Genomic DNA, 72,089 nt, shown 5'->3' with positions numbered 1-72,089 from the left:
GTTTTCCATAGCCTCCTTCCATTTTGCAGACTCAAGACCTTCCATGGCTTCCTTGTAATTATTAGGTTCATCCAAATTTATCAATTTACTATCACTGATAAACGTATCACCTTCAGTTGTTATACGAAAACCATATAACATAGGTGGAACATTAACTCTACTGGAACGTCTCAAAGGTAAGGACTCGCCAATTGGTTCAACAGGAGTTTCCTCATCGGGTTGAGCGCTAGTGTTTGAGGTTCCTTCATCACTTAACTCTTGAAGCTCTTCAAGGTCAATCTGCCTCCCACTGTCCTCTTGGAATATGAGCTCTCTTTCATAAAAAACCCCTCTCCTCGCAATGAAGACAACATTGTCACTCGGTCTATAGAAGAGATATCTAAAGGACTTATATGGGTAGCTGATGAAAATACATCGCTCACTACAAGGTTTGAGCTTCTCATGAGTCTTTCGTCTTATAAAATCCTCACAACCCCAAACCTTGATATGTGCTAACGAGAGAACCTTCCCTGTCCACATCTCATGAGGTGTTTTGGTAACCTTATTAATTGGGACTAGATTAAGGATATGGGCGGCAGTCTCTAAGGCATACCCCCAGAATGAGATAGGTAACGAAACTTGACTTATCATGGAACAAACCATGTCCAACAAGGTTCGATTGTGCCTCTCGGCCACACCATTAAGCTATGGTATCCTAGGTGGCGTCAATTGTGAAACAATTCCACATTCCTTAAGATAGTCGTGGAACTCGATACTAAGATACTCACCACCTTGATCGGATCGGAGCATCTTTATTTTCCTACCCAGCTGATTCTCCACTTTTTATTTAAACTCTTTAAACTTTTCAAAGGTTTCTGACTTATGCTTGCTTAAGTAGATATAGCCATATCTATTGTTATCATCAGTAAAAGTCACATAGAAGCAGTTATCATCCCTTGTGGCGGATCTGAAGGGTCCGCACACATCGGTGTGTATGAGATCCAACAGACCATCACCCCTTTCACAAGTAGCAGTGAAGGGTGACTTGTTCATCTTTCCAAGCAAACAAGATTCGCAAGTGTCATCCGACTTTAAGCCGAATGACTCCAAGACTCCATCCTTTTGGAGTTGGGCTATGCACTTCTTGTTGACATGTCCAAGACGACAATGCCACAAGGATGCCTTGTCCAAACCTTTGGAATAATCGACGTGTAATACATTATTTCTTAAGTTGTCTACAACCATCACAGTTTCATATATACCATTACAAGGCAATGCTTTAAAATAAAATATACCATGATAAAAACCATTAATAAAACCAATTTCATTATCAAATGAAAATCTAAAACCTTGTTTATACAAACCATGAAAGGAAATAATGTTTCTTTCCATATCAGATGAGTAGCAATAATTATTCAAATCTAATTCTAACCCACTATTAAGCAATAAAGAGTAAACTCCAATCTTAGAGATAGGAGACACTTTCATATTCCCCATGATTAAGTTTAACTTCTCGTGCTCCATATCCTTACTTCTTTTTAGTCCCTGCAAATCAGAACGAATGTGAAACCCACAATCTGTATCAAGGACCCAAGAATTAGTATGTGATGAGTTATTAGACAGAATAGTGTAAATACCTGCATGGGTGGGTTTCATCTTCCCATCCTTGATGTCTTGCAAGTATTTGGGGTAGCTTCGCTTCCAGTGCCCTTTGTCATGACAGTAGATGCACTCTTATTCCTTTTAGTTGGAAGAGAGAGTAGCAGAACCACATTTGATTCCACTAGAAGAGGATCCATCATGGGACTTTCTGTTGTGGCTCCTAGTAGGAGCCTTCCTCTTCTTCCCTTTCCCATGTCTAATTACCAAAACATGGGCAGCAGCAGAAGGAGTAGGAACAATAGATTTGCCTTTCAAGCTACTTTCAGTAGCTCTCAATAGGCCTTGAAGCTTGCTTAGAGTAACCTCCTCCTTGTTCATATGATAAGTCATACGAAACTGATCATAACAAGGAGGCAAAGAGTGTAGGATAATATCAATGGACAACTCTTCATCAAAGTTAACATTCAACTTCAGTAAGCGGTCCACAAACCTTTGCATCTTTTGCAAGTGGACCGTGATGGACTCTCCATCCTTCATTTTTGTTGTAATCATGGAGAAAATGATTTCATACCTTTCCTATTGAGAACTTTGATGGTATCTTTCCATCAAGTCTTGGTGCATCTCGAAAGAATAGTATTCCTCATAGGACTTTTGAAGTTCAGCTGTCATAGTGGCTAACATAATACATGACACCTTTGTGGCGTCCTTCTCATGAGTCCTATATTCAGCAACTTCTTCAGGAGTAGCAGTTGCTTCATCAATCTCCTTAAGCTCTTTATCGAGGACATATTCCTTGTCCTCATAACGAGTGACCATCCTAATATTCTAAATCCAATCACTGAAATTTGAACCATCAAAGATGACCCTCCCACACAAGTTCATGAGGGAGAAAGAGCCATAAGGGTTTGAGCCAGAAGCGGCATTGGAAGACATCTGGAAAAAAAAAGAATGAAAAAGTTTAGATTAGATAAGAATCCTTAATATAACACCCAAATGAAATATTAAGGCTAGGACCCAACACAATATTTTACAATTCGGAAGAGGGATGTCATAATCCAATTGCAAAATATTTTAAGGTAAGTAAATGATAATTTACCAATTTCCACCATGAAAAACGAAATTGAAAATTAAGTTTTAAATGAATTGAAATTCCTAAATTCTTTTGAGATTCATTAAACATTTCAATGGAATGTTTAAATCTCGATTATGCCCTTCAAGTTTGTGACTGGGATACCGAGGATCACAAACAAGGTGTGAATAACCATGCAAATGTGCTTGCTACACTCGATGTCATTTATCACCTAATCAATGTGCCGGTTAACCACAGACGCTCCATTGATCCATGAAAAACATCAAGCTACCCTTTGCCACCCTTACTAGTCCAAGTTAATGTGTCGGTTAACCACACACACTCCACTAACGAATTGGCAAGGTGCAAAGTGCAATTTCATAGAATAGCATCATTTTCACATTTTTCCTAAACTAACTAAGATTGGGAATTTTATAAAAACATTTAGTTACTTTATAATTATCATTATACTTTTTAATGAGAATTAATGTCATATCCTACACGTTCGGCTAACGACCCTCCACCAATCAAGGAAGCGGTGGGTAAGAGTGGACACCCATTCAGTCGCCATTTTATAGGCAATTTCCTTATACCCCCCTTATAGACCGGCTTCGTGAATGAGGCCTACTAACGGTAAGACTGACTTGTCTTATATATATATATATATATATATATATATATATATATATATATATATATATATATATATATATATATATATATATATATATAACTTTTAATATTGTAATAGTATAAGTGTTGAATTTAAAACTTTTAAAATTCTAAGGTTTGGAATTAAATGTTTCATAAGTGAGATATTACAAATTCCAAAACTTGAGGGCAAGTTTTGTAACTCTTCAAAACTTTTGGTTTCCATAGCTTATGAGTTTAATGTCCATGAATGAGACTTTTCATATTTCATAACTTGAGGACAAGTTATGAAACTCTCTTCAAGAACCATTTAGATCAAAATATAACTAATTAAATTATCATATAATTTATTATTTACCAAGTTGATCTAATCTAACTCACATAGCAAGGTAATTCAAATCAAATATTACAAATAATCAACTTATTATCTTAAAATTTGATACTTGTCCTTTAATTGGATGAGGATAATCATCACCATATCAGAAAAAACAAATTTTATGATACAAAACAGTTTGTGGTAATGATCCTAATCCAATTCTGGCCAAAAAGCTCGAAAATATGTAAGCAGAAGATTCTACTCGTCGAGTGCATGAGCTGGACTCGTCGAGTTGCCATTCTTTGAGTGAACTCGTCAAGTCAGATCATTGGACTCGTCGAGTCTGTCAGTAAAAGGCCAGAAATGTGACTTTTTCAGCTTTAAAAAACAACCATGCATCAATATAACAGAAAGCTACCCTAGGCTCTGATACCACTGATGGGTTTTGAGCACTATAACATCTCTATGGTGCACATACAACCCTAATGCTTTGGATCTAAATTTCCTCTAGTTATACATGCAAATTTCATTTTTTTCAAAGCATGTAGCCTATCTAGCTTACAACTTGATATATGAATCATAAAAACCTAGTTAGAAGATTACCTCTTGTTTTAGCTTGTTGAATTTTGCCTTTCAAGAGCTTAGCACCTCAAGTGTGATGCCTCTAATAAGTCACAAACACCACCAACAATTGGAGGACAATGAGAGAGAGGTTAGGAACACCCTAAAATCGGCTATACTCTTGTTATATCACTTGTATCTCTGATTTTGGCCAAGGGGTTACATATATATAGTGTAGAATTCCAAGAGTCATATGTAACCCTAATTCTTACACTTAGGCTTATGATCCAATAACCCATATGGACTAACTCTTCATGGACTCTCATATAAACTTAGTCCATCATGGATTAATAGCCCAAACCATATGTATCACTAACTTACATAATTAATCCCCGTTAATTTAATTAGTCTTTTTTTCACTAAATTTATTCCAAAGTAATTCTTGATAAATACTAATTAAATAATATGATTTCGCTATTGATATATTATACTTATAATATATTAATAAATCACAAATAACCTCTTTCTCAAATATCCATACTATCAGATTGTTCTGGTGAAGGCAACCGAAAAAGACCATGCTACTATCAGGTTAAGTACATACCTATTATAGTTATGGGCTTAGACACCTAATCCAACAATCTATTACCAAGGATCGATGATTTTGTCAATCAGCTACAGGGTGTGTCTTGGTTTTCCAAGATTGATCTTCGGTCGGGATACCATCAGATGTGGATTCGAGATGAGGATATACCGAATACAGCTTTCAGGACTCGGTATGGGCACTATGAGGTTGTGGTGATGCCATTCGGGCTCACCAATGCCCCAATAGCGTTCATGGATCTCATAAACAGAGTATACATACCGATGCTAGATCAGTCAGTGATTGTTTTTATTGATGATATCTTGTATATTCTAAGACCAAGGAGCAGCATGAGCAGCATCTGAGGGAGGTATTGGAGACACTGAGGGCGGAGAGGCTTTATGACAAGTTCTCCAAGTGTGATTTCTGGCTGCGAGAGGTATAATTTTTGGGGGACATAATCAACCAAGAGGGGAATTTTGGTTGATCCAGCCAAGGTTGAGGCAGTGATGTGGTGGGAAGTACAGAAGAACGCATCCGAGATCCGTAGCTTTCTGGGTTTAGCGGGCTATTATTGGAGATTCATCCAAGATTTCTCCAAGATTGTTTTGCCTTTGACCTGCTTGACCAAGAAGAATGTGACATTTCGATGGGGCACGGATCATCAGTTGGCTTTTAAGACCCTAAGACAGAGGTTATGCAAGGCTCTGATTCTAGTACTACCGGAGGGGTTAGATGATTTGGTAGTGTATTGTGATGCATCGATCTCAGGGTTAGGCGCGGTACTGATGTAGAGGGGCATGTGATAGCTTACGCCTCGAGGCAGTTGAAACCTCATGAGGCGGATTACCCCACCCACAACATGGAATTGGGGGCAGTGGTGTTTTCCCTCAAGATTTGGAGGCACTACTTGTATAGAGTACGGTGCACTATTTATACTGATCACAATAGTTTAAAGTATTTGATGGATCAGCAGAACCTTAACATACGGCAGAGGAGGTGGTTGGACGTGTTGAAGGACTATGATTGTGAGATCTTATACCATCCAGGGAAGGCCAACGTGGTGTTCGATGCTTTAAGCCGCAAGACAACGAGTTCCCCGATTCGGAACATTTGTTTGAGGATGACGGCGATCTCTCCATTTTTGGATATGATCAAGGAGGCTTGGGTCGAGGGTGTAAAAAAGAGAACTGGAAGATAGAGAGAATTTGGGGTCAGTATCCCTTGTTTGTTCGGGATAGCCGAGGTCTTCTGATACAGTGTAGCTGGGTGTAGATACAGTGACTAGAGGAGTGAGACAAAAGATATTGGAGGAGGCACACAATTCCAAGTTCTATATACATCCGGGGGCTACAAAAATGTATAGAGATCTAAGACTGAGCTATTGGTGGCCCTACATGAAGTTGGAGGTCGCATGGTTCATGGAGCGGTGCTTGACCTGCAGGAAGGTCAAGGCCGAACATCATTGGCTGCATGGCAAGGTTCAGCCGCTACCCATTCCCATGTGGAAGTGGGAAGAGATCATTATAGATTTCATCACGAAGTTACTGAGGACAGCGAGGGGTGTGGATTCCATATGGGTGATTGTGGACAGGTTGACAAAGAGTGCCCACTTTATTTCGATCTCTGAGAGTATATTCGTTGAGAAGTTGGCGGATATTTATGAGCGAGTGGTGGTGGCTAGACACGGGGTGCCAGTGTCGGTAGTCTCTAACAGAGATGTTCGATTTACATTTAGATTCTAGAAGAAGTTCCATGAGGAACTGGGCACTCAGTTGCATTTTAGCACGGCGTACCACCCCCAGAAAGATGGGCAAGGTGAGAGGACGATCCAAACACTTTAGGATATGCTTCGGGCATGTGTGTTGGATTTTGGAGGGAGTTGGGATATATACCTCCCACTAGTAGAGTTTTCATATAACAATAATTACCATGCTAGTATCGATCAACCATTGTACAAGATGTTGTATGGACAGAGGTGTAGGACCCCTATTTGTTGGGGTGAGGTAGGGCACTGAGTCATGGGGAGCACTGAAGTGGTGCCCAAGACTACCGAGTTGTTTCAGCAGGTGCGTGATAGGATGCGAGTCGCATAGAGCCGTCAGAAAATCTATGCTGACGGACGTTGATAGGATCTTGAGCTCCAGGTGGGAAACTTCGTCTTGCTGAAGGTATCACCATGGAAGGGTGTTATTCGGTTCCGGAAGATGGGCAAGTTAGGGCCCCGGTATATTAGACCGTTTAGGATTTCAGCCCGGGTGGGCAAGGTTGCCTACCAATTAGATCTACCGGATTAGCTCAGCCAGATACATAACACCTTCCATGTGTCTCAGCTTCGGAAGTGTGTCACAGACGAAGCCGCGATTATTTCCTTGGACGACATTCAGGTGGATGAGATCCTGAACTACATTGAGAGACCCATTGTGGTTTTGGATAGGAAGACTAAGGTTCTTCGTAACAAGGAGGTAAAGTTGTGAAGGTGCAATGGCAGCACCGAAGAGGCTCCGAATGGACATGGGAGTCTGAGGAAGAGATGCGGGAGCATTACACCGATCTATTTGCGTCTACGGACTTTAAGGACGAAGTCTAGTCAAAGTGGGGGAGAGATGTAACACTCCAATTCAGGTATTACTCTTTAGACCCTTGAGAAGGAAAAGATGGCATAAAAGGTCCCTTAGTACATGGGGCATACTCCAGGAGTACGCTTAGCGTACTAAGGATGCATGATCGTGGAAGATAGCCACGTACGCAGGACGTACACATAGGTACGCAGGGCGTACGCAACAAAGGGTCAAAACCCTAATTCGCGGACTTGACACCTATTTAAACACCCTTAAGCCTCTTGGATCAAACCCTAGTCAGCCTCCATAGTCTTATTTCTCCGTTCTACACCATACATACCTTGTGAGAGTGTTTTTGAGCTTAAGGAGTGTATTTGGTGGCCATTTTAGTATCCATTCAAGAAGAAAGAGTTGTTAAGAAAGCTTGAGGTGGCATTGGATTTCAAGAACCTGAATCTAGCCCACCTTAAAGAGCTCCTAGAGGTATAAAGCTTTGATCTTGCTATCTTATTCATTAGATCTAGCTAGCGTTTTCTATTTTGTCCCTTTAGGTGGTTTTCGACCTTCTCTTGAGAGTTGAGCAACTCCAAAGGTTGAAATGGTTAGATCTGAACTTTGTGAGCATGCTAGATGCATAAAGGTACTAGCTTGAAGAGTATCTAGACTCCATGCATGAGTGTGAAGCTTTCTATGAAGTCCTAATGTAAAGAATGAAGTTTTTAAGTCCCATATAGCATGCAAGGGCATAAAGTTGCCAACTTTATGCCCTAGGACGTCTTAATGAACTCAGATCTGATATTGGACGTTAGAACATCGAGTATTAAGCACTTAATGGAAGAAAGTGCTTAATCTATTTGTATGATGGCGTAAGTTAGAGTACGTCGCGCTTACAGCTCAGGGACTCAGTACGTTGCGCGTATAAGGGTGGTACGCAAGGCGTACGCACCTCAGATGGGCTCGGACTTGTGTTGGTCTTGTAAGCTTTAGGGCCTTAATTAGTCATTGGGCCTGGTCATGTTTTGAGTTAGTGGGCCAGTTTATCTGCATTGGGTCATGGATACTATGATTGGGCTTTATAGGGCCATGACACCAATTAGTGATTTTGGACATGGATTTTGGGCCTATTAGCAATAGAGGACTTTTTAGTCCAATGTGAAAGGACTTGGTATTTGAGTACTTCAATTGGATTGTGTTCAGTCCTAATCTTGGGTAATGGTATTATTTTTCAGCACCGGTGGTTACGGACTGTTATAAGAGCAGCTTTTGGATTCAACAGATAGAGGTGAGTCTTCTAGCCACACCAATGGGTCTAAGGCACCAAGGTCGGGCCATTTTATGATATGTGGATTTTCGATTGATTATGCCTTATGTTAGTATGACATTTGCATGGAAGACCCCTGGGGTTCCCGTGGCAGTAGACTAAGACCGTGTGGGGGTTCCCGTAGCCTTTGGTAAAAGACCTTGGAGGGTTTCCATTGCATCCTAGTATATTTGCATGTTTAGTTGTATGATATTTTCTTGGTAGTGAAGACCATGTGGGGGTTCCCATAGCAGTTAGAGAAGACCAAATGGCACTAGGTGTAAGACCCTGGAGGGTTTCCATGGCTTCCTTATATGTTGTATGCATGGCTTATGTGATATATGTAGCTTTTATAGGTAATATGATATGTGTTATGTGGATTGTGTGCGGGGTATGCTATGGGGGACTCACTAAGCATTAGCTTACATATTGTGGATTTGTTTCAGGTACGTCCGAGCCCAAGAGCAAGGGAAAGGCTTGATAGTGCGGCGTGCACTCTCTCTCTCTCTCAGGCGTTTTTATGGGACACACTGATGATTTTAAATAAAACTTTATTTGATATGTGTTAGAACAAAGTTCTAGTAGGATCGATAGATTCTAAGCAGAAAAACAATTCAAGATGTAATGAAGAACACAGGAATGGTTTAACTGATGTTGAATGATTAAGCTTTAACACCCCAGAAGAGCTCGATTAAGAATTCGATTGTAGAGGTGTTTAGGGTTACAAAAGCAATAATGATAATAATTATAAAAAAGAACTGCCTAAGGCATACATGCATGTACTATTTATAGCTTAACCCTAATTAATAATCACGGATGGACAGACCCAATCCGGATATACAAATAAAGCCCATGACGCAGCATAAAATACCCAACATCTCCCCATTTGTGTCAATGGAGCCGAGAGATCAGTTCGGTTGAGCTATAGAAGACTTCTTTACAGTCTTGAACACCTTCGGTATAATGGCCAATAGAGTATGACGAAAAGTGATATACCACCGAAGCATGTCTGTGAAGTTCTTCTTGTCTGCCTCAGAGTTCTGCTTGCATCGATGGACGATATTAATTATGTGCTCCAAGCAGTCTGTTCAGAACAGATGCTTATCAACAAGAGCAAAAAGAAATCTGTTAGCATTGCCTCTTGTGAACATCACTGTGAGATGTGTAGAATCAATTTGTCCCATCTTCATCTTGTCTACATCTCCAGGTTTTGCAGTTGGCTTGACAGTTGGTTTCTTTGACAAAACTTTAGCAATCTCTTGATCCATGGTAGCAACTTCATAGATATAGGAAGCCAACATACTCTTCAGATGATCTAGGATCCGTTCATACTCCTTCGCATTAGTGAGCAAAATGTTGAAGAATAAGATCCAATCATGAGGATTCAAGTTAGGAAGATCTGCCAGGGATATAAGAGAAACAAAGTTGTCTGAACCTCGGGTTATTTTGAATTTGAGATTAACAAACTTCCCTGCAGACGAAGGTTTCAGCACCTTGACTGTCATAATCTTCTGTGCACTCCAAGTCAGGTACTGAGGCTGACCGAACTTGAGATTAAAATCGATAAGTTCACGATCAAATTGAGGGTGAGGTGAGGGAACTTGAACAGTTGAATCAAAGCAATGAAAAGTAAATGCCTTTCATGTTATAGGCATATAAAACTGTGAGTCCCTCAAATTCTCACAATCAAACAAACCTATAGGTTCCAGCCAGTACACACTTGGAAACTCTATCGCTTCTTTGATGAGCGTTTCCCTAGTCCAAGGAGGAAACAAAACCTTTTTGCAATTTAAGGCATCTTGCTCTTCCTTGTTCTTTTGCTCCCTCTCTTCTGCTTCCTTTGCAACCCGAAGGTTTTCATCTAATTCCTTACCCCTTTTCTTCCATTTCAGAGCATCAGCAATAGTTTCTTCTTCATCACTATCATCAGCAAGTCCCTTCTTGTTATCTTGATTACCAAAACCCGAAGCTTCCTTAACCTTCGGTTCTGTTTTGACAGTAACCTTTAGTTGAGTTGTCTGAGCACCTTCTCCCCCTTGTTTTGGAGGTACAAACCGCTCCGAAACACCCTTCATTTCATGCAAAAGTTTAAGGGCATAAAGAAGCTTGGAAGTCAGATGATTCTGAATGGTTAGGGTAAGAATCGGATCACGAGCACTAAGAACATTGTGGAGCATATTCTGAATATCACCAGCACAACTCCGGAAAACAACACGCACAGTCTTCAACAAAGAAATCTCCCGCTCAGCTTGAGCCAGTGGAACCTTCTGGACTTCAATGGTAGAGGTTTGACGAGCAAGTTCCTCCCGTAATGCGCTCTCCTTTGCTAAATCAGCATGGAGTGTGTCAAAATGAGAATTCACTGAGCTAAGAAGAGAAGTGTTCTCAGCTTGAATTGAAGAACGAACATGCTCAAATTTGGCATGCTCCTCTTGAAGAGACTTTGATAGAGAGTCAACGGAAGCATTCACTTTGGCTGAATTCGAATTAGCATGACCCTTGAGGGATTCAAGAAAAATCTTGGAACTGTGAATAAGTTCGGCAACTTTAGTTGTAGCCTTTTGGCAAGAAGATGTTAATGCTTCAACCGCCTTTGTGGATTTATCAATGGCACATGTATACTGTTCAAAAGCAATGTCCAGGAAAGCCTTCAGCACAACATCATTATATTTTGAAGAAGAAGCGAGCAATTGATCAATCTTTTCAACCAGATTTTTCACTTGTTGTCTGGTTACTGGAGCGTCGTCATCGTCATCAATGTGAAGTCTATAAGGACTGTAATAGTTTGAGTCAAACTCAAGATTGTCACCACCGAGAGTATCACCAGAATCAATTGAGGGTAAGGGTGAAAGAGGTTTGGATGTAACAGGGGTTTCAGTTTCAGTATTAGCCCCCATATCAGATACGTTGACGTTTACTGAAGGTTCGATTGGAGTGGTGGAAATAGGTGTAATTGTGATAGTTGCTTGTGAAAAAATGGGAGGTGGTAAAGGAGTTGTAGAGATTGGTACGGTACTAACTGGTGGTGGAGTTGGCACAGAAGTGGTGGTTTGAGATGTAGGAGGTGGTGGAATGGGAGCAATCAAAACTGGAACAGAAGATTTTAGTGGAGATAGAGGAGGTGTTGGAATCTTGTCATGAAGGTGTTCAGTAGGAGTTGGAGAACGAGGAGGTGTATTACCTCTTGGTGAACCATGATGCAGAACTTCTTCTCCCTCATCTGCCGATTGCTCACCATCATGGTCTGAGCTTGAAGGAGAAGGACTTTTTGATTTCCTAGCCATCTTCTTAACTTTCTTTGGAGCCGAAGAATCAGCCTTTTCAGCCTTTCGCTTTTTAGACTTGACAGGCTTAGTCGAAGGACCTTCAGTTTCCACTTTATTGGTATCTTCCCCCGTTCCTCACTTGGATGGCTTCTCCACAGCATCTAAAGCAGCTTGTTGTGCAGGAGTCAGTTTTCTTGGTCCATTGGGAGTAAGCTTTCGGTAGGCAGCCATCACGTTACTTTCGCTTGTCACACACCAGTACATCGTTTCAGGTATTGAACCATTGTGAGAGAACTTAGTGGCATCTGAGAAGATGATATTTTTCGTATGAAAAGTAGCCACAGAGGAGACCAAAGCATCTTTCATGACTGGAATCTGTAAAGTGTCAATGGTCCGTCGGGTGACAATGGTCCAGAAACGACCACAAGAAATCTCAGAATGTCTCATCGAGGTGTTGAGACTTTGCACCAGTTGCAACCAAATAATCGACCCATAATCGAGGTTAATGCCATTGTAGAGACCATAGAGAATGGTCAGAAAACCCTTGCTTGTACCATCTGACCCAGCAACCCTCTCCGCTAAAACCTTGTTGATAAGAGTGAGCACCCCATTCCATTGCGGCGGCAAACATGATTTCTTAAACTTCGTCACTAAGGTAAGAACATCAGTCTACCCCATCTCATAAAGCATCGAAAACAACTTGGTTGTGGTGATGAAATCAGGAGAAATAACAGAAGCATCAATGGCAAGTTGTAACATGAAACATAATCACCCTTTCGAAATTGATGACTTGTGAGAGAAGATTTGAAATTAGATCCTCTCCTAGTTCTTGTCATAGGATGCAGTAGAATAGACTTGGGATAGTAGAGACATTGGAACGGATTCCACTTGCGTGAGTGCGATAACCATAGGAGAGTACTTGAGACATTCGACGACGTGTAGCATGTACGAATCATACAGAAAGGGGTTCAGTTGAATGATCAAGTTCTGATTGGGTTTGATCACAAGCAATGACGATGAAGCAGTTTCATCCTGAACAGAGGATGAGTCCGCCATTGTTAATGTAAGGAAGAAGATGCACAGTTGATGATCGGCTTGTGTATTTGAGAGAGTTTGAAGAAGGTAAGAAGGTACAATTGTGCGAGAAACCCTTTATATACCATTGCCAGGATAGAGAAACTATCATTTTGATCATGATACGATCACTGAAACGTCGCCTGAAAAAGCGCGATATGACAGCATGGTTTCCCCAGATAAACGTCATCAAGCGTGGGTTTTGGAACTGTTCAAATTCGCGCGCCCAAAATCTTATCCACATATCGTCTTTTCAAATTCACTTTCGCTCCAGATGTTCAAATAACCATCGTCATCAAGTAGGTTAGATATAATTTGTTGTGACTAACGATGTTATAAAATTTCAAAAACAAAAACAAACTGTATCTTTTTGGGAAGAAATTCCTTGGTGTTAGAGAATTTCATAAAAGACCATTCAAAAATAAAATGAGATTTCGTTAGGTAACAAGTGAGAGCTTGAATATAAATATTCACTGTCAATTCATTGTTGGTATTGGATTTTGGGTCTCACTTAGCACGTGGTATACGCATCTAAGATCATAAACACAAATTTTGTATAACCATAAACCTCAGTGGTAATAACTGAGAGTCTCAAGGGTTACCTAGTTGAAACAAAAGTTGATGGAGAATGTAAAGGAGGTGGTTTAAGAAGCGAAAGTACCTATGCTATATAAATGTGACAAAGCAGAAAACTCTTAACTCATTTGAGAAGAGTAAGGTAGCTCATGACTTGGGTGGATTTATCAGCCTGATTGAGAAGAAACGATATGTATAGATCGAATCATAAAGGCTTTGCTCCTAGTCTCAGAGGCTTCGGTCTACATGCAGCAGCATGCTTCTAGGGACACTTAACTAGTTCATATTAAGATAATCATACATGCCCTAGCTCCAATTTATGATGTACTTGGTACCTGGTAAAGAGAATAAGCAAACAAACAAACCACACAAACAAACAAAACTAACAAAACAAGACAAAAAAAAGTAAAAAAAAAAAAAAAAAAATCTTTTGGATTTTTGAAGTTTCTGAAAAAAAATAAAAACAAAAAAATAAACAAAATGAAATTAATACTAAACACTCTTGAAAGAGAAAATAAAGCAAGAAACAGATTTAAAAGATAGTATACAAAGTATACAACCAAAACCAAACCTTGAAAGAATGAAGCGAAATAAATCGAGCGTTCGGTTTATTTCGGTTCCCTAAGATTTCGGAGCCGAAATAGACCGAGCGTTCGGTTCATTTCGGTTCCCAACATTATGGAGCCGAAATAGACCAAGCATTCGGTTCATTTCGGTTCCCGGAAAATCCGGAACTGAAATAGACCAAGCGTTCGCTCTATTTCGCTTGTCTAATTTTGAGAGAGAGGTTTGAGGGTTCGGTATTGACTCTACTTCCATCATACCCAAACCTTGTAAAATTTTATTGAAGCTTGCTTATGGTAAGGATTTAGTGAAGATGTCAGCCAATTGATCAGAGGACCAAACGAAATGTACTTCCACGTTTCCATCTTCAACATGGTCCTTGATGAAATGGTATCTTAGTGCAATATACTTTGTCTTTGAGTGTTGCACTGGATTGTGACATATTCTTATTGCGTTTTCTGAGTCACAACAGAGAGGTATTTTCTTCATACTCAGTTTGTAGTCTCTTAGTTGGCTTTGTATCCATATTACTTGCAAGGTACAGGATGCTGCAGCTATATACTCAGCTTCGGTTGTTGAAAGAGACACACAAGTTTGCTTCTAAGACTGCCAGCTTACAAGTTTACCGTCAAGAAATTGGCATCCTCTAGTTGTGCTCTTTCGGTCTAGACCGCATCCTCCAAGATCGGCGTCAGAAAAGGCTTGAACAAAGAATCCGGATCTAGCAGGGTACCAGAGACCGAGAGTGGAGGTTCGCTTCAGATAACGGAAAATATTTTTCACTGCCACCATGTGAGGTTCTCTTGGATTTGCTAGAAACCTGGCATTATAACAAACAGAGAACATAGTGTTTGGTCTACTAGCTGTTAGATACATAAAAGACTCTATCATTTGACGATAGACTGTTACGTCAACAGTAGGTTTTTACAGAGATGGTGTTAACTTTGTGCCAAACGCCATGGGAACCTTCACCTTCGAATCCCCCGTCATACCGAACTTCACCAGCAAGTTCTTCGTGTAAGCCTCCTGGTTGATAAAAATGCCTTCTGGACCCTGTCTTATATTCAAACCAAGGAAAAAATTAATCGGACCCATTGCGCTCATTTCAAATTTAGTCTCCATCAACTTCCTGAATTCAGCCGTTAGGCTAGGATTCATGGAGCCGAAGATGATGTCATCGACATAAATATGAACTATCATTAGATGTTCACCTTCTTTCTTTCGGAAGAAGGTTGGGTCAACTGAACCTTGCTTGAATTTCGATATTTTAAGAAAGCGAGTTAAAGCTTCATACCAGGCTCTCGGTGCTTGCTTCAGACCATATACAGCTTTATCCAACACATAGCATTGATCAGGGTATTTCTCGTTCACGAACCCAGGTGGTTGCTCAACATACACCGTTTCTTCTAGTTCTCCATTTAAAAAAGCACATTTCACGTCCATCTGGAAAACTTCGAAGTTTTTATGAGCAGCATATGCCAGAAAGGTTCTAACTAATTCCAACCTTGATACTAGAGCGAAGGTTTCCTCATAGTCTATTCCCTCTTCTTGGCAATATCCCTTCACCACCAACTGTGCCTTATTGCGTATGACGTTCCCTTCTTTGTCCAACTTATTCCTGAAGACCCATTTTAAGCCGACCACTGAAGCACCCTTTGTAGTGGGAATCAGCCTCCAAACTCGATTATGTTCAAACTCATGGAGTTCATCTTGCATATCTTGTACCCAATCAGCGTGATCAAGTGTAGCATTGACCGTCTTTGGTTCGACTTTGGAGACAAACGAATTAAACATGCAGAATTCAACATTAGAGAATAATTCAGTTTGTTTCGCTTTCAATTGAGAACGTGTGAGAACTCGCTCAGATGATTCACCAATGATTTGTGCTTTGGGATGATCTTTAGTCCATTTCATTAGAGGAGGGTAATTAGGGTCATAGGAAGGATCCAACTCTACATTTATCTCTTCTTCAAATTCTGATTGATCATCTTCGTCATTTGTATTCTTTCATTTGTATTCTTATTCTACCCCTCAAATAGCGAAGCGTATCCCTTGTCAGGTTCAGGATCCTCCCCCTCGGTTGTAGATGGATTCTCCCCCTCTACTGGACTATTATAGCCTGGGAATGGAGTTGGATTCTTGTCTTCGAAAGACAAATCGGTTGTTTTTGGTGCAGATGAGCCCTCCCCCTTAAACGTTGAGTTGTTGTTTGGAGGGTCAGTTGAGGTTTGACTATCAATCAGTTTAAGAGGTTCATTCTCCATTTCTTTTGTAGCTTTATCAGTGATCTTTTTCAGATTGTCGATGTTGTTGTATGCTGCTTTCTCCTCTGAGTGTATGGCCTTTTCTGGTTCATCAAATAGCCTCATGTACTCTTCAAACAAGTTGGAAATTGGAAACGAGACTTTCCTGATTCAGGAAATATTTCCCCCAAGGCACGTTCGCTTCTTTGAACTTTCTTCATGTAGTTGTCGTCAAAGGTTACATAGTATGTTTCTTCAATATGTTTGGAGCATTTGTTTAAAACCTTGTATGCCTTTGAAGTGAGCGAATAACCAAGAAAAATTCCCTCATCGTCTTTGACGTCAAACTTCTTTCGGTTCTCTTTGGAGTTGAAAATGAAGCACCTTGAACCGAACACGTGGAAAAACTTAATGTTGGGCTTTCGATTGTTCAGAATCTCATACGGAGTGATGGAAAATTGTTTGTTAAGTAAGGATCGGTTCTGAGTATAACATGCGGTTGCAACTGCATCGGCCCAGTAGTATAGTGGAAGCGAAGCGAAGCTTAGCATAGTTCGGGCTGCCTCACATAAAGAACAGTTTCGTCTTTCAACAATTCCATTCTGTTGTGGTGTATAGGGGGCCGAGAAGTTGTGAGTTATCCCCTATTCAGCCAGAAAATCCTCAAAATCTTTATTCTTGAATTCAAGCCCATTGTCGCTTCTGATATTCCTCACCAGCTTTCGCAATTGCAGTTCCATTTGCTTGATAAACGTCTTCAACTTGGGAATTGCGTCTGATTTCTATTTAAGAAAGAAAACCCAGGTGAAGCGTGAAAAATCATCTACTATGACAAGAATGAACTTACTACCACCGAAGCTTTCGATCGTCGAAGTTCCACATAAGTCAATATGCAAAAGTTCAAGAGCTTCAACAATCTTTGTATTGATACATGTAGGAAGGCTCTTTCTGCTTTGTTTGCCCATCTCACACGCTGCACACAGGTGTTCCTTATCATATTTGAGAAGAGGAAGGCATCGAACATGATCACCAAGTACCAACTTATTTATGTCTTTGAAGTTCAGGTGTGATAGGCGTCGATTCCATAACCAGCTTTCATCAGAATGCGCCTTTGACAGCGGGCATATAGTTGGTTTTCCTCGAATTGGGTTGAGATTTAAAGGATACATCTCTCCCTTGCATTCAAACTTCAACAGAACTCTTTTGGATTGCTTCTCAATTATTTCTAATCCCTCATCATCGAATGAAACCTTCAAACCAGTTCCCACAACCAATTGAGATACACTGATGAGGTTGTGTTGCAACCCTTCCACATAATCCACTTTTCAAATCGTGAAGTCTCCATTGGTTATCATTCCATATCCTCTTATTGTGCCAAAATAATTGTCTCCTTACTTCACACATCCACCATCCTTAAGGGACCGAAACTCCCTCAGCTCTTCCCTCCTTCCTGTCATGTGACGAGAGCAGCCACTGTCAATGTACCATTCGTCATCGAACTACTCGTCACTTATAACCTTCAAATTCAAGCAGATTTAGGAACCCAAATTCTCTTAGGCCCTGGTGAGTCTTTTACAGAAACAGGAATAGCAACAGACAGATCAATTAAATAAGTTCTTTTTATTAGAGTTGTTTCGTCTTTTCTTTTGATGGTATACACCTTGATTTTGTTGTTATCTTGTTTAAATTGAGGTGTATTAGATGGTGTGTTATTAGATGGTTTTGGAATCTTCTTTTGAATCCTAGGGTTAGCTGACTTTTTCTTATTATTGATATCAGAATTCGGATCAAGCTTTCCCTTTCCTTTGATGTCCTTCATTAGATTCGGCTTTTGTTGGTAGCAGGAAGGACTGAAGCTTGACTTTTGGTTATAAACCTTGATGTTGTGACCGAAACTAGTGTTGGAACCGAAACTGGATGTTCGGTTCTGAGCTCTGGTGTTGGAACCGAAACTGGATGTTCGGTTCTGAGCTTTGGAATAATAGGAGCTTGGACTAAAACTTTCCTTTCGGTTTGGCTTCACGTTTAACTCTTTCTTGAAAGGAACATAGTTAGGGTTTTGAGACTGCCAAAACCGTTTTCGCTCATTCAGATTTTTCATGTATCTCTGATTTCTTTGGCGTTTCTGTTCAGCCAGCTGTTTTTAAGATTTATGAATATTGAAGCTTGATTTTGGCTTCTCCTTTTGAGTTTCGGTTGTCTTGGAAGATACATTGGATACTTTCTTTGGTTCTTCTGATATCTCTTTTGTTCCACTCGTGCTAGGTTTATCAAAACTTGAGGGCTTGTTGATGGGTTCAGCAACGTATCTACCTTTTACCCTCCACGAGGTTTGCTCTGATAATCCGGCGGTTTCGTCTGCATTATCGATAGGGGCAGACCAGAAGTAATCGTCACATCCTTCAGCATTGTCTGTGTTGACCAAGATTTTCAATTCTGTTGTTTGTTTTTTAGTGACCCCTGTAGCAGCATATACTTGATTTGGCACAGTTTGAACTTTCTTATATACCATCGCTTTCTCTTTGAGTTTCTGTGTCTTTTCCTTTGACAGGCGAGCATATTCAACTGAGTTTTCAGATATTAGGGGTTTTTCATTCTCGGTTACGCTCTTCATAAATTCAGAGCAATCAACCACATCTTCCACCGAGATTTCGCTCATCTCACTTTCCTCATCAAATTCAGACTTGTTTTCTATATTCATTTTATGTTTTGAAATTAATTTAGCATTAGACAAATCAAATGATTGAATGGTCTCGGACTTAATTTTCAACCTCTCATTTTCATCTAAAAGATTTTTGAGCATACACTTATGTTCCTTAGAGTAAATAAAGGTCTCTATCTTATCTAGTCAGATTTTACAAGTGATGGATGTCTCTTCTGAGGATATTATTGATTCACACTCAGCGATGACCTCATCCTCCTTAAATTCAAGGAAGGGTAAGATCATCTTATGAATCTTTTTCCCTATTTCACAATTTAAGTGCAACTGAGCAATATTCGTATATAAGCGTTTAGCAATCAAGCAAAAAACATCCTGTTGTTTTAAAAACTTTAAATTGTCTCGTTGCAAATAAATAATCTCATCCCTATCCCTATTTAACTCTGTCTCCTTCAGCTCAATCCTCATCCTTCTCTCCTCACTCTTCGAAGACACCCTACTGAGTTGGTCAGTTAGGTTAGAGTTCGCTAAGCGAGTTTGCATGAGACTACCACTTAAGTTAGAAAATTTAAATTTTAGTTCATTTAATTCTTCTTCATAATTTATTACCATCACTTTAAGTGATTCAAGGATGGATTGTAACTTTTTGATCAGTCGATCACAGTCGTTAATCTTCTCACTCACGGGCTTGGCTGCAAAGCATTTGTCCTCAGTCAGGTTCAGCCCCTTAGGCTCACCTTCGGTTGATCTTCCATTTGTAACCATCAAACATTTTCCAGCCGAACCAATCTCTCTTGCCACATAAGCTTTTCCATGTGTGGGTTTTCTCACTTATTCATCCTCAGAATCAGTTGACCAGACTTCAACGTTACCGAATTCATCTTCTTCCACATTTTCCTTCACAATCAAGGCATTAATAGAACTACTAGATACCTTCTTTTTCTTTATTTCTTCCAACTTTCGCATGTAATACGCCTCATCATCTTCACCGTCCCTTTTCTTAGCCATCTTCCTCAACATGCAATATTTGGCAAAGTGGTTCTTGCCATGACAATAATTGCAGTCGAATCCAGAGTCTCCTGCAAGCTTTCTTTCCTTCTTGTCACCATCCTTTTGAGAGGTATTCTTCATTTCTTCTTTCACCTTCTCAGAACTGTAACTTCCTTGCCAGTTTCTGTTCTTATTGACAGGGAACTTCTTTCGTGAAAACTTCTTTAGGTTGGTGACCATCATTGCATATTATTCGCTTGTAAGGTCACACTCAGACATATTCGAATCTTCCTCTTCTTCTACAACACTTTTGCCTTTTGAGACAAGGGTCAGCGATCCCACACCCGAAACTATCTTCGCCTCCTTGTTTACCACACTCTCATGGGATTTAAGTATACCCACCAGTTTCGCTAGCGAGTATGATTTAAATTGTTCGTGAGCTTTCACTGTTGAAACCACTGCCATCCATTCTGGTCTTAAACCATTCATGAACGTTACCTTTTGCTCGATCAATTTTCTTTCAATACAATGCTTGATCATCTTGCTAAGGAGATGATTGAAGCGATCGAAGGTTTGTATTAGTTTTTCTTCAGGTTTCTGTTCAAAAACTCCAAATTCTGATAGCAACAAGGTTTGGATGGAGTGTTCTTGATCTTCATCGGTTGAGTAGAGTTATTTTAACCTATCCCATATTTCTTTAGCCGTCGTGCATGAACCAACTAACCGAAAAGTGTCAGATTGCAATGCGAATCTGATCATTCTCATGGCTTTCACATTACATAGCACCTTGTCCTTTTCATCTTGTGGCATCTTATCTACGTCCGCCACAAGCTTCTTATATTCTTTTTGAGTCTTCACTGTCCTGTTCGTTCCAGAGTGAACAAACGTCCCTTGCGTGATAGCTTCCCAGATGAGATACCCATTATCCTCATATCCAACTACGTAATCTTCAAAGTGATGTGCTCGCACTTCGTAGTCTTGAGTGTAAAGAATGGAAACTCGTGTAGTGGATCCAATGCTATTGGAGATATGGATGGGATTTGTTTGAGAATCATCGTGAGACATGATGAGCCTTTCCTTAGAACTGCTAGAATCAGACCTGCAAACTTGAGTTTAGAGTTTTATCAAACACAAGAGTTACCGTCAACAAGAAGAAGACGAGTTCTTTATATTCGATAAAAGCGGAAACCCTAAATAATTCTTCAAACAGAAGGGATGTGTATTGATCACATAGTCTCCTACTCTGATACCAATTGTTAGAACAAGGCTCTAGTAGGATTGATAGATTCTAAGCAGAAAAACAATTAAAGATGTAATGAAGAACACACGAATGGTTTAACTGATGTTGAATAATTAAGCTTTAACACCCCATAAGAGTTCGATTAAGAACTTCGATTGTAGACGTGTTTAGGGTTACAAAAGCAATAATGATAATAATTAAAAAACCTTCCTAAGGCATACATGCATGTACTATTTATAGCTTAACCCTAATTAATAATCACGGATGGACAAACCCAATCCGGATATACAAAATAAAGCCCATGACACAACATAAAATACCCAACAATATGAATTTTGAAAACAATTGTATTTGGGATTTCATGGTTTGTGGAAAGTATTTTGATTAATCAAAAATGAAATTTTTCTTTTGAAAATTGGGTCGTTACATGAATTAGCCGTCGGAGATGAGGAGGAGATCGATCGCCGGTAACAGTGAGAGAATGTGAAGCAGAGATAATTCTGGTTGGTCATCAATATTTATCATATGTGTTTGAGTTAGATCTTCAATGGAGATCGAATTCAGTTGGACATGACGACGAGTACCTAGTCGATCGACCATCGAACAATTTAGGTCTTCGACGATCACTACTGCAATCGAAGATGAACACGACCGACCTCAATCTCTTGGATCTTGGAGTATTCGTCAATGATTTAGACATTAATGGCAGTGGATTGGTATTAGTTTGTAGGGGTACAGGTGGTCGATCAAGGGAGGAGGGACGAAGAGGGAAGAGATACGGTAAAGAAGACAATTGTGAAGACGACGACATGAGAGAAAGAGAGAGAGAGAGAGAGAGAGAGAGAGAGAGAGATGAGAGGTTTAATCAGAGGAATTAAATGATTATTTTATTCCTAAAATGCCCCAAATTCATTTCAATTTCTTTACCCCTGGGTCTTATTTTTCCTAACTATTTACAAAAATGACATAAAACATCTTAACCATTTATTATTTTGATCTAACAGCCCTCGTTTGATTTCGGGTTCTTGGGAAACTTTGAGCTCTCAAATGATCATCTCTCTCTCTCTCTCTCTCTCTCTCTCTCTCTCTCTCTCTCTCTCTCTCTCTCTGTATGTATGTATATATATATATATAGGTTATTCTATTTAAAATAATTATTGTGTTATTGTATGCATAAATGTGGGCCAATCAATTTTACTTATTTTAAGAAAGTGTTTAATATATATTATTTAATTAAATATAATTGAAAATATAATCTAATTTAATTACAAAGGGTATTTTAGTCAATTAATATATATTTAATAAAGTAAAATTGCATATTTTAAGGGATCATAGATTCTATTAATTTTAAAAATCCGATTTTACGAATTATAATTCTTTTAATTCGGACATTCTGGCAGAATAAGTTTATGAGTATATTCAAAAAATAAAAATATTCTTGAACCTATTTCTTGATCATAACTTTAAAAACTTCTTCTAGAATAACAAATTCTTGAACAAACAATTGAAGAATATAAATAAAAAATACATTATTTCTTATAGAATACGGGTAACAATTGTTAAAAATTACATTTATTGTTAAAGAATAAAACTAAAAAAACTTTCAAAACGGAAAAAAAAATATCAAAATCTAACAACGACACTAATACATTCTAAAATAATAATGTTGCTTAGAATCACTTTCAATTTTGTGGTCCGTTCTTCAAGCATCAACTTTTGTAAAAACAAAACCAAATTGTAGTTTAGATTCCAATAATGCATTAGCAAATGAAAAATAAATCAGTGAGAAAACCAAGAATTGTAGAACATGCATAAATCAGTGAGAAAATATCCATACTTCATTCCAACAGAATTAGAATTCATGATTCCATTCCAACAAAATTGGATTCGTGATTTCATACAACAAAATTAGAATTAGAATTTATGATTCCATTCCAACAGAATTAAATTTCATGATTTCATTCCAAAGGAAAAAGTATTTACTTTTCACAATAGATGTTGTCACAAGATCAACCCCACTCACCCCTTTCTTCTACGTTTCCTCTTAATGAACCCCATGTTTCCTTTCATTCTACATGGATTCCAGTCAAGAAATACAAGAACAATCTTGTTCTTGCCCTTATGTACCCAGCAAACCAACAAAAAAAGAGGGCATTTCCCCCATTCGTGTTCTTCCTTCTCCCAATCACCTCCTGCTTGACAAACCCCTGAATGAACCCTGCCACACTTTCCACAAGTGCGGCTCTGATGACCCCCAGACCGTGTATCAGCGGTCTTAGACCACTTAAGCACCGGCTGAGACTGTGTTGGTGCCTGACGCTGCTCCTTCAGCTGCAGCTCTATCTCCAACTCACGCCACCTCGTGGCTTCCTGAAGGTCCAGGAGGGTATCACATCGATGTGTAGACACAAACTGTCGAATATCAGTCTTGAGCATACTCAGATAACGAGTCATCTGAGACTGCTCCGAAGCAAACTCCGGGCAAAACATAGCCTTCTCCGTGAACATACGGGTAATCTCCATCACAGACTCCCCATATTGTCTCAACGTCAAAAACTCCTGAGCAATTCGCTCCCGCTCAACGCGTGGAACGTAGCAGGTGTGGAACATATCCCTGAACTGCTCACAAGTAACAGCAGCCCGCTGATCATCAGTATACGACCCAGTCATCAATATGCACCAGTCCTTTGCCCCAAGCCTCAGCAGGTTCAGGGCACACCTGACCTTCTGGTCAGCAGGGCATGAGCACGTGAAGAAACATCCCTCCACGTCAGATAACCACCTCATAGCCCTAATCGCATCCCGTGTACCATCAAATGTCGGGGGCTTCGTGTTATCGAAGTCCCGGTACTGGAAAACCCTGATGGCTCCTCCTCCAACTCCTACCGCAGTTACAGCCGAAGTGGCTGCAGCGGCAGCTGTCTCTGCTTTGTAACATCCATAAATTTTACACCAAATTTAAACTTTTTCATTAATAAATAAAATCAAATAGCATTGTTTACAAAAATGTGTTCAAATCATTATCCATCAGAGTGTCCCAAAATCATAACTTAAGGATGCGGAGCGGTACGGTCACGCCTTCGCCTTGCCATGATCTCCTGAAGTACCTGAAACAATAAACTGAAAACTGTAAGCCCGAGGGCTTAGTGAGCTACCCCCAAAATACCAATACCACACTAACAATACCATATCAGTAATAATCAATCAATCAACATGCATACTAGGCCATCGGCCTGACTGGACCGCCCTGCCAGGCCTACGGTCTATCTGGATCTATCCCGAGCCTTCAGCATGACTGGTCCGCCACATAGGCCTACAGTCTCCCCGGACCACTCATGTGGTATGTTGGCCTTCAGTACAAAGCAGGACCGCCTCAACCCAACCAACAAGCAAATAACCATGTGTGCATAACTATCATATACTGGCATATACAAACATCAAACATATTTATCTTATTGATCATCAATCATAGAATTCTCTTGTAACTAGAGTACCGACCTAGCAGGTCACTGACATACCAATCCCTACGGATCATAAGAGCATAGCATACCGTCTACCCTAATTCCAATCTAGCAGATCATAACCACATATAGCATACCATAACAATAACAATTAAAGGGTCGGCCTTGGTGCCGTAGACCCTATCGATATAGTGAGGATAACTCATCTCGCAGATGTCAACTCGGAAGGTAAACTCCAACTCTCGGATCACTTGACACAGGCTCCACCACCTATTATCATAGTACAATATACTCATAGGTCCTTAACCTTATAAGGTACTCCATAACCCACTAGTCAACCTCTGATCAAAGTCAAAGTCCTCAGTCAAGGTCAACAGTCCATGTTGACCTCGACTCACCGAGTTCCTTGAAGCGTATTCCAACTCGTCGAGTCATCGGGGTGACTCGTCGAGTTCCTTCGATTCTCGATCAAACTTTAAGGCCCCCCGACGAGTTTCCTCCTTGCAACTCGACGGATACACACGCATAAATGTCTTGGAGAAAACTCATCCGACTCATCGAGTTGTTCTTCAACTCATCGAGTCTATGGCAATCATCATCGGACTCGCCGAGTTGTTCATCAAACTCTTCGAGTTCACGGCCATCTTCATGTGACTCGCCGATTCAACCTTGCGACTCATCGAGTCCATTCAGTCCTTTTTCCATAAAGACTTGTTTTGAGCCATGCAGCGGCTCCAACTCATAGATCCAAGCTTCTAGGGCATGCTTATCACGTAAAGTTGCAAACTTTATGTGCATGCATGGCTATAAAGGCTCTAAATGCCTATTTTAAGTTCTTAATGGAGCTTCATGCTCAAGAGGGCCTTCAATCATGTCCAAAACTATAACTTTATGCTTCTAGAATCCAAGGAGGGTCCAGATCTGAAGTTACAACCTCAGATCTAGCCCATAGCTCATCTTACCAACTTAACATTCCACAAAAACCCTAAAATTCAACCAATAGAAGAGATCTACAAGAAAAATGGCGATTTGGGTACCTCTGGAAGATGATAGCTGAGATAAGTGTTGATTCCCACACTCTACTTGCTCCAATCTCCTTCTCCTCCAAGCCTTCTCCCTCCAAAGATCCTCTTTTCAAGCTTCAAACACACAATGGGCACACACACATATATTAGGGTTCTCAAGGACTCTCTAGAACTGTAAAGAGGCCCAAGGGAGGCTAAGGTTCCTTTAAATAGGTTGCAAAACCCCGGGATTTAGGTTTTCATCTGCCAGCTCCTACTCGCCGAGTCCCAATATGGACTCGTCGAGTAGGTCACTTAACTCGCGATCCTACCCCGCTGCTCGACGAGTATGGCGACCAACTCGTCGAGTAGGGCCAAACCCAAGAAATTTTATTTAAAACAATACCTGAGAATCGGGGCGTTACAACCACCTTCGTCATTCCCCTGCTCCATTCGTGAATCCTTCTTCCTTTTCCGTGTGTTGATGACGATCAAACCAGCCAAGAAATGAACAAATTAGATATTTTGTCAACCAGCAAGTTTTGTGGCTTCAGATCTCTGATATTTTTTTCCAACAAATATTAAACCAAACAAAAAATTTAGGGCAGGGGAATATGTGAGGTAGAGATTAAGGAAATGGATACCTGTGAAGAACACCGTGACCATGGCAGTGAGCAACACCTTTACACAACTGAAACAGAAAGCTTTGGATCTGAGAAGGAGGTAGAGGAGAGGGATTAGGGCTCTTGCGATGAGAATCGATGAACTTCTTGAGATCGGTGTCCACATACTCAAAGACGAGGTAGAGAAGGGGTTTGTCGTTATGGTGGATGTGTTGGAAGCAGATGAGGCGAACGATATAAATGGAATTGGAGAGCATCTGGAGGAGGGAGATCTTGCGGAGGGCGGTGGGCAGGATGCCTTCCTCGTCCATCTCTAGACGGCTTTTGTTGAGGGCTACGAGTTGGCCGGTTTGTAGTCTATTCTAATTTTGCAGATCAACCAAGATTTAGTTTTAGATAAAGAGGGGAATGAGATTTAAACTGGAAAGATTAGGTTAAATGTCAATACCATGATTATAGGAATTATTTTCGGAAGTTACTAAACAAATTACGAAATTACCCTTATTTATTTATTTAATTATTTAATTTTTTATTTAATTTTGATTGGCCCACATTTATGGATATAATAACATAATAATTACTTTAAATACCTGAACCTCTCTCTCTCTCTCTCTCTCTCTCTCTCTCTCTCTCTCTCTCTCTATATATATATATATATATATATATATATATATATATATATATATATATATATATATATATATATATATATATATATATATATATATATATATATATATATATATATATATATATATATATATATATATAGGTTCAGGTTCATTTGAGACCATTCTAATTTTGTGAGACCGTGAGACCAAATCTAAAAATAATTTTAAAATGCAAAATAAATGGAAAAATCCAAAAATTCTTTTTTTAAATGTTATTTTCGGAACTTGAATTAACTAAAAAAATATAAAAAAAATATAAAAAAAATAAAAAAAAAAATCCGTTTTTTTTTTAAAAGTACGTGAAATATTCTAAATAGAATATTTCACTGACATATTCTAAAAAATAATTTTAAAATGCAAAATAAATGGAAAAATCTAAAAATTCTTTTTTTAAATATTATTTTCGGAACTTGAATTAACTAAAAAAAAATTTAAAAAAATTAAACAAAATAAAAAAAAAATCTATTTTTTTTGAAAAATACGTGAAATATTCTAAATAGAATATTACACTGTACATATTCTAAAAATAATTTTAAAATGCAAAATAAATGGAAAAATCAAAAAATTCTTTTTTTAAATATTATTTTCGGAACATGAATTAACTAAAAAAATTAAAAAAAAAATAAAAAAAAATAAACAAATGCGTCTCACGGTCTCACAAAATATAAGTGGTCTCAAATGAACCTAACCCTATATATATATATATATATATATATATATATATATATATATATATATATATATATATATATATATATATATATATATATATATATATATATATATATATATATATATATATATATATATATATATATATATATATATATATATATATATATATATATATATATATATATATATATATATATAACACTTGTGTTTAATAATTAGTTGAAACAGGGTATTGACTTGAGAATAAAAGTGGTATGTGTGACATGTTCCCTGGTAAAGAAGGTTAAAGCCAATGGTGAACATGGGAATGCGCAGTTGGCATCTACAGATAACACACTTGTTGCGACTCATACACCCATCTTCTTTACTCCCTCTAGCCTGGACACCCATGTCCCATTTTCTATGACATTTTTTGGATGTTACACACTTACAGGCTTTCTTTGTTGCATTTTTTATTCATTATTCACATCCATCCAAACACTCTTTTGTGACAGAATATATATCCTGTTCGTTGAATCCTTAGATGATATAAAACAAAATTCATTGTAATTTTTAAAAATTAATCGTCTTTTTTCATAGATTTTCTGGGCCCATCCATGTATATTCTTGTATTAGATAGTTCCTTTGTTGATTTTTTGATGTTTAGTTCATTATTTTATCTGCAGTGAAATTTATATTTTTATGAACGTAAATTATGAAGTTAGACTGTACAGGTTTGATTACAGAAAGCGTTTGATTTTGACTGAAAGCTATGTGTATTGACTTATAACACATTTATAGGTTAAAGTCAAAGTCAAAAATACTTATAATATAGATTTAGATAAGGATATATATATATATATATATATATATATATATATATATATATATATATATATATATATATATATATATATATATATATATATATATATATATATATATATATATATATATATATATATATATATATATATATAGTATAACACTGTTAATGGTTTGTTAGGACCAAAAAGAATGTGGTTGTCAATTCGTAGACTGTACCATTAATGCAAGTGACAATGAGGTATTCAATTATGCAACTATATTTATCATATAAAAATGGAAAAATACAAAATCATCATAACTGAACAGCTATTTATATTTCTAATAACAACAACAATAAAATGTGACATAAAGAAAGATAAATTATTACACTTTGTCAAACGTTATCATCTGGATAACGGGTGTTTGTTTTTCTAGTGGTGAAAGTTGAAGTCTGAAAACCATATATGAACGTGAACAGACAACATTTAGATTTTATATTCAACACTTTTGACTATTTGATTAGTGAGATGAACAAAGTGTGTGAATGTATATATTTATCCGTTTTACACTTATATATGATTATATATCTTCATGTTTTTCAAGTTTGAATAGGCAAATGGTATTCTAGAGAATATAAGATTTTGATAGAAAGGGCAACAATAATAAAGTAAAACCCATGGTATGAGCCAATTGATATCAATAATTTCAATCAAATGATTATTAGTTCAAGACTCGATGTTCGATGCTACGATAATGAAAAGGACTCTACATCTGGTGGGCTCGCTTTGTTCATTGCAGAAATTTGGATCAAACTCGTTTAGTTCAAATAGATTATTTAAGTCTACTACATGTATGAACACGATACTTGGTGAAGGCCCAATGTATAACAAAAGTAAGAAAACATTCTCACTTCTAACTTCTAAGTATATGTAAAAATGGACTCAGCTCGTCAATTTAATCCGGACCAATCTTAAAATTCGTCAATTTAACTAGACCTATCTTAAAATTAGTAAATTGGTATTTGTTTTTTGTCTGGGATCTTCTTGGCCTCTTCTGTCTGCGCTGCGCAGACCATGTGCAGACGTTAGGCTCCACAAACTGTTTGTATTTTGAAGGCTGTAAACCTTAAAATGTATGCGCGTCCTCTTCTTAACGCAGATTTGGATCAGAATCTTCAAACATCTTTAGACATCTTCTAACCTAAAAAACACATATACTTTTGTTGTTTTTTTTTCTTTTTTCTTTTTATTTTTTAAACTTAGATTTATTCCAACTTTATCTGTGATAAATAAATTAGAAAAAAATTACAATACTTAAAGAAAAAAAAGTTCGATAACACAATTATGACATTTATGACAAATTTATAAATAAATATTTAATTACAATAATAATATGTAGAGTTGTTTATATAGATATGCAAAAAATTATAATATTGTTTTATATTTTTTGTGTCAAATTTTATAAAACATTATTTAATGCAACATCGTTCATGTCTTGGGAAAAATATTTATGGTAAATTTTTAATTGATTTAATTAAAAAGGTAAAATAAAAACTTTGAAAATTTTCTATTAAAATCAAAGTTTTATTTCCATTCATGTTATATGTTAAATTATTTTATCACTAATTACAATGTTTAAGTATAATTTTACAACCAAAGTTTGTTGTTTTATTAAATATATACGATAATTCTCACCATTTTATTTTCTTTTTTATACAATAATGCATAAAAGTTAATCTATATTTGTTAATTATCGATAATAAAATCATAAAATTATCAAAAATAAAATAAAATAATAAAAAAAAATAACTCTTTTAAGTTTTCTTTTTTTTAAATCAATTTAATTAAATTTTAGTTTATTCTAACAACCTGCAGATGTTAAAAAACAAATAATCTTCTTCTTTCAGACTATAGACGTTTGGTCCACCTCATCTACTGTAGAAGTTTGCAGATATGGTCCACGAACCGCAAACATTTTACTTCAGAAAAAACAAATAACACCTTAATTTCGGTTGAGATTCTCAATACGTTTGATTTAAGTGGGTCAATCTAATCAACATTCAACAACTTCAATAATTGAATAAGTTAGGCTACAATTGAAATATTATCGAGATGCCAATCCGCTAACATATTTTTATGCAATTTTATTTTTATTTTATATTTTTTTTGATAGACTAACTGTATAAAAGAAATAAATACAATACACAAACCTTTGTATTATAAAATTAGAAGATTAGAAGGTAGATTGAATAATCTAACCGGTTGAAGAAAATAACCAAAAAAATAGTTTTTTGCAAGTATGATGAGCATTCTGACAGAGAAAAAAGTATTTTTTTTCTAACAAAAAATTATATTTCGGACTGACATTCTAAAATAAAAGAACGAAATCTCGGAGTTTGAAAATAATAATAAAAAACTCTTAAATTTCAAAAACAAGTCAAAAATATGATGAATAATTCCAAATTTTCAAGAAAAAAAAATTGTTTTTTACTTAAAGCTAACAAAAGTTAAACTAAAATAGTAAATGTGAACTATATACGATATTATGACATAAAATCAGACATAACACATCGAAATAGACATTCCGAACATAAATAGATAAATTTCTTTGAAAAAGATTGGAAAAAAAAACAAAAAGAACTCCAAAATTTACAAAATCAAATCCAAAATGAGGCACTCAGGAGTAAGTGGTCATTTTTCAAAAATCGAAAAAAAAATATTATTTTTTAAAAAAAGAAAAACTCATTTATATGGTTAGTTTCCTCGGTATCCCTAAATTAGAATATTATTGGTACTATTAAGATGTACTTGTATTTTTTTCTTTTTTCTTTTTTTTTTAAATTTAAACAAATACTTTTTTAACTTGTTTAATTAAGTTTAAGTTTTTTCTATTAAGTTATTCATTAAAATAATCATATTTTGAGAACATCTATCTTTCAAGTATCACTTTTTCAATTATCAAAAAAGCATCACTCAAACGAATCTCCACCATGAATTACCGAGACATGTGTTTTACTTAAGCTTGCTCCTTGCACATGACCGGAAGGTTAGAATACCTTTGGGATTTCAGGCCAATTTGCAATGGTGGAAATGTTACATTCGGCAACAATACGAATGGAATCATTCGAGGTTACGGTGTACTTACTACGGGGAACTTCTCAATTCAGAAGGTTGCTTATATAGAAAGCCTTAAACACAATCTCATCAGTGTTGGCCAACTATGTAACGCAGGCCATTGAGTTGAGTTTCATGATCAATTCTGTTACGTTATGACAAGTGATAGGAGCACCTGCTTGATCAAGTCACGATCCGAGGGTACCATGTATCCTCTGGATGTCTCTCTCATCATTGGCAAACCGCAGCTGTGTTTCCTTTCCAAAGTCGTATCCGAAGTCAGCTGGTTATGGCACCGCAAGCTCGCTCATCTCAACTTCAGATACATCAACACTTTGGTTACTGGAGAGTTGGTTAGAGGACTACCTATTCTCAAGTTCAACAATGACACTCTATGTCCTGCTTGTGAATGTGGTAAGCAGTACAAAGCAAGTCACCCCATGGTGATTGACTCATATATATATCTAAACCACTTGAGCTTTTGAACATTGATCTCTGCGGTCCATCAACCGTAGCCAGTCTCCATCACAAAAAGTACATACTTGTTATAGTAGATGACTTCACTCGCTTCACATGGGTTTTCTTCCTCAGACTCAAATCCGAAACACCGCAAATTCTCATCAACTTCATCAAAGAAATAGAACTTCAGATCAAGCTGCCAGTAAGACGCATCCACAGTGATAATGGAATAGAGTTCACTAATTATCCTCTCAATATCTTCTTAACGCTAAAGGTATTACTCACAACTTCTCAACTTTTTATATACCCCAACAAAATAGAGTAGTAGAGAGAAGGAATCGTACACTAGTCGAAGCAGCCAGATCCATGCTCAACTTCGCACACCTTCCTCTTTACTTATGGGTTGAAGCTATAGCAACCGCATGCTTTGTTCAAAACCGAAGTATTGTGTGAAAACGCCTCAATAAAACATCATATGAGGGCCTCAACAATCGCAAACCAAATGTTCGCTTCTTTCATATCTTTGGGTGTAGATGCTTTGTGGTCAACAACAGAGATCAGCTTAACAAATTTGCACCGAAGTCTGATGAAGGCATCTTTCTTGGCTACTCTACAAACAAGGTTGCTTACCGGGTTCTCATCAGACGTACAAGGCTAATCATTGAAATTTTCGATGTGAAATTCGATGACGCTTACATCCGCAACACCTCACCATCCACTGAAACCACCGTAATCATGGAAAGTGGCATTCCTGCTTCTTCAGGTCCTCTAAATCTGGTTGAAGTCAATTATGATGATATTTTCGACCCTATTGAAACGGCAAAACTATCCGAAGTTCTTGTGTCACCGGCTGCTCAACAACAACACGCTGATGTTTCTTGTCCATCTCTATCCGAAGTAGCATCTCTCAATACTTCTACCTCTCCGGTTGAGGGGGAAATCTCTACTCCAGATCAAGCAACAACCATCGAGGTTCCAGTACTTGATGATGCTCAAGTTCCTATCCGCAGAAAATCATTACCATCAAACGTATCTTCGGATTCGAATGATGAAATCATAGAGAACATTGACACTCGAACTGATTCAAGGATCTTTACTCTCCCATCAGCAGTCCAGGGGGAACCTTCTCAGGTTCCGGAGGAACTCCCATCAGCAATCCAGGGGGAACCTCTCCAAACTGCTCAAGAAAATTTCATTCTCGCTCCAACAAGCCAAGATGATTATGCGGGCTGTTTTCAAATCCAGGGGGAACTACCATCTCCAATCGAAGAAACTTCTGATATTGAAGACATTCCTTCTACCACAGTTGCTGATCATCTGATGCCTCGTCTACATGTATGGACGAAGGACCACCCACCAGGTCAAATTATTGGCAACCCATCCGCAGGTATCCAAACTCGATCTGTCATGGACTTATCTGATCATTGTCATTACGCAGCTTTTATGTCCGCAGTCGAGCCTCGATCAATCAAAGAAGCTTTATTGGAACCTGATTGGATTTCTGCAATGCAAGAAGAATTGGAAGAATTCAAAAGAAACAAGGTGTGGCAACTCGTTCCTATACCGCAAGGCCATACTATTGTTGGAACAAGATGGGTGTTCAAGAACAAGTTAGATGAATCTGGTGTTGTTATCATAAATAAGGCAAGACTGGTTGCAAAAGGGTACAGTCAACTGGAAGGTGTTGACTACGATAAAACATATGCTTCGATGGTAAGAATGGAAGCCATCCGAATCTTTTTAGCATATGTTGCCCACAAAAACATCAAGGTACACCAAATGGACATTAAGAGTGCTTTTCTCAATGGGGAATTGAAAGAAGAGGTTTATCTTCAGCAACCTCCCGGATTTGAAAGTATTGAATTCCCTGACCACTACTACAAGCTTCAAAAGGCGGTCTACGGTCTGAAGCAAGCCCCTAGAGCTTGGTATGAGACTCTCTCTGAATTTCTAGTCTCTTCAGGTTACAAAAGAGGAGTGATTGATCCCACGCTATTTAGAAAAGCAACTGGTGACCACCTTATGCTTGTACAAATATACGTGGATGATATCATCTTCGGATCGACTGATCAAGGAATGGTGGATGACTTTGCTAAGCTCATGACAAACAAATTTCAAATGAGCATGAATAGAGAGATTAATTTCTTTCTAGGTCTTCAAGTCAAACAAATTCAGCAAGGGATATTCATTCATCAAGAGAAATACACCATTGAACTATTGAAGAAATACTCTATGGACAATTGCTCCTCGGCTAAGGTCCCTATGGCCTTCGGTTATAAGATCTCTGCTGATCCCTCTGGCGAATCTGTGGATCACAAGACTTATAGAGGTATCATTGGCTCTCTAATGTACCTCACCGCAAGCCGACCAGACATTGTTTTTGCAACCGGTGTATGTGCAAGGTATCAGGCTGACCCAAAAGTGTCACATAAGACCGTAGCCAAACAAATTCTCTGGTACCTGAAAGGAAGCAAATCTATTGGTCTATGGTACCCCGCAAGCAATGATTTCAGTCTGCAAGCTTTTACCGATGCGGATCATGCCGGATGCAAACTTGATCGAAAAAGTACATCTGGTGGATGTCAATTTTTGGGAGGTAGACTGGTCAGCTGGTCCTCAAGAAAACAAAGTTGTGTTTCATTGTCTACCGCAGAAGCTGAATATGTGGCCGCAACCAGCTGTTGTTCTCAAGTTCTATGGATGGAATACACAACTGTTAGACTATGGATACAGAATGTTGCGGATACCAATCTACTGTGATTCTGAAAGTGCCATACCGATTTCTCATAATCCTATTCAGCACTCCAAGACAAAACATATTGAACTACGGTATCACTTCATCAAATACCACATTCTGAAACGTAACATCGAACTCATGTTTGTCCCTACTCATGAAGAGATTGCTGATGTATTTACAAATGCACTTGACTCTACCAAACTCAATGCATTCTTACAAATGTTAGGGATGATGAATTCGGACCCTCAATTCTTCTTGAATTGATAGGTACCGCAGACCTTCTTGGTCTCCATTGCGGTCCTAATTGAAAGTCATTTATAATAGATGGTTTTGATATATCCTGTGTATCGCAGTCTGTGTACCACAACCATATATTATATCTATCTTTCACAGGTCTTTCTTGTTTGTTATTACTAACTTCTTGTACAAGTGCTCTTCTCAGTTTCTCCCACTGTATTCATCCGCAATGACAAAGAAGCCATCCGCAATGATGTGTCCATCCGCAGTCACATTAATTGATTTTCAGACTGTTCATCCTTTTGAAAACCAAAAATAGTGTGCTATTTAATGATCCTTCATTAAATAAAAACATTCCTTTGAGAAACTGTCACATTCTTTTCTTCTAAACCTTGTATCAGACCTATTTTAGGTATGATGACAAAATAAAGATTTTCCAAATCAAATCCTTTATTATGTCTTTTCCTATTACCCCAAACCATCACATCCATTACAACTTCCCCTTTATCCAACGGATTAATCTCTCCCCCACCACACATTCATCAGACGTGATACAAAACCTGACATTTCATTAAATGCAGACCCCTTTTCTGGTTAATCCCAAATTCAGACTTTATCCCTCTTTTGTCAATATGTGGTTGAGATTAAAGACGCTAATTCAAAAGATAAACCCAAACGTTTTTACCCAATTTCACGTAGGTCAAAAACGTTTCCCGCTTCATTAAGTCACTATAAAATCCCTTTCTTCTCCACAAAGAAAATTTTATGCTCTCTAAACCTTCAATCCTCTTCTGCATTCTTCAAGCTTTCTCAAACTCATAACAATGGTGAAATCCAGTGTCTCAAAGAAACAATCCACAATTGCTTCAAGCAATTTCAGATCCATCTTCGAAGAACAACCTTCTTACAATGCTCCCACAAAACTTATGATCAAGTTCTTGAAAAATCACCCTTTGTTTGGTCCATTCGATGCTTTCATAGATGTTGTCCCAATTTCAACCCTCTTCAAATGTGCCTTCTCCACCTATCGCCCACTTGATAACCCCCAAGAAGTTTATCTAAACCTAATCAATGATTTTTTGGTTATTCTGTCCAAAGAAAAATTCCTCACAGCTATTAACCTCCTTGTTCATCCCTGCATCAAGATATTCACCCCATCAATGGCGGACATCACTTCAGCACTCTATCAGATGGGTTATCAGAAAAAGATCAAAGGAATTGGCGAATTCAAGAAGAACCAATTGACTGCGGTCTGGCAGTTCGTGTGCCACTTTGTTATCCGCAGTCTATCCGGCAGAACCGGAGGCACGGATAACATGGGTCTCAAGCTATTGGAACTGGTATGGAGTATCTTCACAGGCCACGATGTGAACTATGGACAGATCCTTTGGGATGATTTTCTACAATACATTCCCAAAGAGAGCCCAAGGCAGAACCCAACCGAACTTACCTTTGCTAGGTTCTGGTCCCTCTGCATTTTAGATCTACATGCGGACGCAGGGATAGACATGGGCAGTGACATCAACTTTTTCGTCACCAAGGATCTCAAAAGGTACAATCCTTCTTATGATCAAACAATCTTTGGCCAAATCTGCAGACTTCCTGTCCATATTCTTTCTACCCTCGGTCTTGAGACTGCTGATGTCTCAGACCACATTGAGGCTATGGAAGGTATTGACCCATACATTCCTACCCCGCCTCCTACATCCACAGTTATTAACCCTGAAGGCACCGCAGTCCCTTCCTCTACAACTCTCTCTAATGTCTCTCACTCCCAAAGACGTAAGCACAAAGTTTCTACCCTTCATGGCCCCCGCAACATAAAGAAATCAGGAACTCCTAAAAAGGATGCTTCCAAACCCTCCAAACCTTCAAAGAAAAGAAAAACACCACCTGTTATCACAACTGTGGAACCAAGTCATCATGACTCCAGCAGTGAATCAGATGAGGATAACCAACCCACATCAATCCTTAAGAAACACAAAACTGATCCTTCTAGCCAAATGCATGACCAGACTGATACCTCAGGCTCTCTACAGGCTCCGGTAGTCCTTGGGATGCCTACACATCCATTCGAAACTACCATCTTCTTCCTTTCAGACTCAGAAAGTGAGTCTGATTCACAGCAAAGAGGAGACTCCCCCCCCCCCCCAGTTCATTCCCAAGGGGATAATACTGGTTCTCGCCCTAAAGTCTCCAGGGCTTCCCGACTGCATATTTTTTCTCCTGGGGAGTTGAACTCCATCCTCTTGAATGTTACCCAAACACTACAAACACCTTCCCAACCGCAGGGCACTTCTTCCGCCCATGCCAGAACTGAGTCGAGGCCAAACTTGACCACGGGCTGTGCAGTCAATAGCAGTGGGATATCGGTGGGATACGGTTATCGGTAGCTGGAAAAATAGCGATACTAAATAGCGGTATCGCAAATAGCGGCGATATTGACCGATATTTGACCGCTATTTGACTGATATTTGGCAAATATCGGTGTGATAGCAGTGCAATAGCGTTTATAGCTAAAGTTTTAATTAAATCACTTCATTTATTGTTAAAATATAGATATATGGTGGGGGGTTTTTTGGGATTGACAAACATTTGCTTCTAACATTTTCCAATTTACTATATGTTTTACTTAATTACCTTGTATCCATCCAATACAACACAAGGTTACAAAGGTGCTACATAATATAAAAATACCGATATCCCACCGAGATTACCTATATATCAAATATCGGCCCTTGACCGATATTTGATTTTGAACCGCTATAACTGCATAGACCACGGGTCAAGGAAACCAAGGAACCTCAGGAAATCCTATTATGCTTACATTAGTAACAGGTGGTTTAGGCACGGTGAGCATAAATGTGCAAGGATCCGTGGACCCGAGGGACACCTCGGTGCGATTTCAAGGAATTGACGGTGAAGATTCTAGTGATTCATGGAGCAAGTACCAACCCTCCAATGAGGCTGAAGCAAAGAAGTATGCCACTTTTCGAAGGGCATTCTAAGAACGCAAGGATCAACAAATCAAACAATTGCAGCTGAAGGAACAAGAAATACAAGCAGTGGCTAAGTATTGGGCAGATGCCATTAATAATGCCAATACCGTAGCCACCATCCTTAAAGTTCAAGATTGGATGACAGAAATGGTTAAAACCTTCCACAAGACTTAGGAAGCCACTACTGACCAACATGTCTCCAAAGTTCCTCCCACTCCCACTGCTGAAGGTTCACAAGATGAAGGACCCGAAATCGAAGTGAGTTCTGATCCCATATTCGGTTTTGATGATGCTGAACTAGAAGAGGTAAACAGACCCTCTCCTTCTGATGACGACCTCATGATGTTCGATGAAGATGAAGAATCTAGTGGCTCTCATCATTCGACCTCTAAACCCAAAGAGAAGAAGAAGAAGAAGAAGAAGAAGAAGAAGAAGAAGAAGAAGAATGTTGTTACAAGAAAAGAGTTTCTAAGTCTTCAAGCCAAGCTCGATCTACTCCTTGTTGAGGTTAAGCCAACTCAACCGCAACCAGAAGATATACCTGGACCGCAGTCCCTGATGGAAAGGATTGAACGCCGGGAAACACGAGAGAGAATGGCTGCGGAGCGTATCTCTCTTAAGGTCGAAATGGGGATCCGGTCCCTTGACAATAATCGTCAAGCTGACCACAAAGATTTCATGGCTGCTGTGGAACGCCTCATCTCTGAGGTAACCACAATCAAAAGGGATCTTCAAGCAGCTGTTGCGGATCAAGCCTCTCACACTGACAAACTGATTGCGGAAACTCACACTGCCTATGAGTCCGCAATTTCAGTCCTTCAAACTACTATCAACCGTCTGCAGAGATCTTTGTCTGCAAATTTCCATGGTATTCCGAAATTCTTCATCTTACCAAGGAAATCCACAGGCTACTCTTCAACCCCTCCATCCCAAACAATCAACAATTAGCCGAAGCTCTCAAAGTTCAATTCCAAGAGGTGTATGCTAAGGTTGATGGCCTTCGTCAATGGCTTGAGGAGGCTCCGGGTCTGAACTCCTCAAGAGGGGGAAGTGAAGAAGAAGAAGTCCATCACTCCAATCACTCCATCTCTCCACAACATCAAACTCCCCCTGTCACTACAGAAAAAGTTCCTACACCACAACCTTCACCGTAACCATCTCACCACACTCCACCTCATAACTCTCCAGTGCAACAGGAAAACACTCCTGAGAAACCAGAGACTCCTCCTCACTTCAAAAACCTCGTGGAGTACATGACCTCTCCAAGTTCAAATGACTCCCTTGCCACCACTCAAAGGAAAAGAGATTGGAAGACAGCCAAACTTGCTGAAGAAGTTTGGAGACTATGCAGTTTTGACACCATCATGGATGAGTCCTTGATAAATTCTTGGATCAATCCCCACCACAGGCCTACCAAAGGCTATGAAGAAAGATCCTTAGGTGCAACCAACTGTCCTGAACTTGGAGTCATTTTCAAAAGGAAGACTGATAATGTCAAATACTTCAATCCTATGACTGTCATGCATTGTCTCACCAGGAAGAACCTTGACATCTGCCGAAACGCAGTTGAAAAATCTAAGCACACAACTGCAGAAGTCAAGTTCAAAATCTTAAGAAGAATCAACTGGTTAGAGAACATCAGGAAGTTTTGGTGGATCCTGATCAAGTTTCTTAAACTTGATAGCTGATCAAAAGTTAAAGAGGTCACTTAGGGGGGAATTGTTGAATCATAAAAAGTGACCCTCTTGAACTTCAGCTACCGCAGCCTCCAAGCCACCACAGTCAAGCCACTTCATCAGCAGTCATCAACCGCAGTCTCTATCTATATTACGGTACTTTGTCTTTTCTGTAATACACGTTATTGTCCAGTATGCCTTGCATGGTTACTCTTAGAGTTGTAATCTAGTAATCTTTATGAGTCTCTATAAATAGAGCTCATTCTCTTGTAAAAAAAGGTGTATCGCATCGAATTCTAATACACATCTCTGAAGTTATCTTTTCTATCTTACTTATTCAATCTTCTTACTCTCATAATCGATCACAATCTCTCTTCAGAGCAAGTCTTCTGTGACTTAATCACTAAGTTTGATCTCACTTGTTAACTTGGCTTGAATGCATTCCTCGTTATGAATCAACTTAAGTGTATACTTGATATAACAATTTTTGTCATTTACATTTCTTTACTTTTCCGCAACCAACTCTCTAACATCTAACTCTAAATATTATTGTTGAGCTTTTAGATCCTTCGAGATTAACTATTCCGCAATATACTTATTCTAACGTTTGTTCAAGTGTGTCTTAAATTTTTTCTCTCGACGCTCCTGATTTCAATCTCTTTATACATAAGAAGTTTAATTTCAAATGCTTCTATCTCGTAGGTCATCCAAGTTTGCATCGAAAGGGAAAGGATTTGCTCCTTTTCTTATTATTCTTTCTTCTTGAATCCTTATTCGGCCAAACTTTCATGCCACAATACTAATGTATTTAAATGCCTTATTAAAACTATAACAAAGACTTATTCAAAAAACATACCATCCGATAAAACTTTGTTTCCCCCTCAACATGTTTAATATCATACATGTAAAACGGACCAATAAACTCTTGACCATCATCAGACAAATGGTTACATATTTCCACCCAATAAACCTCATAACACTTAGTTCATATCTAATATGTGGAAATTCCCTAGACATTTCTTTGGTAAGTCATAAAATTGCATCCAACATCTTGGCATGATAAGTATGTAACCCTAGTAATATGGCTTCGACCACTATCATGTGCTCCTCAATATAAATGGTGGTAACATAATATTTTCATACAAATGAGATCGAATGAATTTTTGTTAAAAGTATAAGGAATTTGAGTAGTAACAATGATATTGTGTCGATACTAATAGAACTTTTAAGTACAAACTATAATAAATTGGTCAAGTAACATGTGTTTCACCAATTATGTTAAAGAATCATGAAAAGTAGACATTCAATATTACATAAATGATTATTTGCAAAACTTGACAAGACATGCGACATGTACTTCAAGTAGAAGCTAATATTTGACAAGATTGATAGAGAATGCTTGAAATTGATAATTTGAAAGTAAAAGGTTGTTTCTTGAGAAAGTAAGTGTAAATATTAAAACATAACCAATACAAGTTTCTATTATATATAAATATACAAGGATAAACAAAATAACCAAATTTTGGTTAATAAGAATTAAAAGTGCTAAAATGGCAAAAGAATCAAAATAATTTCAGTTAAATTAATAGATAATTGTTCATTTGAAGTTTTATTTATTTATATATATATATATATATATATATATATATATAATAGACATTGAATGTTATTTATAAAGTGTTGGAAGTATAATAACATCAAATTAGATTAAAATTTGTAAGTTTGAAAATAGTTTATGCATTTAGAAACTTTATTGTAAGTTTGAAAATAGTTTATACAATTAGAAACTTTATTAAAGTAGATTGCTAAGTTGGTACAAAATGTAATAACATCTAGTAAATTGCAATAACAAGTTGTGAATGGTATTAAAATGACTAGAATATGATATTTATTACATGGTTATGAATTTTAAAGTAAATTTCTAAAGGAAATTATTTTTGTTAAAAGAAAGTAATTTGCTAAATTGTGATTATGAAAATTGAATATCTTACATTTCAAAACCTTTATAATTAGGGAAGTATCCCCGCGTTGCGGGGGTTAGACGGTATTTCCTTGTAAACCATGATGTTCAACATGAAAATGTGCTATTTTTTCATATAAAAAAATGAACAAATCAGCCCACATGCAGCCCGTTACCACCTCACTTGCAAGATCAAAGAACTATCAAGATCTACTTTATTACCACTAAATTCAGTTAGATGTTGTGTGATGTTGTAAGAACTGTCATGGCTGCAAATTGACCATACTAATTGAGTAATTTCTTTTAAATGCAAGGCGGAAATGCTTTTAATGATTTTTTAGTCTAATGTGAGAGGCATACACTGCTTCAAACCAACTACCCATGGAAACATATTTTACTAATACAAGTAAATACAAATTGTTGCAAAGCAACTATCCAAGATTATATCTGACAATCATCACAATTTATTAAAAAGAAAGAAAAATCAAATTCAAATGCGCCACAAATACCTAATCGCCAGAAAAAAGGTGCAACAGTTGGTAGGTATTGACCTCCAACCTTTGTGAACAGTATCCTATACAAATTGAAGCACGGTCGATCCATTTCCCAAGTTAGCCAATTTTAATATTAGAGAAAATACATAAAAGAATAACATAATTCAACCATGTTATAAATTTCGTCACTAAACTATTATTTGTATCCAAGTATTATAAGTACATTGTGTTTTTCTGTTAGAAAAAGTTTATACAATTCCAACTTTTACAGATGGTGACATCAAGTACCATGGAATAAAAATGCAGGATATCTTTTAATCTTCAACTACATTCAAAAAGCATGTGAATGGAGATACCCTCAACATATACGCAGAGAAAAATAGTCTAGGGGTTTATTGCGGTTTCGAATGGTGATTTTGTTGGCATTGCAAAGTCATGGAGGTCATTAAAGGTGATCAGTATTTCACTCAATCCCTAAATCCTTGAAAACATGTAAAAGTGTAATGCCTAAAACCCATTTTTGCAACCACGAGAGTAAGTTTTTGTTTATTTTTAGTGTTTATAAATCATGTTTCTCTGAAATGCATATACACAAAACAAAATGATTTCTCCTTGTTTTTCCGATGTTCTAACTTATAAAATGAGCTCATTAATGAATATATCAATAAGGTTCAAGTACATTGTAAATGAAAATGATTATTAAACTCACCTCAAGCTTATTTTTTAAGCAAGAGAATCTTTAATTGGAGGATTATTGAAGTCAAGTCCTGAGAGTTGCGAAACCAACACCCACACACAAGTGCAATCCCATAAAAATGTTGTTTTGGCTGAATGAAAACAAATTAGTAACTAACGGATTACTAAAAATGAACCCTAATATATTTTACTATGTAATAGGAATAAAAATCAAAGCACGTGATTCTCTCCTGATTTATTGTAATCTCGTCAATATCTCCTACTTTGTTGCATTTCCTTTTAATCCCATGTATGTACTTATTATATAACAAAATGCATATCTCTTAAATATATAATGAGAGAATTTCTCTCATACATGGTATCAAGCCTAATTCCGATCTTTTCTTCCCTATCCCACCTCCCTTCTGTCCTTGTCACTTGCATCCATCTTGCCCTCGTCCATGTTGAATTCTACTGATGACACTCTCCCAATGGCCACCTTCCTTCACATGATCACAATAAAACTATCATCTACTAACTACCTTCTATGGAAGAATCAAATTCTTCTTGTACTTTCTTACCAAAAATTACAAGGACTTGTTGATGGCTCTGTTTTACCTCCTCTTGCTACCTTAATACTTGATAGGAAAACATCTCCAAATCCCATTTATGTCTCTTGTATTAACAATGATCATCGTGCCATTCTATTGCTAAACTCATCCCTCACTAAGTATATGGTTGGCTCTTGAGGCCGCCTACAGCAATACGTCTGTTGAACGGGTTCATCACTTTTGTGATTCTCTTTGTCAAATCACCAAAGGTTCTCTCTGTTGTTGACTATGGTCGAAAATTCAAAGATATATATGATTGTTTGTCTACCATTGCACAGCCTGTAGATGATGATGATAAGTTTCAGTGGTTCTTGTCCGGTTTTGGTCAATCCTTTGAAACATTATGTACTGTTGTCCAAGCAACCAAACCCTCCCCGGTCTTCCAAGATCTTTTGGCTTAGGCGGAGAGCCACAAGCACTTTCTCAATCACTTCATAGCCCTACTACTCCGCCTGGTGCTTTTTTTGCTCAACAACATCAAAATCTGAACCAAAATTTTTCAAACAACCATAGTCGAGGGCGCTCCAATAACTCATCTCATGGCTCTTATTCCAACACTCGTGGTCGTCCCTGTCATCCTCCTCATTGTCAAATTTGTAGAACTGAAGTACATTATGCTTCATCGTACCCACATCTGACTTCATTTGCTGCTAATGCTCCTAATCTTGATGCTAATTTGGCTCAAGCATTTCACACCCAATGTCATGTTACTAATGGGTCTCCAAAATGGACAACAGATACAGGAGCTATACAACATATGGCTACCAACACGAGTAATCTAAGTGACTCAACTCCTTATACGGGCAACTCACATGGTGTATTTGGTAATGGCACTTTTTTTTATCTATCTCACATACATGTCACTATCATACTTCAAATATACCACTTAAATATGTTATGGTTGTTCCAAAACTTACCAAAAACCTTCTATACGTTAGCAAATTAACAAGTGATTATCCGGTTGATGTTTTATTTTCTTAACATTTCTTTACAATCCAGTACCGACACACGAAACAACCACTAGCAACGGGAAAATGTGAAGACGGGCTTTATTTCCTACGGCACATAAATCATGCTCTGATGGCCTCGGTTAGCAATAATAAAGCCTCTTTTGAGCTATGACATAACCGGTTAGGCCATGTAGGATTTGATACAATTTCACTCTTAAATAGACATGGTTGTTTATCTATCGCTTGGATTTTACCCAAACCTACCATTTTTCACCCTGCTAGCTTTCCAAGACACATAAATTACTTTTGATTTTAATGAAAAATGGGTATTACAATTGTTGGATTTTGTTCATTGAGATTATGGGGTCCGGAACCGGTCATGAGCGTTAATGGATATAAATATTATGCGGTGTTTGTAGATGATTTTTCCAGGTTTTCTTGGCTTTAGCCGTTAAAGGAAAAATCTGATTTTTACTCTATGCTCAAACTATTCTTACAATTTGTTCAAACCCAGTGTTCTCGTAAAGTGAAGATTTTCCAATCCGATGGTGGAACCGATTTTGCTAATCAACATGTGCGACATACTTTTGAAGAAAATGGCACATTTCATCACAGACCATTCTTAGTTTTCTATTTATACATAAACTTCTCGTTTGTTTGGCACAAAAGTCTTGAAGACAGCAGCCTCTATGGAGGATCTTTTTTTTCAGTGGTGATGCTTCTTTGACGTTCGTTTTTAGTGACAAGGTGATAGGCGGATCCCAGACTTAGTGTTGGAGAGGTAGCGAGTATTTGGGTTTTGATGACATTAAAGTCACCATAGAGGCCCATGAGAAACTCATACAATCTCTCATTTTCATGAGGTTCAACGAGATGTCTTCCAATTCCATATGTGCACTTCGGTGTAGGGTGCGTAGATTGAATTTCATCCCATAGTAATCATAGCTTGGTGTAGTAGGCAGACACAGAAGTCCTATCTTGTCAGGTGGCGGTGAGTTGCTTCTTCAGTTCATCAACTCTAAGAGCATTTTCTTTCCCAAATCTTTCACGAAGATCCAACCATATTTCTGAAGCAGTGTTGGCGTATTTGACGCTGCTTCTTATTTCTTTTTCTATGGTTGTAGTAAGCCATCCTGTGACATCCCCATTTTTCACGGCCAGAAAAGACATATTTGTTTATGCTTCATTTTTAAAATCAGAGTATACTTTTAAGGAAAAGTGTTGCGGAATTTGTTCACAGAAAACATGATAATGATACTATCAACACATTTCCGAAGTAATACGTTTTGTTTATATTAAAGCTTTGGGATGTCATCGTCAATATAGAAACATAAGCATAAACAGACATTACATGTATATACATTAATGATTTTCATCTTCTTTAATCTCTTAGTGTAATTGTAGCTTCGTATCGACACTTGTGATACAAATAAACTGAGTGTGTCAAGTTGGGAAACCTAGTGAGTACATAGGATTTTCAACCCACAATAATAAAGGACAAAACTACAAATTTGGTCCTTGTGGTTTTCAAAAACCTTTGGATGGGGTCCAAAAAGTTTCCAACTTGCATGGAAGGTCCAAAATCAAGGTTTTTCTGGGTTTTTGGTCCAAAAAAACTTAAAAAGACGATTATGCCCTTTTATTTTCTTTTTTCTATTTTCTTTATTGTTTTGGTATTTAAATAATTAAAAAAAATAAAAAAAAAAAATAAAAGGCGTTCGATTCCACGTGTACTCTCTTTTCTCTTTCTTTCGTCTTCTCACCGATGAATCCAGCTTAGCTACTTCTTCCCAACATCGACTCTCAAACCCTAAATTCAAATCCCAATTCTTCAAATTATCAATTCTACGATTCTTCAACTCTTCAATCTTCTCCTCGTCCACAACCAATGCTCTGCTCCAAGTCATCCAAATGGCTAAACCGCCTTCGTTCATCCAGAGGATTTCCAGACTCCGATAACATCAACCTCGAGCACTTCCTCTCCAATTCCCTCGACAAAATTGATCCCCAAACGTCGACGGATCCTTCGCTTCCCGATAAAAGACCCAAACTTGACAAACGGGATGATAGTGGAGCTATCCAAGGTCGTGAAGTGATGAATAATGTACTATCGGAGCTGTTTCAGATGGGAGAATTTCAGGATTTATCGAGAATTAAAAGGAAAAAGAGCTGTAGGAAGCAACAGTGCCCTAGAATCTGTATTGTTTCTACAAATTCGAATGTTCAGAACGTGCCTGTTGGAAAGGACAGGGTTTCCTCGCCACCGCCGTCGCTGTCGCCATTTCCGTTGACTTTGAGCAATCGACGTACAGCAAAGGATGGCAATCGAGAGTTGAAGGTGACTGGACATGTTGAGGAGGAGGAGAAAGGCCATTGGGATCTAACTGCGTATTCGCAAACAGAGGTTACTGTTATCGATTCGAGAAGATGTTGTACAGGAGAAAGAATGTATGGAAGGTTGGGGATAAGAAAGGTAAGGGATTAATGACCAGTGACAGAAAGAAGAGAAAGGAGCGTCTGATTGAGAATGGTGATGTAGAGAAGAAGAAATTGAAGCTGTGTAGTTCATTATCCAAGTCGGGAACTGCAGAACAAGGCGGAGAGAATAAAAAGAAGAAGAAGAAGAAGAAAAAGAAGTTGAAGATGTGCAATTCATCGAAGTATGAAGATAAAGAAGAATCCATGGCTCGATCAAAGTCCCCTCAGGAGAAGATTGAAGAGTTGAAGAATCGTAGAATTGATAATTTGAAGAATTGGGATTTGAATTTAGGGTTTGAGAGTCGATGTTGGAATCGAACGCCTTTATTTTATTTTTTATTTTTTTTTAATTATTTAAATACCAAAAACAATAAAGAAAATAGAAAAAAGAAATTAAAAAGGGTAAAATCGACTTTTCAAGTTTTTTTGGACCAAAAACAATGAAAAACTTTGATTTTGGACCTTCGGTGCAAGCCAAAAACTTTTTGGACCTCGTCCAAAGGTTTTTGCAAACCACGAGGACCAAATTTACAGTTTTGTCATAATAAAGTTATTATGTTTCATCATCACACAAGTAACCCAATTACCCATCTCTATTATCTTTTTTATTTCTTAAGGATCTACCCTAAGAATCATCTATCATTCACTTTTTCATTCCTAAGGAATAGGCACTAGGTCCATCGTTGCCTATGGCGCAGCTGTCAATGTTATCTATTAGACGCAGCTGCCAATATTATCATGTAGGCGTAGCTGCTAGGATTATGGTGTTCTCTATTAGGCGCAGCTGTCGATATTATCATTTAGGCGCAGCTTCAAGAATTATGATGTTCTCTATTAGGCGCAGTTGCCGACATTATCCTTTTGGCGCAGCTGCTAGGACGTTTAAAGTACATCGTAGTTCGAAAACATCTATAGGTTGTGGCTTAGCTACCAATATTAATCTATATCATCTTTCATCCCTCATCATTTATCTACCCATGTTCTACCCAGCATATTTGTAGATATAAAATACATATACAGTTTTAGATCTGAAGAAAAGGTTCAGATCTTGAAAACAAAATACATCTACAGTCTAGATCTAAAGAAAAGGTTCAGATCTGAAAACAAAATACATCTACAGTCTAGATCTGAAGAAAAGGTTCATATCTTAAAAAAATACATCTACAGTCTAGATCTGAAGAAAAGGTTTAGATCTGAAAACAAAATACATATACGGTTTAGATCTGAAAAACAAAGAAGTTTAAATCTTTCATCTTGCACAGATCTCAAGTAAATATGCACACATAGCACGTAATTTATATAAAATATTTCATATATCTATGTGTAAGATGAAAGTAACTATGCATTCACTTGATAATGTGGTGATTCCAACTCGTATAGCACTTCGCTTCCTAAAAATATGATTTCCTTTGACGAAACCGAGAGGTTTGCTTGAAAACTGGGTTCTGCGTGGGCAGAGTTTCAAATCGAAAAAATCTTTTTCTCAAAGACTTCGGACGCTCCAGGGCTTAAGTCTAGTGCTAGGGAGGTTCCCTACGGCTTTGGGGGTGTTTAAGTGAGTTAGAGAGAGAGAGAGTAGAGAGAGAAAGAAGGTGTAGAAGATGTGAAAATGAAGGCTGGCTTCAGTCTATATTTATAGCCGGAGGTCCTCGGATACGCGGGGCGTTCCTACGAGGTGCGCTAGGCATTCCTCGATACGCAGGGCGTACCCTCGTACGCAGAGCGTAGGAGTGAGGTTCGTACAACATGTGTCGATCATCGGATGGGATAACGTGGCCGAACCGAGGCCTAGTCTTCCCAAACGCTACGCGTTCCTTCCTTTACACGGGGCGTAGCCTTGCATCCAGCTTGTAATTTTCACCTCCGACTTCTAAAATTCGTAACTTTCGCATACGGGCTCTATTTTTGACGTTCTTTATATCCACGTGTAGGTGGGACCGTACTCTACAACTTTTGTTTAGACTCCGTCGGCTAATTTTGAATCTATTTTTAAAGTTATATTTTTAACAGGTCGGGACAGGAAAGTCCGTTAAAAAATCATAACTTCTTCATCCGACGTCTATTCTCATCTGTCTTTTTACGGTTGAGCTACTATTAACGAGACCTTTGATTCCCGTTTAGGTTGTGTCGGCCGAAAACCGTTCGATCTACTATTCGAACTTCGGGTTGTGTATGTTAATCCGAAATTTGGAAAAATCATAACTTCCTCATACGAAGTCAGATTTAGGCGTTTTTTTATGCATGATCTCGGTTTAGTGAACACTACGACTTTTGTTTAGATTGCTAAGGCTAAAAATCACTTTATCGTAAACTCATTTTCTACGTCATGTCGGTTCTGTCGTGAAACTTCGACAGGTCATAACTTTTTCGTTATAACTCGGATTTCGGCGTTCTTTATATGTACGGAATCCTTGTCACAACCACTACAACTTTATTCATAGATATCCGGCTTATCTAACGTTTTATTTTTTACGCTTATTTTTATTATATCTTTACAAACAAGTATATAATCACATAATATTCAAGTAATTCATCTTTATTACTTTAAAATAGGTTACAATAGCTGACCTTGACTATTACATCATTGAATTAATGCTTAGCCTCGAAACACGGGCGTTACACATCCATTTATCACTACATCACATCTCATCCACGTCATTTAGTCCTTCGATGTCTTCTCTGGTTTCACAATGGTGTCGTTTATGAATCCAATCGTGTTCTTGGCGAACAAGAAATTCTCCATCTCTTGGACCCAAGCCGTGTAGTTCTTATCAGACAAAGCTTCGTTGACTTACATTTTTCTGGTAGAATCATATGGGTGAATATAGTAAGGAGAGTCATGATCTGGTGTGTTGTTGTTACTGTTCTTTTTGGAAGATTCGACACTGTCACCGACCATAGTGATGGAAATTTAGGGTTTCGCAGAGTAGATAGGTTTCCTACTCTGATACCATCTTAAATTTTGTTCATTCTTATTCCATCAGAGATCAAAAAGGATTCTTTAAATACAATACTTGCTCAAATTTCGTTCATTTTTATTGGTGGTTTATTGTCGCGGGGGAGGAGATCAAAGATTTAGGGTTATTTGAAAATGAGATAAAATGCAACATTAGATAGAAAGAGAGGGGTTTAAGGAATATGCACCGTTATAAATGGATGAAGATGGGGACGATGATGGTGGTGAAGTACTCTTGCGGGTGGTGTGGTCTGACAATGGCAGTTGGTTTTGAAGGTCACGGTATCTAGTGTTTCTATGATTTTAGAGAGAATAACTAAGTGGTGGTGAAAGCCATGGTGTGACGGTGGATGGTAGACACATTGAAGGCCGCTAAGGTTTCAAAAATTTGTAATGTTGCAAGGGTGGTGCCACATTAAAGAGTGGGTGGTGCTACAATTGTGGTGATTCTGGTGGCGGAGAAAGGAGGATGGAACACTTTGTGGTGTAGGTTTGTTGTCGCAGGGGATGAGATTAGGGTTTTCTGATAATGATAGAAAATGCAAAATTAGAGAGATAAAGAGAGGTGTTTGGAACGTTATAAGTGTGTTTCATCTATTCTATTGTAAATCGTACATGCTCAAATGATAAGTTTAAGAAGATTGTACATGATGTTATAATCTTGGTACCTTTTAAAATTCAAGAAATGTCTAATATGCTTAATAATATAGTTAAGATATATATATATATATATATATATATATATATATATATATATATATATATGAGGACCGCTTGTGTGTGTTTTAATTAGTATCTAGTCGAGATCACGCCTAATTATAAATATAAAACTAATAAATTAAAATAACACACAAATTAACATTGGATATAAATGTGTGAAGAGTAGGGGTGAGCATTTGGATTGGACCGAATCGGTTTCGGATAATATTATGGACCGTGGACCAGACTGGATGAGACTAACCGGGTCCATGTCCGGGTTTTCCAGTTCTTGGACCCGTTTGGACCGGTACAATTTTACATGCACACGGTATAATTTGTTAAAACGTGTGTTTGGGTTTGATACAACTCGTTAAAACGAATATGTTGATGGGTTTGATATGTTACACTCGTTAAAATGTATACTTTTTTGGATTTGATACGGTACAACTCATAAAAATGAATATGTTTCCGTTTCTTGTGCCTTTTTTGACCGATCAAACTTTGATTGTCTATAATTTATACCATTTGTTTGAAGAGTTGTAACTCATTGAATATAACATCAAAAACAACAAAATTATAGTCTAAACTTATCTAAAAACTCTAAATTAGACGTTTGAAAAAACCGCATGTCAATTCGACTTAAAACAGATAATATATGTTTGTTTAAAGAATTTCACAGAATACAAAAGTTTAAATTTATTGCTAAATATTTCAACTTTGATATCTAATCTTTGAAGGATTGTAACTCATCAAATGTAACACCAAAAACAAAATTATAGTCTAAAATCATCTACAAATTCAAAATTATACGTTGGAAAACCGCATGTCAATCCGACTTAAAACGAATGAGATATTCTTCTTTAAATAACTTCACAAAATACAAAAGTTTAAATTTTTTGTTGAAAAACTAAAATATTTCATCTTTAAAGGATTGCAAATCATCGAATATATAACCAAAAAACAACAAAATTATAATCTAAAATCATTTACAAACTCTAAATTACACGTTGGAAAAAACCTCATGGCAATCTGACTTGTAATGAATGAGATCTGATTGTTTAAAGAATTTCACAGAATACAAAAGGTCAAATTTCTTGCTGAAAAGCTTAAATATTTCAGCTTTGATATCTCATATTTAAAAGATTGTAACTCATCAAATATAACACCAAGAACAACAAAATTATAGTCTAAAATCATTTATAAACTCTAAATTACTTTTGGAAAAAACCGCATGTCAACTCGACTTAAAACGAATGAGATATACATGTTTAAAGAATTTCAAATAATACAATTATTTTTTAAAATAAGTCGGTCCAAAACTAGTTTTTACCCGGAACCAACCGAACTGGAGCGGTAAAAAAAACGAACTGGTTTTGCTCAAATCCTAGAACCGAAAACTGAACCGGTGGTCCAAAAAAACGGTCTATTCGATCCAGTTGACATGCGGTATGTTTTGCATGCCTCATGCACGTCTTTGGTTGACTATTAATATAAGTTTGTTTGTGGATCTGTCCAGTTTACACAGTGGTTCGGCCAAATTTTTGATACAAATGTTTAAAAAATTGTCATTGGACCTAGCTAACTCTAGTTATTCCTGATTGCAACTGTAGCATGCATTACCTAATGTCCCAAATTAGGATAGAAGAGCATACATTTAATTAAATTTAAGAATATGAACCCAACTTGACTCATCAACCGTAGTTTATGTGATAAATGCAAAAACATATAACCAACATGGTAGTAAGTATTTAGTAAATGCCAAAAAAAAAAACATTGTTTAAAACATATGTTATGTTATCATTGGTCAGTGTTTTGACAAATAAATGGTGACCAACAACAAAAGAATGTTGACAATCATTGATGTGAAGTTTTACCTAGTTATATATAACTACTAGGTGATATCGGGCTTTGCCCGAAACGTTTATAAAAATAAATAAATAAATAATAAAAATAAAAATAAATAAATAAATCGGTAAATTCAAAACAATAAAAACTAAAAAAATTAAATGGATGATTTCTTAATAAGTAGCCAAAATGGAGGGATTATTTATCTAATTTATGACAAATGTATAAAATAGCAAACTTAATAAATAGTGGTGCATAATAGCAAAACCCATATACGGATCAAAAGTGCAAAGCTAAACAAAATCTAGGTACCATTTATGTAACTTATGCATACCGGGAAACACTTCAACACTAGACCTGGCAAAATCTGGCACGAACCCGACACGAAGTTAGCGGGTTAGGGTCAGAGATTTTGACTTGTTTATGTATACGGGCTGACATGACACGACATGATAATTAAACGAGTAGGGTTAGGGTCAAGACTTTCAACTCGAAGATTACTCGTTTAATTATATATATATATATATATATATATATATATATATATATATATATATATATATATATATATATATATATATATATATAGTTAGGTTCAAATGTTTTCACTATCTATTATATGACCGTATGATTGATTCTGGACCAATCATTTTAGTTATTTTAAGAAAGTAATTAATGTTTATTAAATGTTGAAGATGTAATTAATATCTATTATATCTTCAACATTTAATATGCATTAATTATTTTCTTAAAATAACTAAAATGATTGGTCCAGAATCAGTTATACATGCACACAATAGATAGTGAAAACAAAATAACCTAACTCTATATATATATATATATATATATATATATATATATATATATATATATATATATATATATATATATATATATATCATATTTTTATAAATATTTTCAATATTGTACATTTGTAGTGGCCCAACTTCAAGAACTAAAAGTAAAATTCAAAATTTCAAAGTGGCTTAATTTATTCCTTCTCACTACCTATCTCATTTCTTTCCTTACTCTAACTCTTTCCATTTTGCTTTCTAAACTTACTACTACCTCCGCCTATATTTATTGTCCAATTTTTATTTTTGAAGTCTTTATTCTTCAAATTTGACCTTAAATATTTTTGTTTTTTATATGTAATACTTAATGCAAAATATATGAATGGATTGTGTTTTAAATGTCGTTTCATTGTTATAAGTTTTATCAAGTAATTTATAACACAAATAAAAATATTTAAGGTCAAAGTAGAAAAATAAAAACTTCAAAAGTAAAAAATGAACAATAAATATGGGACGGATGGAGTATAATTTTTTTTCCGTTCCACCTCCAAACTCCAACATTTCACTTTTTCATTTTTTTTTTCCTTGATGACTCTTACTTTTCAACCTTTAAAATGTTTCAATCCGGCATGACACAACATATTTATAAGGTTTAAACCTTAACCCGAAACCCGACACAAAATCGACACGAAAATAAATGGGTTGACACGACACGATAATTAAACGGGTCGGGTTAGGGTCAAGCACTCTCAACCCGTTTAATGTCTTGACACGGCACGAACCGACACGACACGACACGTTTGTCAGGTCTATTCAACACGGGTGCAAGGAAAATAAAGAAAAGAAAGGAGTAAATTACACAAATGGTCCCTATGGTTTGGGGTAATTTGTATGTTTGGTCCCTAACTTATTTTTTTTAACTCGGAAGGTCCCTGTAGTTTGTTTTTGTTGCACGTTTGGTCTTGATCTTACCTAAAAAGACTATGTTGCCCTTGATTTTGTAATTTATTTAAATAAACGCACCTCCAACCCCACTTCCACCTCACCTTACCTTATCTTACATACTCCACTTTATTTAAATAAAGTAAAAAATCAATGGTAAAATAGTCTTTTTAGGTAATGCAGGGACCAAGCGCGCAATAAAAACAAACTATAAGGACCTTCCGAGTTAAAAAATAAGTTAGGGACCAAACGTGCAAATTACCTCGAACCATAGGGACCATTCGTGTAATTTACTCAAAAGAAAGATAAAAAATGGTCAAAGGAGGTAAAGTGACAAACATTAGAAGTATGTGGGCAATCTGTAAAAAAAACCATTAACTATAAGCTAACACCATGTAAATTAATATATATATATATATATATATATATCTTAATTTGTAGAGAAATTAAATATACTCCTACTTTTTTCCTACAAATTTTATTACCCAATTAAATAGTGGCATGTGTAACATTTAATGTTCATCATGTCATCATTTAATTAGATAGAAGAATTTGTAGGAACAAAAGTAAAAGAATATTTACTTTTTCTAATTTTTATTATGTTTTATCAACGGGCATCATGTTGATTTTAAGAGTTATGTGCGAAAAATAAATATAAGCCTCTAAATATAATTTTTTTTTATATGTAAGCAAAACTCGTTAATACTATGATTATTCTATTAATGTTCTAAACACTATCAAAACAAAAAGAATGATAATACGATATATAATATGAATCGTGAGCTCTCATAACATTTTTGGAAGCAAAGTTGGTTATCAACTCTTCATAATCAATATTCTTTAATATATCGTTCTCAATAACTATAATTGCCAATCCATGAAGTCTTTCTTATAACTTAGTGGACCGTAAGTAGGACTTTAATAACTTCAATTTTAAAAAACTTTATTCTGCGGGCATCATTGTTACTAGAATAGTTAGCAAGACAATATATGCAATAATTACATTAAAAAAACAATCAATTTTTTCATACATTTTAATGCATCGACAGTGTTGGTAGTTTTACTTAGTAAGAACTCGTCAAGCGACTTTAACTATAGATAAAATTCATTAACATCAATATCTGGTCATTCATCATACCTAAGTGCGGCTTGCAGACGACTAAAACACAAGTTAAGATATCTGTCATCAAATTCCATCAAACATTTTGAAAACAAAAAACTAAAATTCTTTTCATACTACTCTTCATATTGTTTAAACCTTGTTTTAGGAGAAGTGTTTGTTTGATCAACAATATATAAAAAATAATTAACTTTAAAATTTCCTCAAAAGTACATCATCTTGATTACTTAAATTCTCGCCAAATTGTTTTTTTCTATAAATGAGACGCTTTTGAGGGAATATTTGATCAATATTCATTTCAATCGAAAGTTCCTTAGCATCACCAATCATCTGATAGAACTACATTTCTCTAAACTCCTCGAGAACTCAATCAAGATGTTCACTTCTTTAACAGGAACATCAAGATCAAACCATATCTTTTGATTGTAAATTTTTTTCTAATTAAGTTCCCAATGTATAGTATATAGTATCTAATACCAAAAACTCAAATTCACCAACCTTATTATTTGCTAACGATTTAGCTTCACTTTGTATTTTAGCATTATTGTTTTTTTTCCGTCAAAACTCATGAATACATAAAACTTAAACATTACGTACATGTAAAATCAACTTTGGACCCCCTCATGTACTACTATACACGATCGCTCACATCGCATATCTTCAAATACGCCAACCTATTTATGTCAAACAATCAAATCAAGTAAAGACCAAACATATTGTTTAAAAACCCAACATATCAAATGCGTCAAAAGTTGTCCAAAAGACTTTCTGTGCATACGCATGAAACACACCTTCTATTAAAAAGAAAGACCATTAGCATAATAATATATTTTTAGATTAATTTCAACTCAAATTATTATTTATATAAAATAGACAGGGACGTTGAGATTCAACCTATCTACATGCATAACAAATTGTTCCATCACCCTTGCCATCACAAGAACAAATATTGATTCATTTAACATCGAAATTATCTTGTTAAATAAAGTATTAAGTAAATTATACAAATTATTCATCGTGCAGTACCAAAAAACATGTTTAGTCCCTATTTTTAATGCCCCAAAAACACGTTCGGTCCTTCGTTTCTTTTAAATTTATTATTTTTAGTCCCTCATTTCTTTTAAATGATTATATTCTTTTTTTCTATTTATTTCTCAGTTATTTATAATTTATAAATTAAATAAGATTGATAGTATCAATTAAATAAGATTGAATAAACTCTCTCTCTCTCACTCTCTCTCTCTCTCTCTCAAACAACCACTTCCTATCATCGCAGGCAACCATTTTATGTCACTGTCAACAGGGTCGGCTTAATGCATAGTAAATCAAAGTTAGGGCTTAGGGCCCCCACATCAAGAGGGCCCCACAAACCAAGGGGTCTATGTATTATATCCCTAATCGGCTAAGGCGAACGGCTAAAAAAAATGACGTTTCTTCTTCCATAGTTCCACTGCATACGATTTCTGTGTTTGCGCCCTCAATCCGTCATCGCCTGCTCTGCTGATCTGCTCAATCTTCTTCTAATCTTCTGAGTTCTGATTCACAGCACAAGTTGTCACAACACAAGTTGTGCCGCACAACTGCATACACTTACAATTTCTTCCTTCTCCACTGCATATGGTTTCAGGTTTCTTCTGTCTCCATTGAAGCATGCATTCCCCAAACTCCATAAACGGTAATAAACTATTTATTCCAAGTTCCATGTTCTATCTGTATTTTCTGGTAAATTTCCCTTGAATTAACAAAACTTGGATATATTGTAATAGAGAACTTTGTATCTTTGCAACCGACCTAATATTGATAACTTTGTAGTTTGTAGCCAACAATATATAGTACATGACAACTTTTGAACCAACACAATGGTGGGTGATGATTAACCACCAAAAAACTGTCATAAATAACTATCTTTAAAGATCATTGACGAAAATACCCTTAGTCTTGCTTATACATTCAACATGGACTGTGTATAGTAATGTGAAAGGCCCCCAAATTTTTAGTTTATTATTGCCGGTACCAAGTCTGGAAAAAGGAAGAGGGTTTATAGCTAAGTATAGTAATATCAAAAGGCCCCAAATTTTTAGTTGGCTTAGAGCCCCCAAATTTGTTGAGCCGGCCCTGACCGTCAACACCTCCTCTGACCACCAACAAATATGAATCTAAAACTCAAACCCAAACCCGATACTATAACCAAAATCTAAAACCTATAATCAACACCAAATCCTAATCTAAAACCTTCTTGAATTCCACCATTTTTATATTTACTTAAAGCATTAGCACTTTACCAAAAAAAGATGATAATTTTGTTCCTTATCTTCTGCTTAATATCTATTGTTAATTGTTAGGTAAGTACTTAAAGGACATAACTAATTTATAAGATACCAATTCACACTTGACTTGACACTTAACCACAAATAAATTCATGAAACCCAAATTTGAGTGTGACCTGGCATAGCTCAAACTATCTACAAGGCCCAATTTAAAATGGATTAGAATATTTGGCCCACTTAGACAAATTACTATACCTAACCCAATTTATATGCTGGACGTCAGCTCAGCAACAAAGCAGAGTATCTCCAAAGAAGGCAATTGCATAGGAAAACCTGAAGTGGGGTTGTCCCTTTATTAAATCAAAATTGAAAAAGATCCTCTTTATAATGATGGGTAACGTTTTATTATGCCACCACACACTTCATACCTATCTTCATCAATCACTCTCTTCAATGTCAATAAAAAGCCAAATAAGTGGACGAAAAATGAAATAAATTTATAAAAAGGTCTCAATTATTATTATTAATTTACTATAAATCACTCCTATTGGACCTTCAAAAGTAAAAAAATATCTCAGAAAATGACATCAAAAACAAGGCAATCGTCCATCTAAACAACCCAAAGAGAAGACCAAACAAGTTTTCTAAAAAAACACCACCGCCGCTGCCACACAACCACCACCGCCATGGGTGGCAAGATGATAACCACCTTTATAGCCATAACCACCTCCTTATCTTTCTACTTCATTTCAACCCCACCAAAATCCCACTACCACTCACTCTTCATATCTCCGCCGTTCTCCGACAACACCTCCATATCAAACCACCTCTTCACACTCACGCGCCGCCCTCACCTCGCCGGAACTGAAGCCAACGCGGAGGCTGCTTCCTACGTCTTATCAACTCTCTCCTCCAACAACATCAAATCACACCTCTCAGAGTACGCCGTCCTACTCACCTACCCCGACTCCCGTTCCCTAACACTAACCCGCCCCACCCCAGACCCACCCATCACTTTCACCCTCCGCCAAGAAACCTACGACGGCGACCCCTACGCTGACGTGGCAGACCAAGTGGAACCCACATTCCATGCGTACGCAAAGTCAGGTACAGTGAAGGGACACGTGGCGTACGTGAACTACGGACGCGTGGAGGACTATAAAACTATTAAAGATCTCGGGATTAATATATCGGGTGCTATTGTGCTTGCGAGATATGGGGAGATATATAGGGGAGACATCGTTGAGAATGCGTATGACGCTGGTGCTATAGGTGTGTTGATTTATACCGATAGGAAAGACTACGGTGGTGGTGGTGCACGGTGGTTTCCGGAGGAGAAATGGATGCCGCCGAGTGGTGTGCAGGTGGGGTCGGTGTTTAATGGAGCGGGTGACCCTACAACGCCAGGGTGGCCTAGTGTTGAGGGTTGCGAGAGGTTGTCCGAGGATGACGTGGAAAAGGGAGGAGATGTTCCGTTGATACCTTCGTTGCCTATATCGGGAGCTGATGGGGAGGAAATTTTGAGGTGTATAGGTGGGGTGGTGGGTGATGAAGAGTGGCAGGGTGACAAAGATGCTCCGGTTTATAGGATTGGACCGGGTCCAGGGATTATAGACCTTACTTACAAGGTAAAGTTACCCTTTTCGTCCCTGTAGTTTAGTAGTTTTTACAAATGGGGTCCGATGTTTTCGTTTCTAATGTTTTTGGTCGTTGGTGTTGTAGGCAAAACAAGTGATAAGTACGATTCAGAATGTGATAGGCATAATTGAGGGAGCAGAGGAACCTGATAGGTAAACCCTAAACCCTAATATATGATTTTATTAACATTTATGGTAAAGTTACCCTTTTGGTCCCTGTAGTTTAGTAGTTTTTATGTAAATAGTTTAACTGTGTGTAAAGCTTGTGTACAGATTTGTAATTTTGGGTAATCATCGAGATGCTTGGACATTTGGGGCAGTTGATCCCAACAGTGGAACTGCTGTTCTACTCGAGGTAAATAATTAATGAGTACAAATGGCATATGATTTTATTAAAAAATATGGTAAATATGACGTGGCATACTGATACAGGTGGCAGAAAGGTTCCAGAAGCTACAGAAAGAAGGTTGGAAGCCTCGAAGAAGTATCATCTTTTGCAATTGGGATGCAGAGGAATATGGATTGGTCTACATCTCTCTCTTCTCTCTCACACACACACACACGCATACATAATTGCAGTTTTTTATAAGGAAAGTAAAATAAAAAATGTTTAACTGAGTTTTTGTGATTTTTTTTTTCAGATTGGGTCAACAGAATGGGTTGAAGAAAACCGAGAAATGTTGGCTTCAAAAGTTGTTGCTTATTTAAATGTTGATATTGCTGTTTCTGGAGCAGGGTTTCAGGCATCTGCAACTCCACAGCTTGATCAGTTAATTATTCAAGCTACAAAACAGGTAATAAAATTTATTTTTTGTTTACGAGGGTATTCTGGTCTTTTAAACATGGGTTCAAGCTAAAGTCAAACTTTTGAAGGTTAAAGACCCAGACAACTCATCACAAACTGTCTATGAATCCTGGGTTCAAACCACCGATTATCCTCCTAAGGTAAGTGTTTCACAATTACTTTCCTACCCTCTAAGTAATTCCAAAATTAGGTTTGACTTTCTAACTGTGGAAAAAATAGTTTGATATATAATGCCTAACAAGAATTTAATGAAAAAAAAAAAATAGATTGGAAGGTTAGGAGGTGGAGGATCAGATTATTCAGCATTTGTACAGCATATTGGTGTTCCATCAACAGATATATCTTTTGGAGGAGGTAAATTAAGTTGACATTTTTTTTAAAAAAAAAAAAAAAAAATTGGTCAACAAGTGGTCAAGGGAAATATTTAAGTTGATGAAAAGTGAAAACTAATTGAATGTTTTTTGTTGTAGGCTACCCAGTGTATCACTCCATGTATGATGACTTTGTATGGATGAGTAAATTTGGTGATCCAATGTTTCGTAGACACGTGGCAGGTATGTTTTAAGTTTTAACATTATTTTATATATTATTTAATTTAATGATAATTATAATCATACAACTTATTATTTACAAAACTAAAAATTGACAGCGGCAAGCATTTGGGGTTTAGTAGCTCTACAGCTTGCAGATGATGAGATTTTGCCTTTTAATTATGATTCATATGTATATGAGCTTCAGGTATGTTAATAAATCTGAGGCGAATGAATAATTCTATTTAAATATTTGGTGGAATTTTATTAAAATGTTTTTTGTTGACAAAAGACAAGTGCTGAAGATTTGGAAATTGAGTTATCGGATAAGAAGAGCATAAGCCTTGTTCCCTTGTTCAAATCTATTGAGAAAATGAGAACAGCAGTCATACAAATAAACAATGAAATCAAGGTATGATATTGATTCATCTTTTTTATATAAATAAATAAATAATAATACCATGAATGGAAATGGACATTAAATTAAAAAAGCTGAAATTCCAGGAAATAAAAGAAAAACAAAATAAAAGGTGGGCATCATTGGCATTGATATGGAAAGAGAAAGATGATGAAGCATGGAAAGCGAGAGAAATGAATGACAGATTAATGATGGCAGAAAGAGCACTTACAGATAGGGAAGGACTCCCTGGAAGAGCTTGGTATAAGCATCTGGTATGTATTTTCTCTTTCTGCATCAACAAAAAGAGTAAATTACATTTTTGGTCCTTGAGTTTACCTGATTTAAAGAGAGAAAAAGGAAAAAGAAGATTGATTATGTTTATGTTACCATGAAATGGAGAGGGTGATTGATGTTTGTTGGGTTGGGTGTGACAGATATATGCTCCATCAAAGCACAATGATTACGGATCAAAATGTTTCCCTGGAATAGACGATTCCATTGAAATTGCAAAGAGCCTCAACACTCAAGAATCATGGAATTCAGTACAACATGAAATTTGGAGAGTCTCAAGAGTAGTCACACAGGCATCACTAGTTCTTCGTGCTCAACTAACATAAATACTGCTGTCTAATAATTCTACTTTATTGTAAGTGTAACTGTAACACTTGTATTTGTGTTCAAGAAAAGAGAAAGATGCAAACAATTTGTCCGGAATATAAGTTAAGAATGATTATAGTGGGGATGGGATACAGAGCTGATAATCAAAGTTTGTAAAACTAATAAATATAAACAAATAATATGTACAAACTATTACTAATAATTGTTGTTTATTTACATTACATGTTCTACTTCCAAACCTTGATTGTGCCATCTCTGCTGCTTGATAAAAGTAGTCTCTGGTTCAATTTAACAGAAGCAAGAGAAAGGATGGAGTCGCGGTGGCAGCCGCCTGTATCAGTGGCGGCAGAAGCAAGAACCGCCTTTCCAGTTGGCCTAGTTGCCAATGGTCGCCTCTTTGCCTCCTATAATCAACATATCAAAATTAGGGCCTTTGTTGTCACCATTAATTGTCGAATGGATAAATGATGTCTAAGTGTAAATGGGGCCCACAGCCCACACATTATTGGGCTTTCTGTGATTATCCCGATAATTATAGTATTAATAATAAGTAGAAACAGGTTTTCAATTAAAGAAAATCAACAAACCTGCACAATTTGCACCCCAAAACTGGATTTTGTTTCATAAAATTCGTCATTCCCAACTCCCTTAATAGATGGACCACAAATGCAATAACTTCGATCTGGGCTGCATTTTTAAAGAACCAAATTTATGTCAGTATTAATAACAACAGTGTTAGATTACACAAACAAATAAACAGAAAAAAATAAATAAATAAAAACCTGCAATGATCCCATCGACGAATTTTTAAGTCGGTCCCACCAGTTAATAAATCTCCACCAGGTAAAGGAAGCAATGAACGGATTCCAGGTGATCTAGCAGGAGGTTCATTCAACTCATCTACTCTATACTTATAATTCACATTCCTTCTAGAATCACCTTTTGAATTTGTCTTACTAGATGTAGATGTAGATGCTCTACCCAATGCCCAAGGCATGTCAGAAATCTCACCATCACTCTCATTATTCGCAACCCTCAACACCTGTAGATGTAGCCATTACCAAAAAAAAAAAATTAAAAATTAATTTTATAAAAAGACTTGTGAGAATATTGTACCTGATGACAACTCCCATTTTCTGCATTCCAGAGAGAAACTTCATTACACCCTGCAGCAACATAAACAAGTGGCCTAACAGTAGTTGACAATGTGGTACTCTGAGGAGGGACAAAAAGACACATGTCTTCAACAGGACATGGAACAGAATACTGCCATGAGTTCACAGGTATACCAAATCTCAAATCCCATAAAGTCAAAACCCCTCTAGAAGACCCTGAAACAAACCAATTCCCACATGGACTTGTCACAAGAGCAGAAACATAACCCTCTTCTGGAATCACTTTCGTATTCCATGCGTTTGAATTCTGTCGCGTATCCGACAAATGGATTCCACAGTTGTGAGTACTGTAAAGAATCATTTTCCCATCATCGCCATGTGAAGAGTAGTTTAATAGTGTTAGAATCGCACCTTCTCCGATTCCATTCCGTTTGACATCCGCGATTCCGGAGTATTTCTCGACAACGGTTCCGAGTCCTCGGGAGACGTAATCGACTGAGAACATGTGGATTGTTCCATCGGATGATCCGACAACTACTTGAGCAGATCCATGGAGCATTGTGGCACAGAGTGCACGGCTTCCTTCTAGACAATAAGTTAGTCTTGATCTGAATGAAATGTCCTTTTCCAGCTTTCTAGAATCCCAAACTTTAACAGTGGAATCATCGGATGCAGTTACAAAAAAGCTATGGTCTGTGGAAACAGCGATGTCGTTGACGGCAGATCGATGTTCTTGGAGATGTGCTACCAACACACCGCGAGGACGCCAACCGGAATCCGGGATTCCGGGGGTTCGTGAGAAGGAGGGTAAACTTGGTATTTCGGTAGGAGAGGTGTCGTTTTCCACGATTGGATTCCCTCCTTTTAGGGTGCTGGAAACTCCCATGTCTTGGAATTTGTTGCTGAGGTGGACGGTTTGATCCGATTCCCGGTCTTCCAGCTCGTGTACAACTCGGTGGAATTGCGGAGTGGAATTGGTGATTCCGATTGAGCTCGAGACAAGGCTGGGAGACGGAATGGAATCCAAACCGTCTAATTGTGATGATGATTCAGGTGCAGATGAAGAAGCACTTCCGGGTGATCTTTTGTTATCGTATTTGAAATAATACAAAGGAATCCCATCTGAAGATTTTTCACCCACTAAACTATTCGCCCCACTTATTTGAGGTGACATAAACCCTGAAAACTTCAATTTATCTGAAAATAAAGGATCCAAAATATCAACTGTTCCAGAACCAGTACGCGAAAACGAGGGCAATCCTGGAATTTCACCAAGCCCAAAAGATTGGATACTATTGGAAACATGTTTATGATCTTGAAAATCGGGTCTTCTATCAGACCACATTTTCATTTTCTCCAATTCTCGAACACCTTTATTGTACACATCATCACTTTGTTTACCCTGTGCAGATGAATTATACCAAATCTTTCTTTGTCTTTCCAACATATCTGAACTCCTGTTGTTCTCCAAGATTTGGTAAAACACAGTTCTTGAAACGGGTGGCTTCAAACACGAGAAAAGGGCGTTTTCGGAAGCTAAAGAAGATGGTTGTCTACGAAGAAAAGGACGAATAAGTGGGACAAGAAACACGTAGGAGTCAACAGCACCTAAACTCTCGCTACTTGCTGAAACAAATGTCACCACTGACCTTCTTACCCATTGACTCGGATAACACAACAAAGGAAACGCATGTTCAATCATTTCAAGCAATACCCTTTTGCGTAAAAAGCCACTTTTGGTCAAAATAGCTAAACAATCCAATGCGTTGACTATCACTGCTTCTGTCTGGTCAACTAAAGCTTGTTCAAGATAAGGTAAAAGATACTCCTCAACACTCCGTTGACCAACAAAGAAACAAACATAAACTATTTGTCTATAAAAAACCGACCTCAAAAGCTCATCTTGATCATTCAAAAACGCGGGTAGAATCGGTAATAAAAAGTCATTGCTTTGTCTTTGACCAAAAAACCAACAAAGATTCCCAATGTCTTGTAACAACGCGCGTCTTATGTTAGGAGTTTGTTTGGGTCCCATTACAAGTTCTTGAATCACTTCAGCTATCGATTTCCTCAACTGTGCCAGCTGTGCATCGTTTTTCTGATTCTGAAGCCTTCCGGACGCGACACCTGGCACTCCAGGTTTCTGTCCATCGTTCAAAACTCCAGCTTCTGTTAAGCTTATGGAGTGGATTAAGAATCCATAAGCAGTAAGGGCAAGTTTGGAAATGTTACTCGCGTAGCATATACGTACACTTTCTTCAGGATCATCTGGAAGCATTGAAAGCATTGGGAGAATATATTCAGGGAAGATTTTTGCATCACTTGGAGGGAAATCTCTGACCAAGGGCAAAATGTCACATAAAGTTTCCAAAGCTGCTGATCTTACAATTGCAGAAGGATCTGACAGCATGGCGATTACATATGGAAGAACACGTTGTAATCGATCTTCATCGTCAATGTATGATGAACATGATTTTAGTAAAAGGACAGCTGTACGTCTGAGTTGTGGCATTTTGACATTGCGGATAGAGGAACAGAGGAGTGAGGCGATTAGAACCATGCCTTCACAGCTTATGTTGTCTTGTGGTAGGGGTAAAATCGGCATTCCGAAAGTATCGGATTGGTTGTCGTAATCGGACATGAAAGAGTTCAGATCACTTACTGTGATTTCTCGGGTGTGTGGATGGTGGTTTCTTTCGAATACATTTGAGATTGTTCTGAGTAGCTTTTTGGTGGATCGAATGCCAAATTGTTGGTTGTTTTGAGAGTTTTTCTTGTCCTCTGTGTGTGAGGGTATTTTGGGAAAACTTACATTTTGTTTGGAATCCATCAATCGGCGATTTGTAACAACATTTGTGGAGAAGTTGTTTATTCCAATGGTGTCCTCGCCTGATTTGTTGTTTAACATCTGTTTGAGTATTTCAGGGAAAGACAGCTGGCACATTGCTACCTGTATGAAAAATGATTAAAAGGGTAGCGAATATTTATTTATTTACATTTTAGTTAAATTACAAAATTGGGTCTTTGTCTTTACTCTCTTTCTTACCCTGGAATCAGGATTGATGGGATTCAAATTGGAGTATAAGTTATGGAGGAATGGAGAGAAGTAGCTTGGAAGAACAACACCTGCATAGGTTTGGAGATAGCTTTCAGCAGAACAACGGGAATCAGGATCAAGTTGAACCATATGGAGAATCATCTTGCGGATTCCTGAATCTGGAATCTGAAATGTATATATTCAAATATGAATTTGATTAAGTTGATTTAGGGTTTATTGTGTTAATGAATTTGTTTCAATTGTTCAGCCATTGATGTAATCAACCTATCTAGGAAGTGGGAACAACACATCCATTCAAGATAATGATAAGAATAACAAAGATGAGTTGCACAATCTTTAATATGTAACATAAAAGAATAGAACTTGAGGTTATTAAGAGGGAAAAATGAGAGATGAAAAAGGGAAAAGTCACAAAAAAAAAAGTTCACCTTCTCCAAATGTTGACTAGGATCAAATTGACCCCTTCTATATGCAAGTAGTTGTGATAGTTCAAAGAGGGGTTGACCTTCAAGGAAAAGTTCAGCAATTACACACCTAAAGCAACAAGCAGATAAAGATTATTGTTAAGAGACAAAAAAAAAAAAAAAAAAAAAAGATTATGTAATTTCACTTGGGTTTGTTTAAATGTTGAATTCATGGCTTACCCAACAGCAAAGATGTCCATTGAAGGCCTTAAAGGTGCATCTTGTGAAACTTGAATCTCACCTCCATGCTCATAGAATCTCTAAACATCAATGATATACGGTAAGTAGATATTATAGCTACAAACATTATTTGGGAAAGTGAAATAAAGAAGTAACAAGATTGAAGAAAAGTATTATCAGTTATCACCTCTGGTGCAAGATAGCATCGTCTCCTTCCTCCAGTATCAAAGAAGAATGAGAAATCAGAGGGATCATCATGTGGGATATAGGTTGGTTTAAATGATGCAAAATCAGCAAGGTAAAGCCAGTTCCAAGAAGTAACCAGAACATTCTCACATTTAATATCACCTACAGAAGTAATTTGATATTTTTATTACATCAATGTGAGAATAACAAGAGCTATGATGTAAACAAGTGCACTCACCATGACAAACTCCATAGTCGTGACTCTGTTTCACTGCATAAAGCAACTACAGAGCAAGAAACATTAGAAAGATGAGTCATTTTTAGTGGTGTTGTTAAAGAACTCATCAATGTCATGGTTGATGGAGATAAAGGGAAAACCTGAAAAGCCAACCATTTCTTCTCAACAAGGCTAAGAAAAGGGCGTGTACTGAGTCGATCATGGAGGTTATTGAAGAAATATTGTCTCAATAAGTAAGCAGCTTTATCAGTCTCCAGCCAAAACTGCAAATAGGTTTTATATGTTTTAGATTTTCAGTATTTCCTATAGAGTCCCCCAACACTAAACATATATTTAGCATCCTACATCACATTCTGCACATTCATTAAGTCATGAATATCCTAAATTATCTTTTTGGCCTTTTTTCCATCATAGATTATACAGAAAGTGAAGTTTACCCATCTTTGTTTTCCCAGAAAACCAACCAAGCAACTGTGTATAAAAATTCCCTCTTTAATACAAGTTAATTACATCTCTTTTGTTCCACCTATATAATAGCATTGAAATCTAAAAGATTTAATGGATGGGAAGAGCATGAAAGCATACTATGAAAAAGTAAATTCCACATGACTTCACAGCTTGAATACAATAAACATCATTCAACATAACATGGATGATAATTTAAGCATTTACATTAGTATTTTGTATCCTTGGTATTTGACAGAGGTTAAAAATTCTCTGAAATTAAGCCTCAAGAGTTACCTAGACAATAATACTAGACATTCTAACAAGCATTCTTCAAATTATCAGTTAAGATGCTATAAGCATTCTAACAAATTATTTTATGTCCCCTTTGTTTGGCAGCAATAACATAGCATTCCAATTTAATAATAACCATAAGTATAGACTTTATGTGGATTTTAATGCAAATTTAACACCCACAACATTTTAGTTATGGTGCTTGTCATAGGGTACAGTGATTAGCAACTCCAGCTATTTGTAATTGCCTAATTGTATATGATTGAACTTCACATGACTGGTGCTTTAGCTATGATCAGTGAACTGCAGTTTTTGGGATAGGGAAAATATAATAGGGTTCTAATTTTACGAAAATGATGATAATACCAAACCCCTAAACTAAGCTTGACAAATAAGTATAATCATTTAACCCTCAGTTAGCTTCCCTTAGGCATTTACATATCATAAACAATAACAATTATATAATATAAGAAACCTGAAATGGCCAAACGTGAGGATTCTCCATACGGCTAAAGATCTCACGAATCTGAGACAATCGTCGTTCATAATCCCGAAGATCAATCGAGTCACCACGCTTAAAATAAACCTTGACTAAAACCAACCCTTCGTCATGCTTACACTGAATGGATTTCAGGAACCGTGCTCTTCCCAACACCTCTTTAAGCACCAAATTGTACGAAGACGGTAAGTCGTGGAGGTAATACTCCGTCGCCGAAGCTTGCGTCGTACGCGCGATCTTGTTTCCCATGGTTAATCCAATTCAAAGGCGTAATATTACCGATTGAATCGAATCCGATGCGAATTGTGATACTAGGTTTCGCAGTGAGTAATTGCGTGAGTTCTTGACAACAATATCACTGTATACCACATGATTATGGTGCTTTAGACTATCTTGATCGATCAAAGGAGTGGGAGCCAGTCAATTGGCGATGGGAACTTGGGGAATAGGGGAGGACGGGGATGTTGTTGCGTACAAATGGGAGTAGCCTGCGATGAACTTTTATCATTAGTAAATAATAATAAATATAAATAATAACCAACACAATATGATAATATAATATAACAAAAATAATAAATTAAATGAATAACATAATTTACATATTGGTTGCTAACTTTTTCTTTTTTTAATTTGGATAGTCATACGTTTTTATTGAGTTGGTGTTTGGGATTGTATTTCAAAGTTTTTTAGAATGATTTTTTGTAAAACGAACTATTTAAAATATGTTTGGATTAGTAAAATGATTTTTGGTGTAATTTTTACATTTAAAGGCACAAAAAGTCATAAAAAATCATGTTTTGTGACTTTTTGAAACCCCTCATTTTCTTCTATGCAAAAAGTCATTTTTAAAAGAATTTTTCTATTACCAAAACATATTTTCACTTTTTGAAAAAGTTAAAAGTTAAAAATCATTCTAAAAACAATGTCAAACGCCCCCTAAAATTACCCTATTATCTTTACGGATTCAATTTCACCGAAAGCTCATTTTTCCATATAAACAAGTTCCATTTAGACTAAAAAGTCAATGTCTCGAAATTTGATGAGAATAGAGATTTAGGGCTTAATATTTTGCTCTTTGTTTATCTCTATAGTTTATATGCAATTTATGTGTTTATTGATTTTTAGAGGAATTTAGTGTGTTGATTGGAATTAGTCTCATTGTTCAAAATGAAAGTAATGTTGTTTACATCGTAGAGATAGCAACGGGGCGGGTATTACAGAGGATCCCAATCCCCATCCCCATTTCGAACCCTCATTCCAATCCCCATCCTCATCCCTGTCGGGAAATATAAATAAGCCCTCATCCCCACCCCCAACGGCGATTGAGGATCCCCGACGGGGAATCGGCGAGCCATGGCGTGAGGCGTGGCGTGGCGGCAAGACCAAGCCTCAAGCTTAACGAGCCATGGCGTTTTTCAAGGCATGATATAAGACGGCGATTTGTATTAATTTAAAATTATATTACCACATAAATATAAATTTATATTAAATATAACTACTTTTTAGAAGTGTTAGTTCAATAACTAATAACAAAAAAGTTAACAAAAACCACAATACTTGTATCTTCGATTTGAAAAGACATAACAAAGAGCAAAAAACTGTGTCTCAAACAAAAAAACACGCGCCATAACACGTCATAACGCGCCATGGCGCGCCATATCACGCATTGTCACGCGTCACGCCTAACATCAACGTTATGAAGCTTTTCGTAACGACGAAACCACGCCTCACGCCATGGCGCGCCTTTTAGAACACTAGGTAAAATAGATAAACAAAATATAAAAAATATACATGAGTTTAAAGTACATAAAATGAAATATATATATATATATATATATATATATATATATATATATATATATATATATATATATATATAATTTCAAACAAGTAATTACTAATTACTTGGATCAAATTTCATGTATTGTAAATTGTACTATAAATATATGTTTTATATTACTTTTATATCTCCTATCCTAATAAATAAGAGTCTTTACTTTTATATCTCCTATCCTAATAAATAAGAGCCTCATTCACACGTGGCATTTTCTAAGCCCTTCCCAATCAATTTTTCCCGCCTATATTATCAAAGTGAAATTTCAATTATACCCTTTGCTGTTATAATCTAATAAAAGTCATGCCATTAAACCCGAATGGAATAACGAAGAGGGCTGCCAAAGAAATCAATAAAACAGTTGCCAAATCACAGGAAATTAGGATGCAATATCATTTTCAAAATTGAATTGCAATTGCTAAGGTTAAGTCCACTTACCTCAATCACTTCCAATAAAATAGCCATCAAATCGCAAAAAATCAGGAAGCAAGATTAGTTTAAAATTTGAATTGTATTTCCTAAGCTTCAGTCGACTCTTACCTCAATCGCTTCTACTATGGGTCTCTCTCTGCAAAACACATATCTCTGTGTGGAAGAACGAAGAATCAAGAATTAATCGTCATCTTCTCTGAAGTTGACAACTTCAGGTAACCCTAAGTTTTTCCCTTTTTTTACGCTACTCTTCTTGGTTATGTTTCCCTCCTAATTCGATAATTTTTCTTTCAGATGTTTTTTGTTTACAACTGCGGTATCAGTCTCCTCTCACAAAAGTCCTACCTTCTATATCAGTGAATATCGCTTCATTCTCTCTGCGATTTTGGCGAAACTTGGTTATGCACAAACGATTTTTTTTCCTTTTACGCAGTAGTGATTTTGGCGTACAACTTCATTAACTTTTTTTGTCAGTGAAATCGTCTTACTATTATTGATTTTGTCATACAAGGAAAAAAAAATTGTTTCTGTCATCAAATGGACTCGGATTTTTGCTTATATTGGTCCGGTTTTGGAAGAAAAGAATGTGAAGTAAATTGCATCAGTAGGTAAGTTATTCGGAGCAACACATCCACTTCAAGCTGAACCGGGTACAATTAGAGTGGATCTTGCTTTTCAAACCGGAAGGTTAAATTTTGGCCTTTTTTTATTTGTTGGTTTCTATAAATTTTGGAATTGGTTTCTTTTTATGTGAAGTAAATTGTATAATGAATCAATGATGAGTTTTTTGAACATAAATGTGGTTCATGCAAGTGATAGTTGTGAAAATGGGAAGCGAGAAATAGGTATCATCTTATATTTTGATCTCTTTTTTCATGGGTCGGGTTGAGGAATGAAGGTAAAATAGTAAATTTGTTATATGAAATGGAATAAGATAAGATTAGATAAGATCATATAGAAACAAAAAAAAAATCTTGTATATGATTTATGTTGTAACATGACCAACGTCTATTCTCATGACAACTTTATGTTTCAAATAATGTGAATTAACAGAATGGACACAAGTTCAAGCTCCATGGCTGATAGAATAAATAGATTTGAAGGAGCAGTCGGCCAAGGTTGCTAATTTACCCTTCTCTCACCTATATTACATTGATTTACGTGCAAAGAAGTACCCCCGAAGCCCCGGTATCATCTTGACACCTGAAGCGAGTCCCGAAGCCCCGAAGATCCCGAGAAGAAAAGAGTTTCAAGCCGAAGCTCTACCCGCGAGAAGCCTGGTGTGTGAAGATATCTCGGTTTCACCAAAGAATACTACTATTAGAGTTGTAGTATTGTCCGATCATCTTCTGATCAAGTGAGTGTGTGGTTACTTTCTTCTAACATATATATATATATATATATATATATATATATATATATATATATATATATAAAGTATTATCTATGAAATACGTGTTATGTGTTTATACATTGTTTGCTTACTTGAGATGGATGTTAAATGAATGTTTTATATACAAGTTTTAAACTGTATATGTGTTTTATATCTACGAATATTTCGGGTAAACATGGGTAGATAAGTGATGTAGTATGAAAGATGTTATAGATAATCCTGGCAGATGCGCCTAATATAGAGTGTCATAATCTTAGCAGATGCACTTAATAGTAAATGTCATAATCGTAGCAGATGTGCTTAATAGTGAATGTCATAATCTTAGCATATGCGCTTAATAGTGAATGTCATAATCCTAGCAGATGCGCTTAATAGTGAATGTCATAATCTTAGCAGATGCGCTTAATAGTAAATGTCATAATCTTAACAGATGCGCTTAATAATGAATGTCATAATCCTAGCAGATGCGCTTAATAGTAAATGCCATAATCCTAGC

The 72,089-nt window shown here is 36.9% G+C and overlaps 3 protein-coding genes across 4 annotated transcripts; 2 read left to right on the top strand and 1 right to left on the bottom strand.

Annotated features, from left to right (window-relative positions):
- Window positions 1-46,253: 46,253 nt before the first annotated feature.
- Window positions 46,254-46,850, top strand: LOC111883811 (uncharacterized). Its single transcript, XM_023880136.2, has one exon. The coding sequence runs from the start codon at window positions 46,254-46,256 to the stop codon at window positions 46,848-46,850; it is 597 nt and encodes a 198-aa protein (XP_023735904.2).
- An 11,164-nt stretch (window positions 46,851-58,014) lies between these two features.
- LOC111883847 (probable glutamate carboxypeptidase LAMP1) lies at window positions 58,015-61,677 on the top strand. 2 transcript variants are annotated; one of them, XM_023880177.3, is made up of 12 exons: window positions 58,015-59,094; window positions 59,189-59,256; window positions 59,377-59,458; window positions 59,536-59,628; window positions 59,745-59,897; window positions 59,977-60,048; window positions 60,175-60,262; window positions 60,379-60,462; window positions 60,558-60,646; window positions 60,731-60,850; window positions 60,931-61,110; window positions 61,273-61,677. In XM_023880177.3, the coding sequence occupies exons 1-12, from the start codon at window positions 58,153-58,155 to the stop codon at window positions 61,453-61,455; spliced, it is 2,154 nt and encodes a 717-aa protein (XP_023735945.1). In that variant the 5' UTR covers window positions 58,015-58,152; the 3' UTR covers window positions 61,456-61,677. The 2 variants fall into 2 exon arrangements, with proteins under 2 accessions (XP_023735945.1, XP_023735946.1); XM_023880178.3 differs by having other exon boundaries at window positions 58,016-59,094; window positions 60,943-61,110.
- LOC111883846 (serine/threonine-protein kinase VPS15) lies at window positions 61,542-68,422 on the bottom strand. Its single transcript, XM_023880176.3, has 11 exons — window positions 67,911-68,422; window positions 66,838-66,960; window positions 66,698-66,743; window positions 66,461-66,621; window positions 66,274-66,353; window positions 66,058-66,163; window positions 65,618-65,794; window positions 62,573-65,521; window positions 62,239-62,498; window positions 62,044-62,143; window positions 61,542-61,860 (listed from the first exon to the last, which is right to left on the bottom strand). Exons 1-11 carry the CDS (start codon window positions 68,181-68,183, stop codon window positions 61,684-61,686), a joined length of 4,452 nt encoding a protein of 1,483 aa, XP_023735944.1. The 5' UTR covers window positions 68,184-68,422; the 3' UTR covers window positions 61,542-61,683.
- Window positions 68,423-72,089: the final 3,667 nt, after the last annotated feature.

This window comes from Lactuca sativa, chromosome 7 (assembly GCF_002870075.4).
Source record: "Lactuca sativa cultivar Salinas chromosome 7, Lsat_Salinas_v11, whole genome shotgun sequence".
In the NCBI taxonomy this organism is placed as follows: Eukaryota; Viridiplantae; Streptophyta; class Magnoliopsida; order Asterales; family Asteraceae; genus Lactuca; species Lactuca sativa.
Note: the sequence above shows the minus strand (reverse complement) of the source record. Positions and strands in the feature narration are given on the sequence as shown.

What these genes read in the sequence shown, in the direction of transcription:
- LOC111883811 (XM_023880136.2), top strand. Translation starts at nt 46,254, where the DNA reads ATGCTCTGCTCCAAGTCATCCAAATGGCTAAACCGCCTTCGTTCATCC.
- LOC111883847 (XM_023880177.3), top strand. Translation starts at nt 58,153, where the DNA reads ATGGGTGGCAAGATGATAACCACCTTTATAGCCATAACCACCTCCTTA. An exon ending in AGATATATCTTTTGGAGGAG is followed by an intron (nt 60,263 to 60,378) that starts GTAAATTAAGTT and finishes TTTTTGTTGTAG; the next exon opens with GCTACCCAGTGTATCACTCC. An exon ending in AAATAAACAATGAAATCAAG is followed by an intron (nt 60,851 to 60,930) that starts GTATGATATTGA and finishes AAATTAAAAAAG; the next exon opens with CTGAAATTCCAGGAAATAAA.
- LOC111883846 (XM_023880176.3), bottom strand. Translation starts at nt 68,183, where the DNA reads ATGGGAAACAAGATCGCGCGTACGACGCAAGCTTCGGCGACGGAGTAT. An exon ending in CGACTATGGAGTTTGTCATG is followed by an intron (nt 66,622 to 66,697) that starts GTGAGTGCACTT and finishes TTACTTCTGTAG; the next exon opens with GTGATATTAAATGTGAGAAT. An exon ending in ATGGACATCTTTGCTGTTGG is followed by an intron (nt 66,164 to 66,273) that starts GTAAGCCATGAA and finishes TTGTTGCTTTAG; the next exon opens with GTGTGTAATTGCTGAACTTT.